Raw genomic sequence first — 72089 nt, 5'->3', positions numbered from 1 at the left:
CTTCCTAGAATTCCCCGGGTGTCTAGTTTTCAGAAATGCGTGGGTTTGGTAGGTTTCCCTGGCTGGCCACCGAGCATGGGGCCAAAATCCCAGATGACCCCCCTTGCAAAACCAGGCTGTTTTGTGCTAGGCAATTGTGATACTGCCTCTATACATTTTGGGCACTTGCCTGTCGTGGGTACTTGGTCCTCCCACACAAGTGAGGCACCATTTTTATTGGTAGACCAGGGGAAACACTGGGTAGTAGGATATTTGTGTCAGCCCATGATGCCACAAATTTCCCACACAGAAATGTGCGGAAAAAGTGCCTTTTTTTCTGCAAAATTTGAGGTTTAGGAGCTTTATAAATGCCTACCACGTTTCAAGAAATGATTTTAAGATTGAATTATGAATTTTGATTAAGGCGAGATGTACTAGACTTTTCTGATACTAAGGGGTTTACGGTAGACAACACTTGTTGATTCAACGAAATATCGGTAATGCCCACTTGATCACCAGGAATAGAGAGTACTATGTTGTAACTCTTTGCTTATCCTACTGAATTGATCATTCAGTTGGATTTTTTGCAGTCCATCATCTTTCAATGTCCTAATTAATGTTGTGTCCTCCTGTGTCCTTACTTATATGGTAAGTTTCTTTTAGTTTTGATCTAGATGTATTTTCGATGTTCCTCTCAATATTCCCTGTGAGTGCTCTTTAACCCCATTGCTGCTAGGCCTTACCCGGCCCTGTGCTAAGCATTTTTTGGCTGTAGCGGATACTTGGGCTTCCCACACGAGTGAGGCACTATTTTTATTGGCTGACCAGGGGGAATGCTGGGTGTTTGGAAATTTGTGTCAGCTCATGATGCCACAACTTTCCGACAGAGAAATGTGTGGAAAAAGTGATATTTTTTCAGCTAAATTTGAGTTGTGCAGGGCATTCTGGGTATGAAAACGTTTGGGGATGCACACAAGCCATACCTCCCTGGAATCCCCCGGATGTCTAGTTTTCAGAAATGTGTGGGTTTGGTATGTTTCCCTAGCTGGCCACCGAGCCAAAACTCATGGGACCCCCCCCTGAAAACCAGGGTGGTTTGGGATAGGTAATTTTGATGTTGCATCACTAGGTTTTGGGCCCTTGCCTGTCCTGGGTACTTCACCAACCCACGCGAGTGAGGTACCATTTTTATCGGAGGACCTGGGGAAATGCTGTGTAGAAGGAAATGCGTGGATCCACGCAGATTCCAGAACTTTCCCACAACGGAATTGTGATGAAAATTAGTTTTTTTTATAAAGATTGTGGTTTTCATGGGATTCTGACTAACAGAACCTGGTGGGAGCCAAGTCACCCCATCCTGGATTCCGCTTGGTGTCTAGTTTCATAAAATATACAGGTTTGCTAGGCTTCCATACGTGCCAGCTGCGCTAGGGCCCAAAATCCACAGATTCGCCCTGATATGCCCCCAAGGGGGACGGAAAGACTGTGGCTATTAGTTTGGGTGGTGGGACATTGGTATGCCCATTCTGGACCGCCCCAACCCCATGCATAAAAAAGCCAGCATAATCGCTGGAGCCTAGTGTGCTGTCTAATGCCCCTGAAGGGGGCAGATCAGGGGCCACTGCCCAAATCTGTCTCTTGGGGGTGTGGGGCTGTGGCATTTTTTGGGGCATGGTGGGGGCATTGGCACACCCATTCTGGGCAGCCCACACCCCTGAATTAAAAAAAAAATATTCCCTGATGCCTATTGGTCTTTCTGCCCCCCAGGAGGCAAATATGGGGCTTTTGCCCCTATCTGCCTTCAAGGGGGGGGGGCAGAAAGACTGTACCATTTGGGTGGGGGCATTGGCATGCCCATTCTGGGTAGCCCCCACCCCAAAGAAAATATAAAAAACAATCCCTGGGGCCTGGTAGGCGTTCTGTCCCCTCCTGGGGAGCAGATCAGGGGCTACTGCCCCCATCTGCCCCCTTGGGTGAAAGACTGTAGAATTCTAGGGAGCCCCCACCCCCCCGTAATTAAAAAAAAATCCCCCGGGAGGGCAGAAAGGCTGTATGGCATACATACTTAGGGGGGAGGAAAGGCCTTTGCCCAAGGGGCCGTTCCCCCCTCCCTGGTGGCTAGTGGGGGGATTCCTGCTTGAAGATCGCCCTCCTGGGATGATCCCCAAGCAGGGATCCACTAGAGAAGGGTACCATTGGAAAGGGGAGCTTCTCCCCTTCCCAACAATACCTCTCCCACGTTTTTCGGTGATCAGGGGCCGAGATATCTCCACAAGCACCAAAATTGTAAAACTGAAACTAAGTTTCAGTTTTGTTTTCATTGTAATGACGACAGTGCGCCATGCGTGCGATCTTCATTACAATGAAAATACCTAGCATGCTTTGGGAGGTTGGGGAAGCTTCCAAAGCAACAAAAAAAAAGGAAATCCATCCGCTGTTTACAGCAAAGGGATTTTGTTAATGAGTGCTCATGACGAAATGGTTCTGTCATGAGCACACTGGCACTTATGCTCATGATGGAACCATTCCGTCATGAGCATAGAAAGGGTTAACTTTTGTTGTATGGTTTGATATTTTTGCTGACTCCAGTAGAATTAATGATTACTTTTCTTGTACTGGTGCTGTTACAGCAATACCCCAGTTTTTAAAAATATTTTTTCTCTAAGCACTGTTTTTTGATCAACCTCCCATTATCTCTTTAAACAATCCACGTTCAATTTTATCCATAACAGTTTCAATTGTAGTTTGTAAGACTTTCTTTACTGCCCCACCATTTTCAATGGGCATTGATTCCCGAATCGCTGGTGGGTTTGATGTATTGTATTCTGTTTGAGAACCTTCACCCAAGGGTTTGTTTTGTTTTTGAGTTTTAATGAATATCGGATATAGTTTTTCGACAATTGCCTTTCCTGGTTTTGAGGAGAATTAATTGAGGACTCAGTCGAGACGTACATAGGCTGACCCCAGTGCCTTCTGATTTGTGTGGTCTTTTGGCGCTTTAATTGCTTTAAAAAAAAATCTTCATACGTCGTGACAGGTTTGACTCGATAGTGCTGGTTGGATTTTCCTGCTAATCTTCCTTGTCTGACTTTCCTCTATTTACTATCAGTTGATTAATAGTTATTGGGTCCATATTTATGTTTGTGTTTGTATTTGTACTGCCCTTTTTTGGAACTTTTTCTTTGGTGATGTGCTCGTTTGTTGCTTGTTGGACCACAGGCGGCGTCTGTATTTAATGTAGATGCATATTCTTGGGCTTGTGTTATTAACATGTTCAGATTAACCAGTTTTTGATCAATCCCCGATATTGTTTTTGCCATGATAATAAAGAAATCCATGTGGGCATCCATCTTGTTTGATTGGTTGATAGTACAGTGCTTCAAGTGTGAGTTGAGATGTTGAGATGTTTTAAAGAAAATATCCCATATTCTTCCTGAATCTGTTATTACGACTGGGTTATTGCTATCAGGGTTTTGGCAAAGCTTGTCCTTTACCAGAATATTATTGAGGGATTCACTTTTCTGTGGTTGGGTGATTTTGTATATTGTCTTTACTGTGTGGGAACCTATGTTCCGGTGTTTGAACCACAAAAATTTGGAATTCGGCTCTCTTCCGGCCTTGATTATTTTCTCCCGATAATTCATTTATTCAGATTTTTTTCAATTGACTTATTTCCACTGTTGAATAAGGTTTGAGGGTTGCTTATTGAATTTTACTTGTACCTCAGTTGGTTGGTGATCTCCAGTTTTCTGAAATTGCTCTAGAGATTTTTGTGAGGTTTGCTTATTATGTGATTCAATAGAATATTGATCCTGTTGATGAGTGAACTCAATTTGTCGGGAGTTCCTGGTCCATAATAGACCCCCATGATTGGTCCACATGTTCTTTGCACTCTTGATCTGGCTGGGCCCCGGTTAGAATTATGGGCCCTGTATTGGCCCCTTTGTTAATATTGGTTTGACCGTTCTTTGAATTTGTTTTCCCCATGGGAATAAATGGGGAGATAGGTGATGGTAGATGATCCCATCGCTCCTGTTCCTCGGGCTGGGATAACATTGCATCCGTTGGATCTTTGCTTTATATACTGGTGGATTTTGCAAACATTCTGTACACTGGTGAAATTAAAGACTGCGCCATTTCCTCTGCTTTTGCTTTATTGTTCTTTGCGGTTGAACCTTGTGTTTTTTTCTTCTTTTTAATTGATAGAAAGATGGCTCTCCGTCGCCATGACCTCATAGTTTATTCAAAATTAGTTTTTTACTTTATGTTTTTTTTAAACAACCTTTTGGTAAAAGTTGATTGTGCCTTAGATGTAGTTATTAACAGCACCACAGTCCTGGTATTAGACACCAGCCTCATGCGGTAGGTGATTGCAATGATTGTTTGCCTCCCTGATAGTACAGGTTGTTTGTCTGAATATTTTGTCAGGTTCCCCCAATTTTGAAGTTACCTGCTTATTTTGTTTGCCTATTTAGCACTGCTTCGGGCAAACACTGATGCAACCACTGAGGTCACCGGACCAGACACCTGTCCGCAGTTTGCTCTTTGGACTTTTGCTCTTAGCACTGTCTCCAAAGCCTCCAAAAGGCCTGTGTAGCCTGTGTGTAGCTGCACTAGTGGGGGCACAGGCACCCTGTGCAGTGGACTGACTGCACACCTGTACACCTCAGAGTCCACAGCCACCTCATAGCTGGAGGGTGGATTGTAGGCTGTAAATTGTTGCAGCCACCCAATGCCGCCCCAAAGACTCCAAGGACGAAACAAGGGTGGCCGTGAATATCCAGACTCACCACGGCACTCACTGGCCGCTGGTCTTTTTTTTCAGCTGGGCCCTCCCCGCTGCTTGCTCATCAAAGCTGGGGGCCAAAGCTGAGGCAATATGAATGCAGGGAGCAGGGAGCAGCGAGGTAGCGTTTCAGCGTTCAGTGTCTTCCGCGCTCAGCGGCGGTCGGCGTGAAAACACGGAGCCTGATCCAGTGCATATCAATCAGTTTAGCACTCAATACCTAATGGATATATAAACACTGACAACAGCATCATGATCCTCGAATAGGCCTATGACAGATAAGGTTACCTCACAATTTATTAGTCACGGTACACAGAGACTCAGAGTTTGCCCTAATTTAACTGGAATTGGACACCAACAGAGTTTTAACTGTTCAAATACAGCACAAGACAGGGACAGGCTCATACTTGGCTATCTGACATGAACATGGATGGATTTATCCCCAGCTAAGACCCAAGGTCATTTGAATTTATGCTGAATATAGACCTCTTCTTCAAGACACACATTCCAGAACAGGTTGATAACTCTCTTCCACTTGGAAAGGTCATTCACTGTCTTCCAGAAACAAACTTTGTGATCGGGAAAAAAATGTTTAAGAGCAGCTAGTGGTCTAGTGGGCAATTGGCTACTCTTAAATATGCTTAAAAAAGGATAATTATTAAATGAATTCCATTTTCTATAAGTCAAGTCTTGGAAAAATGATCTTGTTCAAGGGGAGCATTGATTTTCCTTTTTTTAGTATGTGTTTTGAATAACAAATACCTGTCCAGCTGAATGATAGTTCCTGCTGGGTGCCTATGGCCTGTGTCCGTGGAGGAGTTATCATAAACCATGCTGGTATTTATTAAGAGATAAAGGGATCTGGGAATAGTTCCTGCAAAGCTCTGTAGACAACCCTCATATCTGCTAAGGATGCTATGTGTGCTATGAGGAATTTTCCAAAGGGTAATTCCACAGAAATTCATATTGAGTAGCTCCTGTTATTTTCTCTGTTGAATTAAGTTGCAGTACATGTCCAAGCCTGGTTAAAATAATCCGATAAACAAACCTTCTGGAATACATGTTTTTTAGAGATTGTTAGCAAAGCAGGACTTAGTGAAGATAGTTGATTCTTTCAATACTCTAGATGGCCGCTAACACCTTAAAAATATATATATGAATATAATACATTAAGAATTTGTTTTATGAATTATATATTCCAAGAATATTTAAAAATACTTTGGCTCGTGTTTGTTGTTAGCTTTATATTTTCCTGCATCAATATTCAACATTTTAAGCATTTAAGTGATTCTCTCTCAGTTTTATATTTTAAAAGTGGGTTTTACCAATTTCTATGGCCAAGAGCCTTCCTAGGCCCATATGCAGTGACTGAGGCAGCATCATTAATCCAGTCTGTAATAAACTCCAATTTCTCTGACTCACCCAATGTGTATTCTAACAAGGGGACCTGAATGCCTCACCTCCCTAGTGAGTATGAACCTCCAGCTTCTCTGACTCACCCACTGTGTGTTCAACAAGGGGACCTGAATGCCTTGCCTCCCTAGGCCCTACTTTACAATGTTTTGGTGCACAGCAACTAAGCAAGCCTTCTGCTGTGCTGCTGTGCGTCAATAGAAAAGGACAGGAATGTGCTGTATCTACAAGATCTGGCACATTCCAGCCCTTCACCTGTGCTGGTGTACAATGGGCTGCCAGGCTTCAATGTAGGCTTGCTGCAGGGGTGTCTGCGTTATAGGGGTGATTGTTTTTCTGCAGGAAGGTTGACCTTCCTGCACAAAAACATTCACAATAGGGGTTTTCCTCTTTCTATATGAGCTGCAGAATGCAGTACACATAGAAAAAAAAGGAATACCAAGGAAAGGTATTCCTCCTCGTTGCATCTCCCTTAGGCCTCTCCTGGGGAGGCTTTAGAGTCTCACACATTCCCAGGTTTACAAAACCTTGTAAATCTGGGAATGTGTCAGGTTCCATGGGTGTTGCGCACAGCAAAACCCATTGAACGACCCTTTCACGCAGAGTACTACGTGAAGGGGCCCATATTTACAAGGCCATTAAAAGCCACGCAGAGCTACGCAGAGTGACGTTACATGGCCCTGTAAATATAGGCAGGCACACTGTACGCTGGTGTGTCCAAATAACTGACGTACCGGCGGCACACTGGGCTTCTAAATGAGCCCCTTAGTCCCTATGAACCACCAGCTTCTCTGACTCACCAGTGTGTGCTCTAACAAGGGGACTTGAATGGACCTCCTGGAAGGTGCCTGAGTGTGATGAAGCACTCTTTGTTACAGGTAAGGGCTTGACACTACTGGAGAATGGGGTTAACCCTAGGGACCCCTTTTTCAGCACAGGTAATTACCATCCCAATGTGTAGGCCACATGGCTGGCCACGGGGTAGCTGATGATCCCTTACATGATGCACACCTTTTCTTACCACCCTATGTGGTTGAGATCTCTACAGATCCGCCTTGCTAAACTGATGCATAGTCAAGAGACTGGGACTCTCCACTAACCTTCTATTAAGAGATGTACAACCACAGCAGATTGAGCTGAGCCTGACTCTGTCTGGGGTCCCAATACATATATGTAAGCCCATGTGCTGCACTACTGTGTTTTAAAGAGTGGACTCTGCTGGTATCTTTTATTTGCATTTGCGCCTAGGGACTCCCTGCACTGCTCTGTTCTCTTCTCCTCCCATTGATACCATGCTGCTGTGTGTCTGGTTTGTACCTTATTTACTGCTTCTCCCCTTGTGCATTCCAGAGCTGCTGTCTCCCTCCAAACACACAGAGACCATGCTATCGGGTTGTTAACAACAAATTATTCAATGGAGCAGACACTCGATCTGTGCGTTCGCTCAACTGTTTCCACCACGTTTGATGTGACAGCCTGTGGCATCCAAGTGAAAGCTCCTCTAATATGGAAGGGGCTAAGAGCATCATCATTACCTATAAAAAATATATACCTGGTGCCCAATCCCACCCAGGCTCAAGTTTGTCTTCAAAGGCATTGTTTGCTCATGTTGGACTCCTACTGACTACAAAGTTGAGTGACCCTTTCTTTAAAATATTTATCCTATTGTCATTGGTTTCATACAGATCCTGGGATGCAAATCAAACCCACTGCATTGGCTTTCCCCAAATTCAAATTATTGAATCCAAAAACACACCATGGCCCAGAATCCTCTCGCATGGCACCTTATCCAGTTTTCATTAACCCTAGCACTTCTGTTTTGTTCTTCCCCTGAAGTAAGTCGTCCCTAGCATGCTGGATAAAGAGGCCCTGAAATTAACTGAATTTACATCGGTTACAGAAATAATAGATGCTGCTTGGTGAAAGCAACAAGGAGAATGAAGCATGACATTAATGGTATGAACATATCCTTTCATTTTACCCAGATGTTCACCAAAACCATATAAATACTGTATTTTGCATTGCCCCATGATGCCAGCTCCAGGGATCCCTATCATTTTAAACTAAACCTTCCTCACCATCAAACTCTTCTTGCCAAATGTACTTTGTCTACGTTTCCGGTCTTGGAAGGCGATACCAACTCCAAAATCACCAGATCGCTCAGAAGTGTTCCCGAGGTGCCATCGGTGAAATGCCAGAAGGTAGGAGAACTTACTACTAAATTAATGCTCACAATTACCTATTGAAATGATTTTGCTGATTGCACCCAAACTACTTGAATTTAACAGCATTAATAAATATATGTACACAGGGACCTTCACAGTCCTTCTCTTGCACAGTGGTTTCTGTTTTACCGGAATTCCCGCTGAATACTATTTCATCCACTCTTGCACTCAAGGCATCCACAAGAGTGTCTTCATCAGTCAATACACTCCTCACTCCATCCTTTTCCACCTCCATAAACACTGCTAAAATGACCAGCCTTTCCACATCTTCTCCAGACGTGCCCCAAAGCAGGACCATTCCTTGCTTTAGACATTTATCATGGTGTGCCACGACTGAACGAAGCCACTGTTTGGCCTAAACAGCTGTGAAGTTCTTTTTAACTTGATCCCTTGTATTATCCCACTCATCTGACTTGGAGTCTTTCCTCTAACAGCACCAGTTCCAGGGGCGAGTGTGGAAGGCACAGGTATATCCGCCCTTCTGGCATATTCATGTGAAATTTCAATACTTTTCCAAGGTCTATAAGGCTCAGGTTTTATTTATTAGTTTTTTTACATGTTTGGAATTGCATCCTGCAATTACTTGATCTGATTGATGGATCTTTGATTAGTCATCATGTTAAACATTCAGATTCACAGTTAACAGCTAGTGTTTCTAATTCTGTTACACAAAAGCATTTATTGATTCCCCAGAGCTGCAAACACAAGCGAAAAACCTATGCCTATAAGTTACTAAATAGTTTCAACTTTCAGAATACTTCAGTAGTTCTGCACCAGTTATTAGGAATTATTTTAGATCTCCTGCTAGAGGCACTCAAAGCAGGCACATGCTCCATAACATTTTGTCCTTGGGTTCCTTAATAGCAGCAAGGTTGAATGTTCCTTCTGTCCATCCTACATCTAAATGCATTCATTGCTCTTAAATAGCCATTGATTCTCAGGTCCAAAGTCTCCACATCACTGGTGGGCCAGTAGGATCCAGTAATCATGCTTTAGGTGGTGTAATATTCTGCAGCTGGATATAACTTTACTACTGGACACTGGAGAAATATCTAGAAATTAGTAATTAGAAATTTGTAACTAATATTTATTTTGATAACTTACAATTGTAAATGATAGGTAAATTGATAATGCAAAATCTTGAAAAAACTGATATTCAAAAAAACATGGAATACATGGTAACACAACAAGCATATTATGGAAACAAGGAAAACAACAATATACATGTTCCACTACTTTATTTCAGTCAAGAAATACAGCCCAAAGTGTAGACAATAAAAATAGAAAGATGGTTTACTAGATCATGGAAATCCTTGTAGGATGAAATGGTTCAATGGAGGCTGGAGTTCTGCTGTTCTGCTACCATTTTGCACTTGAAACCAGGGACCAGATTTATCATAGTGGGGGAGCAAGAACGACACAACACTAAGGTCAAATTTATCAAGCCACAGAAGGCCACCTTGCTTGGACCTGCATGGTTTGATAAATCTGGAATAATACAAGGCAGTGCAAATTGCTGCCCTGTGATACTCTGACCTAGGGAGGTAGGTGTTCCTGCCTGCACAAAAACAATCTAGCCTGCAATGCGTGCACCCTTGCACCATAATGCAAGGGTGCCTGCATTGGTGTATAATGTGAAATGCAGTGCATTCCTGCCCTTTGCCTTTCACGCAACACCTCAGGGTGGCTTGTTGCGCTGCGTGAAAGTTTGATAAATTTGGCTCCAACTCTTTTGAAGGTAAGAATGGTCATAATGTCTTAAAACTCACAGAATCTTTTTCTTTACAAGCATGCCAATCACTAAAAAACTTCATGAAAATGTAAATTTCCTTGAAATCAGTGCACAGAGGGGCAACCTCCCTCCACCTACATGCATTGCTTAGGCAGAAGTGTGGCTCAGGGGTTAGAGGCGGCTGACCCGGAAGCTGAGATCGGCCCTGGACCAGGGTTCAATTCCCCGCCTCGGCGGGTCTTGGGCTCAAAAATTCCACGGACTCGATAATTCTCGCTCCGGTGCCTTCTCAACTCACGGGTTCACACTCTGCGACTCTGGGCAATAGCTTGCTCAATCTCCACAACGGCCCCTCGCGGCGGGATGCCTGGCTTTCACCTTGTGGATACCCTGCCGGGGTTATCTCACAGGGGAATACCAGGACGGATTCCCTAAGCAAGCGCCGGGAAACCCTTTGTGGGTAGCTGTGCGCTATATAAGCTAAAATACATACATTTACATACATACATACATACAGGCAAGCCAGAAAAAGAGGTGGAGTACTACACAGACACAGTAGAAGCATTGATAAATCAAAACAGACTGTGGCAGGCCCAATGGCGAAAGTTCAAAAGCAGGTAGGACACACTCCCACAGTTCAAGAAAGTGCTGGTTTATCTGCTTCGACCTTGCTCACCACAATGACATGGAGGTTACATGGTAGAGATGAAACAAATGCCAAGTAACTCAAGTAGTGAGACGATATACATCGTTACAAAGTGGCCGAAATCAGCAGATGCCTGAAAGCTTGAATTTCAGATCACCAGTCCTTTGAGATGAACATCACCAATGGGAAAGAAATCCCGCCTGCTCATGCCAACTTTCAGTTGCTTGGCTCGAAAGCGCCTTGAGTCTGATTCCATTGACATGCGCTCATGACATAATGTAAATAAACAGAAGGGGGCCGATTCACAACAGTGAACTTAGACAACATGTCTAAGTTTGGACCTAAAATACTTTTAGTGAGGCCCATCTCTCCTTTGGAACTTCCAAGCTTGTCTACAACAGCTGCCAGACTTGCAAACCTGAAAAGAATATCTCATCTCCAATGTTCCATTGTCTCATATTGGAACATGTTGTAGGGTATCAGAATCCCTGGGACATTTAAACAAGCACCATTATTGATTTCATTAATTTGCACCTTAACCCTGCCAGGATTCAAAGGCATGGAAAGCATTCATGGGCCATCTGAATTTACAATTGACATTTCCCATCAGCCTCATGTGATAATACTGCAATACAACCCAAACCAAGTTTGAAAACACCCACCTCCCTGTCTTATCAACTTTTTGCCTCACACTAATATAAAGCGCATTGTCTATTATTCACTTTTAATAGACCCATAACGCCTTTTTCCAATAAGATTATGCCTGGTGTTTCTTTCTGGTCTAACCAGGATAATATAACACTTGGGAAAGAATATGCATCCGAGAAGTCCAGCGCTGGAGCACAGAATGGCAAACACCTCCACGGCCACCATGTACTTCCCCCGTGTGCTCAGGTATGCCGGGATGAAGGAGATCCACACACTGACAAACACCAGCATACTGAAGGTGATCAGCTTGGCCTCGTTGAAAGTTCCAGGCAGATTTCTTGAAAGAAAGGCCACTATAAAGCTGACTGTGGCGAGGAGGCCCATGTATCCCAGCATGCAGTAGAAGAAGATAGAGTCCCCTTCATTACACTCAATGATTATTTTTTCTTTGTAGGCTACAATGTTCATCTCTGCAAATGGTGGTGATTTCACCAACCAAAAAAGACATATAAGAACTTGTATCAGAGAAGAGAGGAGGACTGTGCAGTTAGGAGTTTTCGATGCAAGCCAACGTCTTCTTTGGCTGTTGGGATGTGTTGCTTTGAAGGCAATGACAACAACTATAGTCTTGGCCAAAACAGATGAGACGCTTACAGAAAATATCACTCCAAACACTGTCTGTCGGAGCATGCAGGTGAATGTCTGAGGAAGGCCGATAAATATGAATGAGCAGAGGAAGCAGAGCATCAGGGAGGTGAGAAGAAGATAACTGAGTCCTCGATTGTTTGCTTTGACGATGGGAGTATCTTTGTACCTAAGAAAGACTCCTAGGACAGAACAAGTAATGAAAGTCAAGAAGACAGCGGAAGTGGTAAGTGTGAGTCCGAGGGGTTCTTCAAAGGAGAGAAACTCTCTCACTTTTTGGATGCAATGATCACGTTTTTCATTGGACCATTGGTCAATGGGACATTTTATACATTCATCTCCTTCTGAAAAAAGAATTATATTAAATTAATGTTTGAAAATGAACTTCAGCAATATAATTCACATTGAAAGATTTTATGACCTTTACATTTATGCAACAGTTTATTTATTGATTTAGAGTTTGATTTGCAATCATGTAGCTAAACACAGATCTATGACTGCATACAAATTACCTGAATGGTGTAATTCTGAATGGAGTCAATGCAATTAACCCTACTTTATAAGCATAAATAATATCTCATTTGCCCTCAATCAACTGTTATTTTTTCACTTCCATACACTCATATTAGTATGGAAAGGAGCACAACAATGTCAACAAATGCTTCACTTACTAGCTACGTAGTTGTTGGGGGGTATTTCAGAGAATGGGCTTTGAACAGGCTAGCCCTTCAAACTTAGCTGATTTCAAATCTTCTCTCATAAAATATTAAGAATTACATCAGATGGTTGAGTGGGTTGGCTCTGTCACTTTTCTTAGTTGAGTGATGTCTGCCATCTTAAGTATTGCTGGGCAACATATTTTTTCAAATACCTTGAATATATATCTTACCTAAATCTGACTCTTCAATGATTCTGCAGTGCATCTGCATTGCTTTATACAAAATAAGAGCCTAGTTAGGTATTACCATGAATCTTTTTGGCTTAGCGATTTTCTCATTTGTCTCAACCATCATTGACAACCAACGTATTTGTGAGTCATGGTAATTCTACGAGCAAGAGGTTATAACAAGATCCTCCTGAACCCAACACGCCAAACTTGCATGCTTCCTCGGAGTTACTCATGAAGGAAATCAGAGCCCTTAGACAATATGTTGAGGAAACAAAAAAAAATACTTCAAACTCTGGATGTGAAATTGCTTCATAGGGATATGAGAGTTACTGAAGCATGTCACCAGATACATATTTTGCATGATACCGCAGGAAGAATAAAATCTATGCACGCAGAAATATTTCTCCTTACAGAAAAAACAGAAGATCTGGTGAACAAAAGTAAGAGAAATAATCTTGGAATGTATAGTTTGGTGGAAGCTGTACACGGGAATTACCCACTTTAATTCTTTCAATCTTTTATTCCTAGGTCCAGCCTCCCCTTGCCTGTGAAGTCATCTGACCAGTAAAGGCCTTATTAGACCCAGCTCACTTGTCTAAAGGCTCCTGCCTCACTCCTTCTGCTCTTTCTTCTGTTGCCCACTTTGTCCAGCTCCTGTTCTCTCTTTTCTTTCATCTGAGCCTTGGCCTCTGCCAAACTCTTTCTTCTTTGTGTTCTCTTTGCTATTCATGTTTTTTCAATCATTCACTTGTTTTCTGATTGCTTTCTCTTTCACACCTTATGATTTTGTGTTCTGTTCACTCATTTTGTTAATCTTTGTACCCATTTATCTGCTTCTTTCTTTTTGACCCCTTGTGCCTTTTTGACATTTTCACTCATTTTCTTGTACCTTTTTCACCCACTTATGGCCCCCTGTCCCCTCTTTTGTGCTCCCGGCATCACCCCCACTCCCTTCCTTTGCCTATTTTCGCATACAGGCTCCCCTTCTTTATTTTTTCTTCTGCCACATTACCTTCCTGCCTCTTCTTCCAGTGCCCCTGCAGCTTAACCACTGCTTCTGCACTTCTTTCCCATCCCAGGACTTACTTAATAGTGACTGCTGTGCATCTGCAATGCTGGCACTCTGAATGTGCGCCAAAGGCAGGCCCAACTGCGCCCATCCCCACCTGGACCACACCCATCTCTTCCCACTGCTGCTGTGCCAGGCCACACTTCACAGTAGGTGCCTTCACCTGCAACCACTGCTGGTTCACCTGCAGCAGCTGACCCACACACCCCGCATAAGCACTTCCAACACCATCACCACCCCCACCTAACACCACACTGTACTACAAACCCACACCCTAACACTGACTCGTATGCATGCTTCTCAACACACGATCTCTCAGCAAACATGCAACTGAATCCAGGGTTTTCTGAGAAGCAACGCACTTGGCACCTCTTTCTGATGGAAACCTGGCTCAACTCCACATTGGCATCCAACATCATCGCCGCAGCAATCTCATTTGACAACAAGATTGCATGACCATACCAAAAGCCAGTAGGAGAACTCACAGTCATCTACAAAGACTCAGTTTAGTGCTTCATATCCACAGTGAGGGCAACCCCATTTATGGAACATCTGCACTTCAAGTTGCAAATCTGCATTCCTGGAACATCTGCATTTCAAGTTGTAAATCTCCGAAAATGTTACCCTGAACAGAACCCTTGTCTACCGACCACCCGGACTATGAGTTACCTTCACCAGCCTCATCCAGGATTTCATTGTCCCTCTCAACATTGATTCCAAAGCCTTCAGACTCCCTGGCCACCTCAACTTGCACTTAGAAGTAAGGACCGATCCCTGCTCCACTGCACTCCTCGAAAGTCCGAGCAATATAGGACTAACGCAGCTCGTCGGAGAACCAATCCACATTGCAGGGCACACACTGGACCCCATCTTCACCACCAGCAAGAGCATTAAGTACAACTCCACCTCACTGCTCACATTGACACGCCTCTACATCCCCTACTTCCAAATAAACACATGCAAGCCACCGCACCCCCCAGTGTTAGGCTACCCAGCTTCATCTGGTGCAAAATCTCTGAAGCAGAATGGTTAAATACCTTCAGCACAAATCAACCTAACCCACTGACAACCTCATCGAGGACATCAACAACTGGATCAAGAACTGTGCAGACGCCCTCCCACCCATGATCAAACACAATATGCAAAGAAGAAAGAACAAGCAGGCCAGCTGATTCTCATAGGACTTTAGAAACTCCAAAGACACTGTAAGCAGCTAGAATGAAGATAGAGAGCCAGCTATGAAACCATGAATAGAACAACCTACTAGGCTGCGCTCAGACACCACCATTAACAACTAAGAGACACCAAGAATAGAGCACTAGCTGACACATCAAACGGAGCTCCAACATCTGCAAGGATATCTTCTCTATATGCAAGGACTTCACCACATCCCCAGCCTCTGTCAACAGCATTATCCTCTATAAAGAACTCTGCAAAGACCTATCAAACTACTACAGCATGTGCATATATGAACAAGACCCCAGTGATCTGTTCACAAACCTGCTCACCATCTACCAAGAAAGCCACCTGACTAAATGGAAAACTGTCAGCAGAGAAGATACAGCAATGAACATACAGACCATCCATTCAGGAGTCCCAAAATACTCATGCCCCCAACATGTCTACAACTTTGGCCATCACCAATCAGCACCCCTCACCCATCTCATCAACACCTCCTTCACATCCTCAACATTATTGGAAGACTGGAAGCATGCAGTGGTCAACATCCTCCTCAAAAATCGGTTGGTCGGCAAGAGCCAAATGAGCAACTTCTATCCTATCTCCCTGCTTACCTACCCAGTGATAGAGAAGGTCATTAACAATCAACTTGCAACCCACCTTGAACAACACCAACTGCTGGACATCATTCAATCAGTAATACAAAAAAGTCACCACACTGAAAGAGCTCTCATAACAGCCATCAACTGCATCTGGACCACCCTGGACCAAGAAAAAACAGCAGCCTTCATCCAGCTCGACTACTCTGGAGCATTCAACACTGTCTTCCACAACACTCATCAGAGTATCTGCTCCTTTCTCACTGGATGAACCCAAAAAGTCAGACTATCACACTTCACATTAGAGGCCAAGAGCCTTATTTGCAGAGTCCTACAGGGATTGTCTCTCAGCCCTACCCTGTTCAATGTCTACATGACTCTGCTTCTCAACTTCATCCGATACCAAGGCATCACCCTCATCTCGTACGCTGACGGCAACCAATTCATCCTCTCGTATCAGATAAGACAACAATCACCATTGCCAACTTCACCAATTGCATGCCCATGGTAGCAAAGTGGATGAGATCCAACTGCTTGAAACATAGCTCTGACAAGACAGAAGTAGTACCAGTCTTCAGAAACAGGATCTTCCAATGGGACACCACCTGGTGGCAAACAGAGCTAGGAACAATACCAAATGACTACACCAGAATTCTAGGGATCATCCTGGATTACAAGTTCAACATGCCAGCAAATGTGAATGCAGTGAGTGCTGTCTCCTTCCAAATCCAACTTATTCTATTAAAGATTTTCAAGTTGCTGACACAGAACACTAGAGACTTCATTACACAAGGGCTCATCAAAAGCATACTCAACTACCGCAACACACTCCACACCAGAATCTCCAAGCAGCTACTACACAGGCCTCAGATCCCTTGCTACACCCATATCTCATCAAATTTCATCAAATCTCAGAGCGCTCCACTGGCTTGCCATTCATAAACACAGCCCATTCAAACTCCTTGTACTAAGCCTTGCACAACACTGGGCCAGCATACCTCATCCATAGTATATACTGTCACCAGCCTGCCAGACAACTACACTCAGCCTCACTCTCACTCACAGACACACACACCACATTCACAAATGCAGAGCAGAAGGCCGCTAATTCTCCTACATTGCACCAAAAGCATTGAACAACCTCAGAAAAAACATTTCAGAGACTACTCCTCACTTTGGAATTCTGCAAGAAACTGAAGTATTGGCTCTTCGAATAACTCTATGGGAACTGCACACCTACACACCTGCTCAAGCTCCTGGATTGTCTGGCATGTGATTTGTGTGTTAGGTAAATCATCAGAACTTTAACATAACATACCATAACAAATCATAAAATGACTTAGCATAACATCACATAACAAAGCATAACATTCTCAACACGTTAAATGTGCCTGATTCAACATCTTTAAACATACAGAGAGCTTGCATGGCCACAAAACAAGGGACACGTCAACACTTTCCAATCTTAGGGATGTTATACTTCCATATTTTGAGTACACTGATCACTTGAAAGTCATCACCATGGCCAAGAATTTCAAGGTCAGGCAACAAACTATTATTTTCCTAAAATGGAGAGAGGCACTGTAGAACAGTGGCATTGTAGAGCACCAAAATAAATTCCTTGACATTTGATCTGCACTCAAATCAATGAATGCTAGATTTGATCTCCTTCACCACTGTCTTTTTAAAGTGACTTGAACTAAGAAGGTAACTACTTATTACGATCCGCTAAGCTGAAGACGTTTTTTAATGGATATAGAGGAGAGGACATTGAAACAATTTGTTCTGTAAACTCCTACAGTGTGAAATTCCTCTCTGTTTATTATTATTTGTTGGTTGCTATTTGATCATAGACACTTTTTTTGCTGCAATGATTCTTCTTTTGCTGTTTTTATTAATAATAGTGTTTACCCTCTTTTTATAGATTTATCTTGTCACTCTCTTTCCTGTGCCTGATGTATACATACACAGTGTGAAACTGGCATTCCATGGGTGTTGCTGTGGGTGTTCCCACACAAACCTGATGGAATCTGAAGCATTCCCGGATTTACGAGGAATCGTAAATGTTTGACTGCATCAGATTCTTTATTTTATTATTTTTTTTTTTAAAAAAATGTTTAAAACATTAGAAAGCAATTATTCCATCTTTAGACATCATCCCCCCACCCCCTACCTGGGTCCGAAAGAAAAAAACAAATCACATATTTATGTTTACATACATTGAGGCATCAGCGAAGATAAATAATTCCATATCATACCATAATCATCAGAAAAACAAGGAAAAAAAGAAAGAAGCAAGAGGCAGAAGGACAACAACAAGATTAATAGTTAAGCAAAAAATAGATGGGCAACACTAAAGGGGGTCAGGGAGGGGTGAAAGAAACCAGCAGGCGGAGATCGGGGGACCAACAAGGGGCGACCGGGGAAAAGGGAACCATCCATTGGGAACAGAGGTGAAAAAGTAAAAAAAAACACTCATAAATCAACTGAAGCATTCAAGGAACCAAGCCATCTGGTTAAAGGATCCCAGACTACCAGACCTCTTTTCTTTGCCCTTCTGCCCTTTTTAGCATAGATCGCTCTCTCTAACCTATAAGTAGCGAATAATATAGCTTGCCATTGATGGGGGATTTAAATCCTTCCAGTACATAGCAATACATATCCGCTAGATAGTCATTGCTACAAACGGTAATGCACCCCCCTCCTTTAAGTCCAAACAATCATAAAGCCCTAACATAATAGCAGTTGGTGTAAGTTGGATATCTAACAAAAGTATTCTACCCAAAAAACATTGTATCTCCTTCAGCAATGAATCGAGTTTTGGGCATGTAGCAAACATGTGCACTGAATCTGCACTGAAGTCAGTGCAGCGCGGACAAACAGTACCAGGGCCAGTTGCCCACTTAGCAACTTTGTTTGGAGTTATATACAAAAAATAGCCCGTCTTATAGAATTGAGCTTGTAGTTTAGGGGAAAGCAGATATGTTTGCTCTAGTCCCAAAGCAGAGCAAAACGCATTGGGTTGAATGTTTAGTTTAAGCTGCCATTTAGCATCTACCTTGCTTAAATGTCCGATGTTTGTTCTTTGAGGAGAAGATAGATCTCCCCTATCCTAGGAAGACCAGTACTGAGTAACTTGTCTATAAGACCCACTGATGAAAAATCGACAGAACCCCCAATTTTATTTGATAAGAAACTGGCAACAGCGTGATACTGATAAGTCTGGTTATAATTTAAATTATAGCAGCTTTTCAGTTCCTCAAATGCCCGAATATGATTATTACTAAGTAGATCTCCTATTCTGACAATACCTCCCAAGTACCACTGTTGGAGATATACAGGCTTGAATATTAGCGATAGATTATCATTACTTCTAATAGGGGTATAATAGTTTAGTTTGGCGATACCAAACATCTTCCGGATTCTACTGAAGGCCCAATAAGCGCTACTCATTGTTTTAAATCTAACCCTCTTGTAGTAGCTACACTCGAGTTTGCGCCGGAGACAGCCCCTTACATTTTCACCAAGATGAAAAAGATAGGGGGACGGTAAGCCAGAGAGACTGAGGATTTGATCCTCCATGAATAGCTCACTACAATGTTGCAGGGCAGCAGCCCAATAATATAGTTTTAGGTTAGGGAGCGGACTGCATCAGATTCTTATGGCACTTCAGGGGTGGTGCTAGAGATACACAAAAAGGAGAAATATCCTCATTTGTTTCTCTCTGTTTATGTGCTGCATTTTGCAGCATACATGGAAAGAGGAAAACACCTCCCATGATTGCACCTTCCTGCACCAAAATATTCACCCCCTAAAACGCAGACACCTTTGCACCATGGCACATGGGTGCCTGCACTTGTGCATGGCTGCCCATTTTGTGCCTTTGTAGGGGAAAAGGCCATGAATGTGCAGTCATGTCCCTTTCTTTTGACACAGGGAAGCACAGCAAGGTTCCCTGGATGCTGACTTCCACCAAAACATTGTAAATGATACTCTAAGGGCCTAGTTATGAGTTTGGTGGTCCATTAAATTGCCAAACCCATGGTGGCGGTCTGTCGCATGCTGTAATATCACTACAGCGGTAGAACTGCCACTGGACCGCCACAACTGCCGGGTTATTTCAGATCCTAAGGCATTGGTACAGAGGTGTGAGGCTGTAATATATGCCATGCACGACCATGCTTTGGCATTCCCACGGCTCTGGCTTTCTAAAGCTCACATATGAGACTTTGAAAGGTACCGGTGTGACAGTGCCAAGGCTGTTAGCCAAACCTGGATTGCGTTGTAGTCCAGAGGGCGGTGTGCCTATGGGTTTGGCGGTGTTGCAGCAGTGTGCTGGCATGGAGGCTTGCATCAACTCTGTAACACTTGCAATCAGGCACTAACTTAGCAATTGCTTTTTGCTGATATTGGAGTGATTCCTTTTCCAGGTCAAACCCCAGTTCTAATTAATCTTGATTTTGCAACTATTTTGTTGTGGTCAGAAGTTGGAGGGTCAACAATAGCCTCCAACCTATCCAGATTTCTTTTCAGTCATTTGAATCCTTTTTTAATTTCAGTCCACCTTGATACACTTCATATAGTCGGAGGTGCATCAATGAGTAGCAAGAGGCGTTATAATTAGATTTGGTTAGAGTAAGTTAAAAGAAATTATTAGTAGTATTAAAATATTAGAACACACCAACTGCACTACTAACTCCTAAAATTGTTTGGAAAAATTAATTAAAGCCAACATTCAGTTTAAAAAACATTCTGCTGGTATTGTTTTAGTCTTTCTTTTTAAGTGTAGTACAAGATGTTATGGAGGTAAAAAAAAGACTGGTAAATTATTAGCCAAGTATTTGAAAATCATGAAAGTACCAAAGTTGATGCTATTTACAATGATTGCAATACATTTATCTTCCAAACCAAGAATTTGTCTTTTAAAAATGGAAATTCTAACAACTCCCACACCATGGGAGTTTTCTCACATAATGTGGATGTCATTTTTTATTTTTACTGTCCTTCACCTCCCGGTTTTGTTGAAGCAATATTGTATGAAGCTGATTGCTAGATGGAATTGCCTCTTCTTATCATGGCGTGGTGACTTGAACTCAATAAAAATATGTTGGTTTCCATCATTCTTTAAGTACCTGCAATGGAACCTGTATAACTAATTGTATTTCTTCAAAAACATTGAATATTGACTTATTTCCTTTTTTAAAACAATAAAAAAGTCTTAAAAATCATTTTTTAGATTGAAATACAATTTAAAAAAATGAACACTTGACAAAGATTTTACTCTGAAACAATCTTCATGTTGGTTCCCAGTATCAGAAGATCCCTTTTCTTCTCTGTGAGTTGACTTCAAACAGTCCTTATTGCTGCATTGCACTTTAATTATATATCAATATGGCACACAGAGCAGTAAATGTAAATGTAAATGTAAATGTATAGGCATTTATATAGCGCACTACTTACCCGTAGGGTCCCAAGGCGCTTCGACCGCTGCGAAACCCTTCCTGGCTTCCCTGAGAGATGGTCCGTTAATGGGTATCTCCAGGGTGAGACCAGGCATCCCCGGCGGTCTGGTGGGGCTGTTAGTGAAGATGAGGCAAGCTAATGCCCAGAGTTGCCGAGTGTGATCGCTGATCAGAGTGGGCACCGAGGCGAGAGAATTATCGAGTCCGGTGACCTTGGTCCAGAAACCTGCCGCGCCGGGAATCGAACCCTGGTCCCGGGCCGTCCTTTGCTCTCGGGTCTGCCGCCTCTAACCAGTGAGCAGTAAGCTACCTTGCACCGTTGTACTGTGTGACAGGGAAAGCTAAAGAATGTACCATATTTAACCCCTTCCATGCTGATGACGGAACCGCTCCGTCATCAGCTACAGTTGAGCTGTGCTGATGACGGAGCGGTTCCGCCATGGCCCGGCCGCCGCGCCTGCGCGGCGCTGATTTCGCGCCTGCGCGGTGGTTCTAAAGAGCGGGGCGGGTCATGACGGAACCGCTCCGTCACCAGCACAGCTCAACTGTAGCTGGTGACGGAGCGGTTCTGTCACCAGCATGTGGCGGCCGCGCGGCCGCCCCGCCCCTTTAGCGCTGCGGCGGAATAGCCGCCGCAGCGAAGGGGTTAACAGAGTATGCCATATTCCTGGATTTATCCCAGCACTTGTGCACACTACGCTGCCTAGCACCAATGCAGGCGATCTCGCACAGGGTGCATGGGTGCCTGTGTTGCAAGCAGGATTGCTTTTGTGCAGAAAGGGGTACATTTGTCTTAGTTATGTCTCACCTGGGGAGGGGTAGCAGTTTTGGTGCATTTCCTAGTCTACTCCTTACAGTAAATCATGGAATGCATCTAACCCCATGGAATGCCTTCATGGGGCAGAGCAATTAAATGCAGTGATTTGCAATGCAAAGTGTTACTCTGGCTTCATCAAGCCGCTCAGGGTCATGCAAGGAGGCCGTGCATGGCTTGATAAATTGCATCTTAATTGCTGCATCGCTTTGGCACCTCAGTGCATGATGGCTAAGCGATGGAACTCTTTGGTAAATATGATCAAAAGAGACAAACATCATTTTATTTACAAATCCTCAAAAATTGCGGATAACGCAATCCACTATTGTTTTCAAATGAAGAGTACAGATTTTTTTTTCGTAATTCCTCTTTCCGGTACAACAAATTTATTAGAATACATTGTAGACATATCTTTTGAAATACTTGAAGAAATAGAGGGCTCAATCTTTGTGCAATTAGCCAAATTATTATAGAAATAGGTATTCATTGTTACCTCACAAGCAGTCAGTACCTTTAAAATAAATTCCATGAGCCAAATTAATGTATGCTACATAAAAAATCATATATTCCAAACACCTCCACCATATTTTTAAAAACGTATTACACAAAAGGAATTACTCTGGTAGCAAGATTGAGGCTGATCTTAGTTTATGTCTGTATGGAATAAAATCTGGCATAATGTGCATGAATGTTCATGCACCTTTAATACAATGTGCAATTTATGTTTTATAACAATTGGTCATTGTTAAAATCTGAATTCTACCATAAAATGATCCTTGAGCTTCAGCCTATATGTTGATATTGCAATAAACCCACTACAGGTTTAAACCACATTATTCAGTGGTCCATACATTTTTTATTTACATAGACTGAGGCTAAAAAAAATTATTATGTATGTAAATGTAATGCATGCTTTAAATATGGTAACATCCTCAGGGGCGTGGCTTTAACGTGCTGCAGAATGGCCACCTTCTGAATGGGCTCTGCAGCCCAGGCTTCATTATCCTCTAAAATCTCCGTTCAGACATTGTCTCTGTCTCCGCCGATGTAAACCAAGCGACTATGAGAGGACATCGACTGGGCTGTGTGTGCGAAGTTTTAGCTGCCAAATATTACCGGAGGACGCCGCAACCTCAGCAGCGGCTGGAAATGGCCGCTGCACACTCAGGAGACCCATAGAGACATGGACATAACTGGGGGTTTCTTGCGACGCCACACAACTTGACCCCGCACCTCGGAGCACTGGCAGCGACTGGTGATTGTCTGGGGTCGTGATCTCTGCCCTGACCACCGGCGACTTGAATCTACTGGAGTGAGTCCAGCCGGTTGGGGTGAACAACTGCTAACGCGACTCCCAGAGCCACTGAGGGTGCGGACAGCAATCCGGCCACCTTCCCTGCGGAGTGCTGCCATGGAGATCCTGTGAGGTGGGAAAGGCAGGAGACGCCAGATGAGGAGTCGAGTGTGGGACAGAGTCGTGCGGTAATCTGGTTAGTGAGGCCGGGGTTAGGATTGTTGCGGAAATGGGCGAGAAAGCGCTGTGTGAGCCTAGGCCCCGCTTGGCATATTGCGCCTACTGGGATTGGGCTGAGGCAGGGTCAGGCCTGCTCACTGTCCGCTGCATGCTGGACCCCGGGCGGGCTCTAGCATTGGGGTGCTCTTCTTGCAGCAGCTGCGTGGGAATGTGGGGAGCCAATCTGGTCCTCTGCCATCTTGTCCGCTTCTCCTGCTCTGAGCGGTGGTTCCGGCTGTGCTGGGGCCCATCAGAGCTCTTCCTCCCATCGAGCGGCTGCCACAGGACTCCCCTTCCTGCCCTCTTGCCATAGGAGCCCTGTCTCCTGCTCCCCTCTTCCAATTTGGAAAGTGCCTTTAATTCCTAAGATTACGAAGCGTGACACACTACCGCATTAACTCAAATAACTAAGACAATGGGCTCAGTTTGATCGCGGCATCACCCGTGCTGTGGACAACTGCCAAACATTCCAATGGCCTGGTGGGCATTACGGTCTCTGCTGGATTGACTTACGGTCACTCTTCACAACCTGCTACCATGGGCAAGACAGACCCTAAGCAGCCAAAGATTCCTTTTGAAAGCAATCAACAAACACATACACCAGAGTCAAGCTCTGAGCTGGACACTGACCAAGGCTCCAAAGAAATGACACAACAACTGGAGGAAGACATGCAATCCATCCTGCTGGATCTGGGCTCCAGCCTTAAAACACTGGACAACAAAATAGATGTATCACCTCAAGCCTGTAAACTGTTAAAAAAGGGTAGACACTTACGAAACTACTTGGTCAACCTGGAGAATAAACTGTCACACACTCAAGACTGCCAGGTGGAATCCAGAACACAAATATGAAACATGGAGAAAGTTCTTGCTGTGATTAAGGCTAAGAATGAAGATTTAGAGGTGCATTCTAGATGCAACAGCCTAAGAATTCTTGGCCTGCTAGAATACACCGCAATCCGGAAAATGGAACCATTCATTGAGAGTCTGCTGCATGAGCTGTTTGGCACGGCGCTCTCACAGGTCATAATTGTGGAGCGCGCTCAAAACGCTTCTATTCCATATGCCATGTTGTATCCGGACAAGCTAAAAATCACACATGATGGTCAAGCTCACTTTTTTACAGACGCAAAGTCAGCATTAAAATACACTAAGCATATTTACCTGATGAAGCCGCCTCCTAGTTCTTTGCAATAATCCGTCACTGAACTTAGCCTGAGTGACAATGACTGACAGATGGCAATTCCTCTACTATCTGTCACATACCAGTCCAGAGCAGCACTTGACTGATTCTACTGTTATGTTTCTTCTATTGCTGTGATTTTGGCTATGCTCATTTTATACAACTGTATTAGTACTACTACTGGACAAAGCGACAAGTACTACTTAGTTTACAGTCCAGTTTGTTCCTTACAGGTACATGCATCATTGTTGGCTTTTGCGATTTCTTAATTGCGATTTTTAAGGAATCTCAATTAAGAAATCGCAAAAGCCTATGCATGAAGAAATCACTGAAAAATTTGCGATTTCTTAAAATTCCTTAATTGTGACTCGCAAATTGCAAATCGCAATTAAGGAATACCTCCCCATTCATTCCTATGGGCCTAGTGGCCCATAGGAATGAATGGGAAGACATTCTCAATTTGCGATTAGCAATTAGCGAATCGCAAATGGGATGGTGGGTGGCTCTCAGTCATGAAAACCAATACTGCAAGGAGGGTCTAAGGGAAGTTTATAGACCAGCCTAGGTTACAATCCCCAATAATACTATTCACTACAAGAAAACCTAGGGGTCTTGAGTATGAGGAAAAAAGAGGAACCTCTATTTAAGGGTAACGATATCAGTCAAGTATACCGAATACCAAGGCGATCTTGCTGCTAAATTGAGCATTCAAACAATGCACACAGAACCAAATAGTGATTGTGGGTGAAACAGATCAATGTTGGATTCCCATCAAAGTCTTGTTGTGATCAATACTATCATCTGGTCATCCTTCGGGGATGGTGTGTCTCTAGATCATTGAGACGTTTTTACCAGACACCGGTCGAAGTTGGGTTCCGACCCACAATCACTCCAGGAACATGTAGACATTGGTGTGTGATGGGAACCGGTGCAGTGCAAAACCAAAAAGAATGTGTTGGAGTAGTGAGTTAAAATAGGATAGAGGGCAAAAAGAGAAACTTTAATAGAGATTGGCCTCTTCCTAATTAAAACCAGGAACAGTGCATGAAAAGACAGTTTCAAACAAATAACTGTATAGGGGCCAACATGTTTCAGCCTTATGGGCAATACCCTAGGCTTTCTTCAGGGCCTCTGTTCTTTAATTGTTAATGCTACTGCATGTGCTATTCGAAAAGAATATGATTTACTTTTAGGAAGTGGTGATTAAGCTATACAAAAAAGGATATGTATGACCGGAAACTAATGACTCTTTTCTCCATGTCAATCCAACATGTCTCACACCTGAAACAACAAAACACTATATGAAGAATACTGTGTAAAAGTTTGATGCTATTCACCAATAATAGGTAAGAAGTAAATTATCACTCACCCGGATTGTCCGGAGACCAGACATCACCTCTCCTGGACCAGGCTCAGGAATTTGGAGGCCCGCTCTACAGGTGTGAGGAAAGTAGTGGCTTAACATAAACCTGGGAACTATCATTACTGCCCCTTATAGTTTAGCTGTGTAACCACCAAATATTTCCCTCACATCCTTGAGTAACCCATTTAACCTCTCATCAGTGCCAAAAGGCTCACCCTATGAGGGAAGACACCAAAAGTTACTATATTACAAAAAAGAAAGATTTGGAAAAGTTGGAGAGCAATCTCCAATCTAAGTTTCAGGGGTATAGATGTAAATAACCCAAGGATAATATTATGACTAAGTTGTAGAAAAAGAAACTAAGTCCCAACCAAAGGGACTCACATCTGGTAGAACTAGGAAAAACAGCAGGAAATAACCTTGCCTACCTGTCCGTCGTTGCCTCTGGCGGATCCTGAATCAGGGGGAGGCAAGGACTGGACCACTCATAGTGCTTTAAATAGTGGTTACTTAGGCATATGGTCCAATAGTGTCTCTGAACAGGAAGGACCATTAGCAAATGCCAGTATATAGAAGACACCAATTGCAAGCTCCCAAAATAGTATTCAAATTTGACATCCTAGATAGGAACCAATAGCCTGCCTTTGGGCAATACCAAAGGCAGGCGGGTATGCAGCAGCAGGCTGCAGACCAGGCCAATGGTGTTCGGCCCGGAAAACACTTGGTCTACTGGAAGAACGATCTCCTGTATTCAGAGCCTAAGGCTGCTGAACCTGAGTCAGCTCGAAGCCAGGGGGGCAAGGCACAGATGGCGTCCCAGTGAATATTTTTAAAAACAATATATCTTTATGGGCGCCACTGCTCACAAGAACTTTTAATGCGGCCAGCTCAGTGGGACTTGTAGGCACTTGGTATGAGTCAATTATAGTACCCATTTTTAAAAAAGGCGATAGGGCTAGTTGTTTGTCATACCGCCCAATATCTTTGCTTGATTCGACAATCAAAATCATCGGTAGGGTTATCCTAAATAGGTTGCACCTATGGGCAGAAGAGCACAAGATTATTAGCGACCTACAATATGGTTTCAGAAAAGGAGTTAGGACCATAGATCAATGTCTCAATCTTTTTATTCTCCTTGAGAAATATAATATACTAAGGCTAAGGGCGACCGGATGTATTTAACCTTTGTGGGTTTGACATCCGCCTTTGACTGTGTCACTTATAGCAAATTGTGGCTAATTTTAGTTCGGTTGGGCGTTGATGCCAATATTATTCATTTCCTTAGAGAATTGTACAATGGTGCCAGGGCCACGATTAGATACGGTAAAAAAGGGGAATGCACTAGAATGTTCAACATTGCGAGGGGAGTGAGACAAGATGTGTCCTTGCCCCTTTCTTATTTAACATCTATATTAACGACCTGGAGAAAACCTTGCTGCAGGACTGTCAAGATATGCCTATTGCATCAAATCGTCAAATTCCAGCGCTTATTTATGCTGACGATGCTGTCCTGATGGCAAGGACCCCCGTAGCAATGCAAACAATGATTTCATCTTTTTGTACCTTCATGACCAATTTGGATCTGAAGGTTAATAGTGCTAAAAGCTTTTGTATGAATTGTGGCAGGGGAGCAAATAAGAAAAAAAGAACCATGTTTATTGGCTCCAAACAATTAGATCAACCTCAACTTTCCCTTATCTGGGAATACTGTTTGATAGCTCAGGACAGTGAAAAGTAGAAACCTGTTATTTGCCAAGTCAATTATGGCCCTAAAACTATTTAGTAAAAAGTTGGGGAAGAAACCAGTTAAGGAACTATTGTGCATATATAAAGCCAGCTGTGTTGCGGTTGCAACCTATGGGGCGGGAATATGGGGGGGATGCAAATGTCTCAACCCTACAGTTAACCGAAAATGGCTTTCTGCGATATCTTTTATCTATCCCTGAGAGTATGTCCACCCATAACTGTCACACTGAACTCGGCTTGTCCTATTTATAAGACGTCATCAAAGTACAGCCGGTACTTTTGTGGCACAGGGTATGGACAACTGACGAGTGCCATCTAAACCGGCACATCCTGGGGGATGCCCTGAATTTGGACTGCGTTCAACGGGTGTAATGGTTGAGATATATTAAGTCATTTTTTGATAACATTGGTCACCCTGAATATTATGATGACCCCCCATCAATGATTCATATCCCGAGAAAAGTGCTGAAAAAGCTATGCATAACGTATTTAGAGAACCGCAGGGAAAAGACTGAGTTCACTAAAAAATCGGTGATCTTCCATCAATTAATCCTAACACCGCAGGCCATTCAACCTTATCTAACCCTGCAGATGAAAGATCATGCCATGTTTCTGCTTATTAGACTTAGATTTGGGATATTATTCTAGGCTGCTTAGCTTTCCTGCTATTAATGACTGGTCAAGCGGTATCAGTAAATGTCCATGTGATAATATATCCACCCAATCCGATATAGACATTTTATTCTTTTGTAAATTTTACTCAAGACCAAGGAAAAGGTGGATTATTCCCATATTAAGGTGTTTGAACCTAAGACAGTGTCGACCAGCCTTTTTAGCAATACTGAAGCTTGACGATATTTTTACTGTGGCATCTGTTTCAGCTTTTCTTAATAATGTCTTTTATACTCGAAATTCTGTAATAATTTAATCCCACATTGGCGGACAAATGGCCACTCTTGAATTCACCTAATCCCGACCTAGGCGAATATCTGGACTCAATTGGGCTGCTCTGGTTCAACGCGTACCACAAAGAATATTTAAATGAAAGTATTCACAGTCAGAGGTATCACACCAGTCATTAGAAGCTTACCAAGCGGGAAGGCCCTGGGGCTAGATGGGCAGGCTACCCTATTTTATAAGACATATGCGGAAGAACTAGTGCCCCGACTTCTTGTTGTATATCACGAATCACTGGAAATTTGTGTACTTCCTCCGACCATGCAGGAGGCAGTTATCATCTCCCTATTAAAAAAAACAGATAAAGTACAAAATCTCTATGACTCCTAGGCCCCTCTCGCTAATTAATGTTGATGCAAAGATCCTGGGTAAACTGTTTGACAACAGATTACAGCAACGTTTGCCACTTATTGCAAGGCCCAACCAATCTGGATTTATTCCAGGCAGGTCAACAGCCCATAACCTGCGTACATTCTTTTCCACAATTTACCAAATAGGCCCTCAAATTCTGGCCATTGCAGCATTTCTAGGTGAAACTAAAGTGTTTGATTCTCTAGAGTGGCCCTTCTAGTTTACCATTCTACCTAGGCTGGGCATCAGTCCTAATTTCATCAAATTAATCAGCTTGCTATATACTAAACCCACAGCCCGGCTCAAAGCAATTGGTTAAATTTGGGAACCCTTTCCCATCACCCTCGGAACCAGACAGGAATGCCCGCTGTCATCACTACTTTTTGCGGTAGCCATGGAACCACTAGCTGCTAGAATTCACCAGCATCACTCTTCCTGAGGTCTAGTTTTTACAAATAGAAACCTATCATATCAATGTACGCTGACAACAATAAACTATACATTAAAAAAACAGACGACAATTTAGACCCAGTGTTAAGAGAAGTCCTCTGTTATGGAGGAATGTCCGGCATAAAAATCAATTAGCCAAAATCCTCTATTTTACCTCCAACAGATGGCCCACTAGATACCACATTGGAATTTCCGCTTAAATGGGCAAATGACACAGTTAAATACCTTTGCGTGTGGCTAAAAAAAGACCTACAAGACATCTGGTACTTGAATTTTGGCAAATTACTGGACTGGCTGAAGGGCAAGTCGAAATTCTGGGCATCTTTGCCTCTGACGCTAGCGGGTAGGATTGCCATAGTTAAAGTGATAGTTCTCCCTAAATTATTGTACCTTTTTGTTGATATACCAATACCCTTAACTCAGCCTTTTTTAAATCTCTGCGGACCATCATGATTTCCCTGGTCTGGGCCGGCGGCCACAGGGAAACAAAAGAGGGTCCCTGAATCATGACATATAAGGAGAGGAAGGCAGGGTACAAGTGAACAAAAACAGAAAACCTCTCCTTAACATTTAATTAGTAATCGGGTAGTACCTCAATCATCAAAAATACATTGTCCCACAATTCACTAATTATTAATATTTTTATTTCCCCAAAAATATTTTTATATATTCATTTTTCAAGTCGTATAAATAATCTCAACAATATTGGAGCCCAAAGAACAAGTTAAATAAATATCTCAAACAATGCACTCAAACATCACCAGACACACAACTCACAATCATACATAACACTATCATACTCCCAAGACTTAGCTAAACAAATGAATACATTACATAGTACTTTTCATAAACACATAAAGTAAAACAAGGGAAGAAAAGAGCTGGCAGCCAACCCTTTGTAAGCTGGGAACTGTTGACACGCCCATTGATTTCGAACTATATGCGCTATGTGCACAAGCACAATTTTCTTCACTTTTGGGTACATCCCATTCCATTTCAGCCGCATGTGGCCACTGAGAGGGATGTAGCCGACCCAATCCCCCTGCACGTGGTTTTATATAAACCCTATCAAAGAAATGCTAATGAAATAAACACAGTCAAAACCTTATGTTGGGCTTGGGATGGCCTGAGGAAGCGGACAGGTACTCTACTGCTACACGCACACTCCACACTGCTTCTGTTCCACCCACATTTCCTGCATGACAAAGGCACTATCACACGTGCCCGTAATATGGGCATCTCTAAGTTTGGCAACCTATATCAACAAGGCACAATTTTGGAACCGCCAACCGGTCAGGGTGACACATAGACAGCGATCCAGGAGATATTCCTATATTATCAATTCTAAGCCACCTGCAAAACAATACATCCTACTTTTCCAACTTCTCCAGTTATTATGAAACCACTGGAACACTTATTAATGACACTGACCTCTTGTAAATTGATAACCAGGTTCTATATTATCATGCAAACTAATACCCCATTGGTTGCCCCAATGGCTCTGGAGCAGTGGAGGAATGACTTTGTAGATCTGCCCACAGATAGTTCACATCTAAGATGTTTGTCTCCTAACTACACGATGAGACGTATACATTTAAAATTTCTACAGCAATACTATCCTAACCCCTTACAATTATATAAACTGAAGTTGCAACCGGATTCGTGTTGTTGGAAGTGCAAACATGAAGCTGTCACCTTTCTATACATTTGTATGCGACTGCCCAGTTATATTCAGATTCTGGGAGGAAGTATATGACACCATACAGACCATCATTGGTCTGTCCCTGGTATGTTCCCCATTAGTTGCATTGCTAGGTTCCGTTGAGCAGATCCCACCTGAGTCAGGCCACCTCACAGCTATGTTACTGCTGCTTGCAAAGCGTAGACTAGCTATACATTGGGAAGCCCCTAGGAATCCCCCAGTTCCTGAGTGGATCCGAGACATAGTTTATTGTCAAAAGTAGCTGGCGGCATTTTGGGATCTCACGACAATGGCATCTCGCCCGAAAGATAATTGGGGACCTTCACCACTTATCTTAGGGAACGTGATGTGCACCTACATGATGACTCTAGACCATTGACAGCTGAAACCCAGTCGAAAACTCCATAGTAGTTGCCTTAACACCTTACACCTTGCCTTCGCTACCCTTCCAGGTAGGATAATGACATCTCCTGTAATACGCATTGTTTGGTGGCCTGACGATCCCTTTCTCCTTGGCTCAGTCACCCTAGCACCCCTTGACCTGCCCTGCTCACATACATCGCCATCCAGTCTCAATAACAACTATTTTGCTGATTGCTCTAATGTACCTGGAGTTGCTTTTTATCCCTGCCATCTTTCACGTAAGATGCCCAACTAGAAATCCTTTGTGCAATGCGTGTATGTGAACCTGTCTTGCTGTATATCTGTCTAAATAAAAGTAAATAATTAAAAAATTAAAAAATATGGTAAATCCAATTAGGAAATGTATCAGAAAAATGCAATTGTTGTTCTTTTAATACTGGTATCATAGATATTTTATCAGCAACAGATTTTCAAAACATCAGAAATAATTGGAAAAATAGTTTGAACATTGATTTCCAATACTGCAGGGGGTATGTTACAACAGCCATAGACCTGCCAGAGCATTTGTATGACCATTTTACTCTTGCAGCCAGTCATTGCAAAATGAGGTTCTTAATGAATCACTTCATATTCTAAAACACATGTTTGGTTCTGACACATTTTTCTTCCCTTGTCTTTTGTTTTCATTGCATTTTTATGATTAATTGCTCCTATTGTTAAAATATTAATAACTAGCAACCCGTCCCGACATTGTCCGTGTATGAATTGCTGCCGGCCAGTAGCATACTGTTTTGTAGGATTTCGTCTTGATAGCATTTCTTATCTGTGAAAGGCCTGTGAAATGCTCCGATTCACAGTGCACTGCTGATGCACTTAAGAGTGCGCGTTCAGTAGTGTGTGAACTCGAGTTTCCCTACTTTATTTTTCCTTGCAATATTATATAGCGCAAACTCGACAACATGACATGAGCACAATTTACATTACAGAAGAACACATTCATTTGTGGTAGGCACGGGGAGACAAAGCAAATTGCCTGGAATCACAGGATGTTGAGCTGATGCCGAGATTCGAACGTAGCTCCCCAGCTCTAAAGTTCGCAATTCTAGAACTTGTGGTGGGAGGTGTGTCTAAAAGTGTATGTCGGTGCTGGCCATCAATGAGAAAGACCTGTGCATTTTTCAAATGAGTGGTGAAAACAGATGAGTATGTTGCTGGAGATTAGGACCGCCGTGCCACCAATGTACTTACCGGGGGAGGGTAAACACACATTATTCCGCAACTTTCTTTCCGCATACCATCACTCCACATACTTTCATTACGAAAGTACCATGACTCGGCAATGCCATTATAACGCATGGCATTACATTTTATATGCTTTTACCACGAGTAAATTTACAGCAACATTAGTTGTAAGTGCATGAATGGTAAAAGCATGTTTTTTTAATGTTTGGATAAGGTGAGTATGGGTATAGGGGTATATGTTTTGGGGTACTGAGGTATATGTTTTGGGGTGTTTGGGTATTTTAAGGGTCCAGATATAGTTTTGGGTTATGGGGTACAAGGGTAGTTTTAGGGTTTAGGGAAAGGTATGGGTTTTGGGGTACAGGGGTAATTTTAGGGTTTAGGGCTAGGTTAGGGTTTTGGGATATAGGGGTATTTTTAGGGTTCAGGGGTAGGTTTGGGTTTTGGGGTACAGGGGTATTGTAAGGGTTTAGGGCTAGGTTTGGGTTTTGGGGTACAGAGTTTTTTATAGGGTTCAGGGCTAGGTTTGGGTTTTGGGGTACAGGGGTATTTTAGGGTTCAGAGGTAGGTTTGGGTTTTGGGGTACAGGGTTATTTTTAGGGCTCAGGGCTAGGTTTTGGTTTTGGGGTAAAGGGGTGTTTTTAGGGTTCAGGGGTAGGTTTGGGTTTTGGGGTACAGGGGTATTTTAAGAGTTCAGGGCTAGGTTTGGGTTTTAGGGTACAGTGGTATTTTAGGGTTCAGGGCTAGGTTTGAGTTTTGGGGTACAGTGGTATTTTTAGGGTTCAGGGCTAGGTTTGGGTTTTGGGATACAGGGGTATTTTTAGGGTTCAGGGGTAGATTTGGGTTTTGAGGTACAGGGGTATTTACAGGGTGCAGGGCTAGGTTTGGGGTTTGGGGTACATGGTATATTTATAGGGTTAAGATGGGTTAGTGTTTAAGTGTGTTGGGGTATTTTAAGGAGTAAGGAGGGGTTATGATTATGGGGTGCAGGGGTATTTAAAGGGAACAGGGTGGGATTAGCACACGATATGAGACATGGCATGAAGGGCAGAATGTACCACACGCCCCCAGCGTTTGTCACGCCCACAGCACAACGCAGAATAGCCCACAAGGGACTACTTTGCTGGCACGGTTCTTTTACCTTTTAAATGTATATGATGTGCATCTGCATAGCCTATGTCCTTCTGCTGCAACTGCCCTTTCCAACGCTGTATTGGGTGTTGTGATTGGTGCTGTGGCTCCTGAGATTACCCGCCTCAAAGGTTTGGGCTCTCTATTATATTAGTATGGATACATTATGTTGGTAATATTACTTAAATGTTTCATATATGCATATATATCTCCCTACATTAATGTTAAATATATAATATATATAAATAATATAAAATATATATAAAAATATATAATTTAAAAAAAAATCGCTCTAAATATAGAAAAAAGAAAGACATTGGATTCATAAACCTAAAGCAGTACAGTATATGATCATTGGTTACAGTTACACAAAGGAACATTAACTCTATATGAACAGGCAGGAAATCTCAAAACAATGAGATTGAGGTCTTATGAAAGTAGGATAATCTTCAATTTTAGTTTCAAAAGTTTATTACTTTTTATTGATTATAACATTTTACATTTATTTTCAAAGAATCACTTATTTATTTAATTGTATTGATAAACACAAAAAAAGGGTCCAACACATGTTCCAGAGGTATTCATTAAAAATGTTAGCCTTTTAGGGCCTGACTCGTGGTATGGCAGAAAAAACGAATTATATAATAATTTACATAATGGTTACACTCAAAGGAGCGTTAACACTATACAGACAGGAAGACACTCTCAAAACAATGTTACTGTGTCTCTTCTGAGCACTGCACATTTAAACTTAGGTTAGACTTAATTGAAGAAAGACAATCTTTAATTTGGTTTTCAAATGTCATTATTAGTTATTGATTATCACATTATTCATTCATTTTCAATGGATTGCTTCTTCAACTTATATTGCCAAAAAAGAAAAAGGGTCCTGACACATGTTTCAGAAGTATTCATAAATAATTGACACTTTCTTAGGGCCTAGCACAAGATATAACAGAAAAAACGAATTATATAACAAGTACCATAATTAAATATTTATGCCCAGTTGACGTGTTTCAATGATTTCATAGAGTGACAATTAAATAAGATGAGAATTAAGTAGCTAAGCAAGAAATCAAAGTCATGAAAATGTAAGAAAACATAAAATTAAAAGAATCGAAATCGAAATTAGAGACACATATCAGCTATAACATGTAACAAAGACAATATTGTGACGATATGTACACATGCCTAATCATCACATTAGGAGAGATATTCATATGAGATTCAATGATAACATGGTGACATTATAAGCTATTTAATGAGAATCCTTCAATTCTAGAAGATAAGCTGGCAGAAACACCAGATTAATGAGTCATTAGTTTAGTAGGAAAGTGATGTGGTATTAGTGTAATAAGGGTCAGATTATATGGCATGTTATCATCACTTTGATTGAGCCCTAATTTTAAATGATTGGTTAGCAGGGTCAGTACTTTGAAAGTGTGTCACAAACACCATAGTTAATTACTATTTTTAAAAAAATCCTATAACTGGTGTTTCTAAGTACTAATATATATATATATATATATGTGTTAATTAATGTTTGAGTGAGAATTTAATTGATTTTTTATGGTAATAACTTACTACTAGCAATATACAATATTTCTTATGATGAATATTAGCCCCTCCCACCATTGTAAAGTATCCTGAGTTTTATATCTAAAAGATATAAAGAGAAGAAAACCCATTAAGAGTGCTAGGTTAGTGATATACTTAACGATGAAGAATTGCATTGACAATGAGATTAATGTATATTTTTGTTTATATTCCAATTTCTTGAAACTGTAAATTGTGTAATTACTTGTACTTTTATGGTTCGAACGAACCAAAATAAAGTCTTCTGAATGATATACTGAATAAGTAATACATTCAAACAAACTCTCAATGTATTGTTTTATGTGTGAGGGAACTCTTTCAGTAGGGTACCTTACCGTTATTGGATTGATTCAGGAAAGAATCCTTGTTGAGCCACTGGGTGTGTATTTTAACTTGGGCACTGCACACAGAGTAATTAATAATCATTGTCACAAACTAATATTGTACGAAGATGCTAGGAGAAAGCCATAACATAAGAAGAAATACCGTAAGAGAACTCCAGTGCCTGAGTTCATCCATTGCCATCCTCTGGTACTGGCGCTGCCATGACGGCATCTTCAATTAAATATGCTGCCATTACTTGAGACCAGGAGGACCTCTGAAATGTGTCTGAATTTGTAAACTGGACCCATAAAAATATTGATTGTAAGGAGAACTAGGTCATTGTAATTGTGCCACAATTTGTGTTATAATGCTTCAACTTTTTATACTGATGCTATAAACTCTATAGGTAAATAAGGGAACAATGGGAGAAGTACTCCAATATCTTTCTTAACATTAAAGATGTTATGGTTAATATGATTGCACGCTAAGAATTAAAGATTCAAAGGGACAGATTTACAAGCCCCTTGCGCCTCTTTTGCGTCACTTTTAATATGGGAAAAGTGACGTAAAAGTGGCGCAAGTGGCTTGTAAATCTGCCCCAAAGTCTTTTAGTTGTACTGAGATTTCTATATAGGATTGAGATTTCCATGGTTAAAGCTAAGAATATGTGTTCAATTAATTGCCAAATAATTAACTGATTAAAATGCACAGTGTTGTGTATTATCATAATTAAAAGTTTAATTTGTTCTTAGCATGGCTAAAAGGTCAAATATGTTAAATTATGTACATTCTCCTTGAAAATATCCTAATAATAACAAGTTTAACAAATTTGAAAGCCCATGTTGTGCCACAAAGATCTTATATGGACTGTGAGAGCTAATAACAAGTTGGATTTGAGAAGAGTAATCCATTATCAGTGTATTATTCACTAAGCCAAAATAACGACTTCTCAGTGGTGATAGATTGCATTTGGTGACAAATATGTAGGATTATTTGGTAATCCTCAAGAATGTACGCAAATCATAATATAAGGCACCACCATTAGTGACTGTATTTAGTTTATATTTTCAGAAACCTTCTTTTTCCCTTAATAGCTGTTCTCAATTACATCCTCTGTTATTTCTCTTACTGCTACAGATGACTAAAAACTATGGGGTTGATTATGATATTGGACGTACTTGTGTCTATTCAACACAGTATCGGTCTCAAACCCCCCAACCTTAGGTCAGCAAACCTAACCTCCCAATTTGGAATTAAAGATTGCATGCTTTCATATAGTGTATTTTCAATTTGAAAATTTGCTGTGATTAAGTTTAGTGTGGACCATATGGGGCAAAATGGTATCTGCTCACAAGAGATGTGTTTGAGATAGAAGTATACATTAGAAATTTAAATAAAAATGAAAGCTCTGTTGATTGCGATATTTAATCAACTAACTGGCTACTGGGGGCTTGAACTCAGAGTGATGGCATAAAGTTGATGTGTAATCATGCCTTGCTCTCTATGGGTGCATGTTCAAAAGTCTAGAAAATGTCTCAGTAATAAACACGTTAAACCAATTTGAAAGCCCATGTTGTCCCACAAAGATCTTATATGGACTGTGAGAGCTAATCCCAAGTTGAACCTGGGAAGAGTAATCACTTATCAGTTTAATATTCACTAAGCCAAAATAGCAACTTCTCACTGGTGATAGATTGGATTTGGTGGCAAATATGTAGGTTTATTTGGAAATCCTCAAGCATGTAGGCGATTCATAATATGAGGCACTACCATTAGTGACCTTCTTTTTCTCTTAAAAGTTGTTCTCTATTACCTCCTCTATTATTTCTCCTACTACTACAGATGACTAAAAACTATGGGGATGATTACTATGTTGGGCGGACTCGCGTCGATCCAACACAGTATCGGTCTGGAACCACCAAACCATAAGTCGGGACCTCCCAATTTTGAATTAAATATTGCATTGTTTCATATAGAGTATATTAAATTTAAAACTTAGCTGTGATTAAGTTTAGTATGGACCATATCGGGCAAAAGGGTATTTGCTCACAAGAGATGTGTTTGTGATGGAATTATACAAAATAAATGAAAATAAAAATGAAAGCTCTTTTGATTGTGATATTTAATCAACAAGCTGGCTACTGGGAGCTTGGACTCAGAGTCATGGCATGAAGTTGATGTGTAATCATGCTTTGCTCTCTATTGTTGCATGTTCAAAAGTCTTTGAATTACATTGATATATCTGTATAGTATAGCGATTTCAATGTTTAAAGCTAAGAATATGTGTTCAATTAATTTCCCAATAAAATAAGCTGCTTAAAATGCACACTGTTGTGTATTATGGTAATTAAATGGCTTATTTCTCTTAGCATGGCTAAAAGGTCAATTATGTCAAATTATCTAAAATCTTCCAGGAAATGTCTTAATAACAAACAAGTTTGACCAATTAGTAAGCCCATTTTGTGCGATAAAGACCTTATATAGACTGTGAGAGCTAATACCAAGTTGGATCGGAGAAGAGTAATCTGTTATCAGTGAAATATTCACTTAGCCAAAATAGCGACCTCTTAGTGGTGATAGATTGCATTTGGTGGCAAATATGTGGGATTATTTGATAAACCTCAAGAATGTATGCAATTAATAATATGAGGCACTACCATTAGTGCTTGTATTTAGTTTATATTTCCAGAAACCTTCTTTTTCTCTTAATAGCTGTTCTCTATTACCTCCTCTATTATTTCTCTTACTGCTACAGATGACTAAAAACTATGGGGATGATTACTATGTTGGTCGGACTTGCGTCGATCCAACACAGTATCAGTCTGGAATCACCCAACAATAATAAACAAGTTTGACCAATTTGAAAGCCCATGTTTTCTAACAAAGATCTTATATGAACTGTGAGAGCTAATACCAAGTTGGATCTGAGAAGAGTAATCAGTTATCTTGTAATATTCACTTAACCAAAATTGCGACTTCTTTGTGGTGATAGATTGTATTTTCCGGCAAATATGTAGGTTTATTTGGAAATTCATTAGTTTATATGGTATTTCGTTTATATATTGTTAGTATCTATATAGGATAGAGATTTCTATGGTTGTATGGCGGTCGGAAACATCCATAACATCCAGGGATGTTTAGTCATTTTCTGACAGACTTTCCATGTCGGAGAAGCCGACATGAAAGTCTGCTGTGTAATGGCATCATAATCGAGACGGCAGAGCTGCTGTCATTTGGGGATTAGGAGCATTTCCGATGATCCAGTGGATGGTCCCTCCCGTCAATGCCTCCACCCACTGCATCAAAGTGTTGGCAATTCATAATATGAGGCACTACCATTAGTGACTGTATTTAGTTTATATTTCCAGAAACCTTCTTTTTCTCTTAATAGCTGTTCTCTATTACCTCCTCTATTATTTCTCTTACTGCTACAGATAACTAAAAACTATGGGGATGATCACTATGTTGGGCGGACTTGCGTCGATCCAAAATCAGTATTGGTCTGGAATCACCCAACCATAGGTCGGCAATCCCGACCTCCCAATTTGGAATTAAAAATTGCATGGCTTCATGTAGAGTATATTAAATTTGAAACTTAGCTGTGATTAAGTTTAGTATGGATCATATCGGGCAAAAGGATTTTTGCTCACGATAGATGTGTTTGAGATGGAAGTATACAATATAAATGGAAATAAAAATGAAAGGTCTTTTGATTGTGATATTTAATCAACTAACTGGCTACTGGGGACTTGAACTCAGAGTGATGGCATGAAGTTGATGTGTAATCATGCCTTGCTCTCTATGGGTGCATGTTCTAATGTCTGGGAATTGTATTGATATATCTATCCCAATAAAAGTAACTGATTAATATGCACACTGTAGTGTATTATTACAATTAAATGGCTAATTTGTTTTCAGCATGGCTAAAAGGTCAATTATGTTAAATTACCTAAATTCTTCTTGGAAATGTCTTAATAATAAACAAGTTTGACCAATTTGAAAGCCCATGTTTTCTGACAAAGATCTTATATGAACTGTGAGAGCTAATACCAAGTTGGATCTGAGAAGAGTAATCAGTTATCTTGTAATATTCACTTAACCAAAATAGCGACTTCTTAGTGGTGATAGATTGTATTTTCTGGCAAATATGTAGGTTTTTTTGGAAATTCATTTGTTTATGTGGTATTTCGTTTGTATATTGTTAGTCTCTATATATGATAGAGATTTCCATCTTTGTATGGCGGTCGGAAACATCCATAACAGGGATGTTTAGTCATTTTCTGACAGACTTTCCATGTTGGAGAAGCCGACATGAAAGTCTGCTGTGTAATGGCATCATAATCGAGACGGCAGAGCTGATGTCATTTGGGGATTAGGAGCATTTACGATGATCCAGTGGATGGTCCCTCACGCCAATGCCTCCACCCACTGCATCAAAGTGCGGTGGGAGGAGCACAGGGACAGATGTTGGTGGGACCCACCAACATTGTAGTCAGCCCTAAAGTCATCAATGTTTTCTATGTCAGAGGTCTCATGAATGTAAATTGACATTTGTTCTTTAGTGCCTAGTTCTTTGAAAACTCTAAGATGTGTCTTTCATTGTTCTTTGACTGACTCTATTGTGGAACCCAAATGTAATTTTCCACTTGTACAGGTAATTACACATACACAGAAAATTGAGTTACAGGTAAGAAACTATTTTACAATGTTTTATTTATTTCTTAAGCACAGTGCTTTTAATCAATAACATATGGGCAGCAAATTCAATTGCTACACATATAGAATCCATGATGATCACTAATAGTGCCCATGGATTGCAGGATATTGTTGTTTTTTAAAGTATCACCAAAGTAAAAAGTATTTTTTTTAAAATGTTCCTCTCATAAAATGATGCCTGTTCTCTTACACGTGTGTAGAGCAACATCGTCATCCAATAATAGTAAATACCAGTGTCAGTTGAGGAAATGGTGTACTTGACAGTTTTCTTGTATTTAAATGATAACGACTCTGATTTAGTAGAATTAGTTTTCTTACGTTTGTACAACAAACCTTGTCTATCTACAGTGGATGCTTGTGTTGCTGCTCTTATTATCAGATCTCTGTCAAAATCTCTTTTCATAAATTGCCCTGCAATGTTGTTTGCTTCAGTTGTGAATCAGTTGCTCAAGTGCATAATCATTTAGTTCATTAAAAAATAACAGCTGGTGATGTTGTTAACCTAGTGCCTTGGAAGTGCCTAAGAGGTGTGTATCACACTGTTTGCAGAGATTGATTTTCTGTATGGTTTGCTCTGAATTTATCCTCAGATATGTGAAGTTCAAACTCAAGTAAACTTTTCACTTACTCATGAGGTATACTCCCATTTAAACTACCATTTGAACAGGGAGGCATAAAAGGGATTGAATCCAGAGCCATGCTGTACCCCTAATCTGATGAAAATTTTCTCTCTTATAGAAACATAAATTATATAATTTCATTTTTTCTGTTCTGTTTTGTTGTATGTGAGGCTCTGAGAAAGTGAAAATTATTTATTCATGAATAGTACCAAAACATATTTGTTGGTGTCTTTTTTCTTGTTATTAGCAACATCAGTTGAAAATGTATCATGTGAAAAGGAATTCATGATGAGATAATCAATAAAAAATAATAATGATCTTTTTGAAACCCAAATTGAAGATTATGAGCCTGATTCATTAAGTTAACTTTTGAGTAAATTACATGTTTGAGTAATTTTAATTCTTTTCAAACATTCACATACGCATACTGAATAGTGTAACTTACAAGGCTCCACTCCCTGAAAGGGGTACAGAGCTAAATTTACAAGTGTAAGTCACTACTGAAAAAGTAGCAGTAAGTCCAGCACTTACAATTTTCCAACCACTGGTACTGCAACACCATTCCGTAGAAAATAATTGAGGCAGGGACTTTATACAAAACCTGATAGGAAATAGTGTTAAATTAAATAACAGTATTTTAAATAGTTAAACATTTAAATTCAGTTCATAAAATGTAAAAAAATATATGAAAATAGTACATATTTATTATTCATTGCATTTTTTTAAAAATCAAAGACCATTTAAAAAAAAATTGGATTACTTACAATTAATTCTATACATCACTTTTAATAGTTTTTACAGCACATTAAATTTGTTTTTCTTTAAGGGGAATTTATTATTCTATTTAAACATCATTTTTTAACATATAAATACATTATTAATTCATAATAAAGTGAATAGTGGTAGCATTTCTTTGCTTGTCTGTTTTTATTTTGTGATGCATTTGAAATAAATATATAAATAATTTATATTAATATTTAACATACAAATATTTTTTTCAAGTTAAATAAACCTTTTGAATATTTCCCTGTCCTATTTTATACTCAAAGCACGGCCCGGGCCGCATGCAGCCCTACTGACCTCTATAAATATCCCCCTTGACAACAGCAGCTGCTTATACTCAACTGAGGACTAGCAATAAAAAGTGGTTAAATATACGGGCAAGCATTTATTTGAAGGTTACTTGCAGTTAAAGAATGGAATTGATTAGGGTGTTCTGCACCGCTTAAGTTTAGGTGCACCACTGTTTTTAAAGACATCTAGCAGCAAAGGTGTTAAAGTATAATAAAGTTATCTTCAAAATGCAAAACGTGCATTTCATTACCAGGCAGAACCTTTTCAGCTTAGTAAATCAGATTATATCATTACACTGAGAAGTATTTTTTTCTTCAAAGTAATAGTTTTCAAACATGACTTTAGAAACATTCGCCCTCCCCCATCCTGATAGCAATGTTGATAGTGAACTAAGCGGCAAGTCAGTTGTTATTTGCACTCATTGGATGGACAGGGTTACTATTATATTATAGTTTATTAAATGAAAGATATGGGAGAGGATGTGGCCTAATGGCTAGAGCAGTCAACCACGAAGCTGGGGAACTGGGTTAGAGTCTCGGCAGGGACTCTCAAAATCCTGTGATCCTCAGCAAATCACTTAATCTCCCCACGCCGACAAAAATGAAAGTGTCAATATGTAATGTAACTGATAACTTTGGGTTGAGTTTGTGCTATATTAAACTCCAAAATAAAGAAAAGAAAAAGAAACACATGTGAAAGATGTATAAGGTGTGCACCCCAAAGTCATGTACTTTAATGCCTCTTATGTATCATAATCAAAAAAGAGGGAAGGGAAATAAAACTATTTCCTAGGATCACACAATATGGTCAAGAGGGTAAGCCAGGATTGATCGTATGGTTTCTATTGCCACATTGTGCAATTCAATTCAGTCACTAGATGTATGTGCTTTATCCCAGATTCCTCCCCCGACACCACCCTGCTGGCATCACTGCGGCCCTCAGTCACCCTACAGACCAAACATCTTCGTACCTGAGAAAATCTTTGTGAGTACCCATGGCTTCTAATGAGTATTTCATTCTGTAGGTGCTACAGGCAGGGCAGGGGCACCCAAAACAAAGTAAAGCCCACTCATGAGGCCCCTGGATAAAGCAGCAAGCCTGCTTATTTAGTATTCATAGACATGTGTGAAGCATGCCCCATAATGCCCTGAAAGTACTGAAATTGCATATGTTATGTTAAATGTGGTGACTCAGGGCAGGGACACCCCCAACAAATTACCAAAGTGTTGTGGGGGACCGCAGGAAGTATAGCAGCTCTGCAGGAGTGTTTATTCAATTAGAGCAGTTAGTCTATGGTATGGGGCATTGAAATTATGAAACCCATAGAGAAGGTTGCCTTTGATTAACACCTCTGTGAAGTAGAGCTTGTGTTCTTGAACTATGGAGTGCAGGAAGTCTTGTGGTTGGTCCTATGGCTACATTATGTGGCCTGTGGACAGTGAAGAAAGTCACTCACCCACATGCATATGGTTGTTTGAATTGTATTTGGTTTATTGGCCATATAGATAATAAAGAGTGCAATATTTATGCTTAGAATGACGGCATTTGGATATGTGTAGGATCCCCATGAGTTGTAATAGGCATACAAAGTCAAATTCTAACATGGGTTTACTGTTATTAATGTGGTAACACCCTGACAAAACCAGTAGGCCTGCTGTATGTCTAATGAACCCCCCTTACACTATGATGTTGCTTTTGGGAGCAATGTGATTATGAAGTTCAGGACCCCTTAGTTATGAAATCGGATCTGAGGGTGTCATCAAAGGTACTTCCATCTACCTGATGTATTGGTTTCTAATATACTGCATAGTATTTAGTAGTGTGTGTGTGTGTGTAATAACAGTCATTTTCATTTTGTGTTGCTGCAGGCCAGGGAAAAGATCATTAAACCAAACCGACTCCCATGAGTAGTACTTGGACTGCATACTACAAAAATTGCGAAGGCCTGAAAATCGGTAAGACCTTTCTTTATGGCCTAAGCTGACATTCACCAGGGACATCTGTTAGCTATTAGAGGAGACACCTCAGGTCTTGGACTGCCTTGCTTTGCTACTGTGAGAGAAACAAATGCTACACTGGGGTACTTGTTTCCCGGTAATAAAAAAAATGCAGACTCACATCCTTCACAACTAATAACCACGGGCCCGATGTAGGTAATTGTGAAATACTGTATTCTTAATACCGAATTTTACCGATTCAGTATTAATAAATCGGTATTTCATATGTAGGTAAAAATTCGGTAAAAAATACTGAATCCTTAATATTCGTTATTACCAAATTTGTAATTGAGATTCGGTAATAAGGAATTCATTCCCATTCATTCCTATGGGCTTGGAGGCCCATAGGAATGAATGTGAAGACATTCGGTATTACCGATTCGGTATTACCAAATTGGTAATACCGGGAGGTATTTCAAGGTGTCAGGGTGTCCTAAGGACACCCTGTGGCACCCCTGAAATGTGCATGTCTGCACATATGGCACACATCCATGCCCTAAGGGCATGAATGTATGCCACATGGCACTTCCAAAAAAGCAAGAAAGTGCTTTTTTAAACAAATTCGGTAATTACCACCAACTTGAAGTTGGTGGTAATTACCGATTTCTTAAGGCCCAAAAGCACTCTTCAATGTGCTTTCTACATTGCATTTAAGGAATCAGTACTACCGATTCCTTAAAAGCAAGGGCAATAAGGAATCGGTATTAAGGAATTGGTATTTACCGATTCCCTTATTACCGATTCCTTACCTACATCACGAATGGCTAAATACCGGTCGGTAACGGTGAAATTTACCGAATTTCACCGTTACCGACTGGTATTTGGCCACCTACATCGGGTGCCAAATGTCTTACATTTCTAAACATTTTTTTTGTATGTCTAGTTACCTGTGCATGTGGAAAATGATGCGTGGGTTCCATGATACAATCAGTCAAAGAACAATAAGGTAGACCTTAGCGATTTCAGAAAGCTAGTCATTAAGGAGTCTATTTATGAGCTGGCTTGTGTTGCTCTTATACTATGTAATGTGTTGCAAGACCACCCATGCAACGCCCATTGAACTCCTTCCAACGGCAGAGTATTGTATTGTATTGTATTGTATGGCACACTTGTAAAGCGCAGCTGTCACCCAACGGGTATCCTGGCGCTGTAAGGATACAGCGATTTGCACTGCATTAACTTACTTTAGATTTATGCAGTCACTAAGGGATAAGCAAGGTGGCCTTGCGTGGCATCTAAGGGTTGCGTGGCTCCAGCAGCGGCTCATCCACAATGGCGGAGAAATGTCACCCCACTGCCTGGCTCAGAGCCAGCAAATGAAAAACAAAATGATGTTCTAGCATGTTTTTTTTATTTTTCATGTGCCGGCTCTGAGACAGTTCTGCAAGGAGGGGCGGGGCAGAGGCATGGGAGGGGGACGGAGGACTGCCATGTGCACTCCCTATGTGTGCATATGTGTTTGGCTGGCCGTCTCAGGCTGGACAAAACACACGTGCGACGTAGGTTTCTCCAGCCTGGCTGCATTAATATTAACACCTCCCTGACCCCCACACGACCCCTCCCGCATGCCCTCCACTTTTTTACCGGGGCGACACTGCATGGCTCTTGCATCAAGTTTATTGGTGCAAGAGTGACACAATTTGGCTCATAAATAGGCCCCTTAGAGTCTAGCTTCTTGAAGGCTCTAGGGTGTACCTTCCAATGTTCTTTGACTGATTTTATCATAGAACCGACACACACAGAGAAACGTTTTCATTTCTCATTGTTTTTCCCACTCTTCTTGTGTGCAGTACAGCATATATATATATATAAACAATTGTACAGCATATATGTAAAGTGGGAAAACAATATTAAAGAATAGGTTGTATACAGGAAGAGACCCCTTCCAGTACAAAACCTATACTTCTAAAAATGCACAATGGTGCAAGGATATCTGCGTTTGCGCGTGGATGTCTAAAGTGCGCCAGTGCAGGGAGAGAGCAGAACAGTGCTACATCTCATTACACACGGTGCAGTTCTGTTCTATCCCTTTTAATTTATGCCCTGCATTCCACGACTTCTTGATAAATCTGGGGGTGGTTTGAGCCATGTTTCCAATACGATTTTATCATGACAGCGAATAAAAAGTACTGTATAGTGGCTTTCAATTAGAAGAAAGGCACAGATCATGTCTCACCTGCAGTCTAATAAAAGGTAAAATTCCGTGTAAAAAGAACACAAATGGAACAAGGTAAACATCCACAAAATGCCTTGGTCTTGGAAGACAGCCTAGCCAGGCAATCTCAAAGTATGAAAGCAAAGGCGAGCTAATGGCTGAAGTGTACTGATACAAAGCCTACTCTCTTTCATTACTCCTTTTTTTATTCAAATAATTGAAGCCCTCAGAGGTTTTACTCTGCTACAGCTGTCTGTAGCCAAACCTAAAATCCAATGAGCAAGTGATAAAGCGACACCTGATAGACTATCTTCAGATAGACCAAATATCCAGAGGTGGGACAACACATCTTATACTTGAGGAACATATATGCCGAAGACCTCAGAGGTAAGTATATGGTGTGGGTGATGTGTCATAGGGCCAGATGTAGGACACCAAATACCGATCGGTAATGGACGATTTCGGCCGTTACCGACCAGTATTTGGGTTTTTGAAATGTAGGGGGCCTAACATTTACCGATTCGGTACATTCGGTAAAATATCGAATCTGTAAATTTACCAAAGCAGTAAATCACGATATAGGTGGCACTGAAAACAGTGCCACAGGCCCTTAAGAATTCGTTATTTACCACCAAATTTTAATTGGTGGTAAATAAGAAATTCCTGTGTACATGCACATCTGTACATGTACACCTGTGCCATGTGGCACACATACATGCCCTAAGGGCCCTAAGGGCATGTAAGTGTGCCACATGGCACACGCGCCAGAATCAGGGGTGCAACAGGGTGTCAAAGTGACACCCTGTCCCCCTTGACAATTCGGCAATTTTACCGAATCGATAATTACCGAATCAGTATTTGCCATTGATTCATAGGAATCAATGGCAAATACAGATTCGGTAATTACCAATTCGGTACATACCAAATCCTACTGATTTGGTATTTTTTACCAAATTTTTACCTACATTAGATTTACCGATTCATAAATACCAAATCGGTAAAATTCGGTATTTATGAATCGGGAAATCCAAATTACCTACATCTAGCCCATAGTTGTTAGATGAGTCTGTAAAAGAGGCCAACAGATTGAGGATCAACCAACCCCTTTCTCACCACGGATATTACCAACCATCATCTATACATGCTGTCACTATAGGTATGACTTACCACCTTCCTTTTAGTAGACAAGGATGTGATGTAAATACAAATTTATATATTCACATTCACAGTGCAACTGTTTCCTGGTATCCGCTATGGGACTTTCCTGTCTTCTTGTATGACCTGACAATATGTGTATTTCATTCTTGATATGGGTCTCTATAGACATTCATCAACACCCGTGTGTATTACTGACCGTATTATAGTTTGTTTCTTGATTTATCAGCTTGGACCTTGAGCTGGTCTCTTCAGTCACATAGAGTATGTTGTTGTCTGCTTTACCTGTTTATTCTTTCCTGATCATGTGTAAAGAGCTCTGATGCCCTCAAGGGTCATGTTAATGATATATACATTTTCTAAATAAATACAATTAAAACAAACTCTTCCAGGTCTGGTGTGGCCTAAATAAAAGCCCAAATTAAATCAATGCAATAAGGACACCAGGTGCTAAAACTCACCAGGACCACTGATCTCTCCCTGTGAACAGGGGATGCACTCAAAGCAGCAGACAGGCTGTCCTTCTCTGGGAGCCCTTCTGTATCCTGGAGGGCACTTCTCGCTACAGACAGAGCGTGGGATCTGCAGGAAGGAGGGATAGACTATGTTCCTTTAAGGAATCAGACCACGTAGCAGAAGTGACATCCCATGACCTTTCCCAATTGATGGCATCACAGGCAGTGACGGCACCTGCCATTATTTTAGTTAATCACTGCAATTAATAAAAAACCTACAATACCCACAAAATTAGCAGACAATTGGAAATGCCACAGCTTTGACCTTGTTAACTTTAAATCAACATAATAATAGCTTTCATGGTCACTCAACTTAGTGGTAATGATCTTATCAACCTTAGAATGATAAAATGCTGAGTTGTCTACAACAACATTTGAACCTGTAACTTTCAATTTGAATAGAGTTGTCCACATCGGGACTCTTAGTCCAAATTAAGTATTTTAGTAGCAGTTCCTGATGGCTCGTGTACTAGCTTCTTATGTATCTCTGTGGGTTATCCGTTGTAGTACTCCCTGTGCATCGAGCTGATCTCAGCATACAGTGCTGCTAAAGCAAATCAGTTGCTTAATATGTTCACTGTTCTCGCCAGTGTTGTCTACAGGCTACAGGTTTGAATTGTTTGTTATTTTTTGCAGAGATATTTCTGATTACTGGCAATATTCATAAAGCTCATCAGGATTTGCCTTGTTGGACACAATTGTGAAACTGTTTATATTTTAGGTATAAGAGGTATCCTCTACTAAGGAACTGAGGGGCATATTATCAAGAAAGGGCGTAACATTATCGCCGCTTTTATCGGCAGGAAACTGCCGATAAACTGGCGATAATGGGCTTGATAATAGGCTCTATGGAATTCCAATCGAAGCTCATGTTAGATGTCTTCACATCTAACATGGGCTTCGATTGGAATTCATAGACCATATTATCAAGGCCATTATCGCCGCTTTATCGCCAGTTTCCTGCCGATAAAAGCGGCGATAATGTAACTCCCTTTCTTGATAATATGCCCCTGAGTAGCAAAGAACATAGGGGCTGATTATGATGGCAGGTGGACTTCCATCAACAGGCCGTCAGTGGCGGTTTGACTGCCAACAACCCCTCTGTCCGGCGGCCAGATTAACATACCGGCGGTGAAACCCACATCGGTCTGGGGAAAGACCGCTGCCTCTGCCAGGATCGGTGATCCAGACAGGGAGGTGGTCAGATTCGTAGTCCTGGATGACAGCAGTGCTGAGGCTGGCCTCCATGTCAGGATTACAATATCCCTTTCGACGGCCTTTTCATGGCAGGAAGACCACCATGAAAAGGTTGCCAGGTGAAATTTGAGTGCCCAAAACAGGGCCCCCGTCCATCGTGGGCCACTTTAAAATGTCCCTAGGGGCACATGTAGTGCCCCCACATACCTCCATGTACCCTGTGCAATGCACTACATGGTGCATGGCATACGGTCCATGGACATGCAGGAATTTCTCCTTTTCACAGTGGTTTGTGCTGTTGCCCTTTTCCTGGGCTGCAGCATAATCTGCTGAGAAAAGGAGCACTTTTCAACCCGCAGCCTGACAGTCGCATCATAATGTGATGGTTGGTTGTGATAACTAAGGGGGCGGAGCCAGGGTAATCTGTGGGACCCTATAAGTATCCATTCTTAGTGACTGAAAGGGCCCGCAAATATGGGTATTGCCGCAAACTAGTCCTTGGAGGAAGAGTCGTTATTGCTGCCATGGACTGCCTCAGCCTGCCTAACACAACATGGTGCTTCACTGTGCTATAAGTGAGCACCCATGCATTTATTTTTTTGTTGGCACATGGAGATTAAGGGATGTGATCAAAATCACAGGTTGAGCCAATGCCGGGGCACAAAGCTCCTCTGTTCCAAATCTGTAGCTCTGCTGTTGCCTGCTGCATGGCATTTAAAAAGGTCTCTGTAACTGCTGGAATTATTTCATTCACATAACCTATACAATAAGACATAACAATCCAAACGAGAGGTGGGAAAGTAGACCGCCTATAATTCAATCAGTTAGCTGCCACATAATCTGGGCCAGCCCTGTAAGGGCTGTTTGAACATGTAACTCTCTTCCAAATTGATACAACCTAATTTTTAATTGCATGCATAATCATCACAGTGGGTTCTCCTTTGTTGTTGACCAGATAATGACAGGTAATCTCAACGACTACACTCACGAGGAATAGTAGTTCTGTTCGGCAATGGCAAATTCCATGAGTGCTGCCCCTTTATGGGCTGTGGCTCGCTGCTCCTCAATCTGTCAAGTACATGGCAGCTTCAAGGAGAACAAGAAGAGGCTGGGGGTCCAGTATTGTGGTATACAGGCAGGCAAAGCATGGATTACACTCACTAAAGCACTGCTATGCTCTGCTCTGGCACCATGCTATCCAGGATCTACGGGAGGACAGTCGGGTAGGAAGTGGGACAGTTGGAGCACTCGGTTGGGTGGCTTGTCTTTAGATCTCCCTAACCAAGGCCACACATTGTTTCACTTTCTCCTGGGTGAGTGTGCAATTGGGGATTCACTTGTGCATTTGGGTGGGTCTATGTCTGCACACAGGTTCCATCTTTGAATTGCCAAATAGCTGAGGTGGGCACCGGTAAACTCCACCTTGCAGCGAAGTGCAGAGTTTTACTGAACTCCAAGCTGAGTGTGGAGTTGCAAAACTACAGGAACCCTGCAAAGAGAGTTTACTGCACAGGCCTAATAAAAACACTCACACACATTTGGTAATACCTATTGCCAAAGTTTGGCCCCCTCACATTAGAAACTCTTGTAAGAGAAATAAGACATAGTATAAAGCAGCTAACTACCAATCCAAGGCATGAATAATCAAAATCAATTAGCAGGCTAGCCTTCAAATAGATTAAAAATCTAATTTATTTCCCAATATGAGGGGTACTCAGACAAAGTTGGGCCCCACAGTTGTATTCCATTCATCACTCTACAAACTAAAGAAATTCTAACAATGGACATTCCTGCCACCAAAGGATGGCCAGCTATGATTGCAACCTAAAGAAATTAACAGTTCTAAATACCAGACCCTTTCTAAACAATTCAGACCACAGCATTGAATTCTATATCCTCATTTGCCTCCAAAGATTCAGATCCATCTCCAGGCACCAACAACTCGAACACTCCAGGTACTCCTGTAACTTTTTCCGGCACCAAGTGCACAAGACATATTGAGGAGCTCCGCAGACTTGCCTGAAAGATCCTCAAATTCTCTGGATCTCTTGTAATTCTGTAGACACAAATGTTCAGCACGCATAACTCTACCAATCGATAATCCGCTCCTCCGACAGAACAATCTGTCCCCAATCCTCCTGGACCAAATGAGCTCTTCACCCTCACCAGGCAACAAACTTCCAAGCCCCCCGTATCCTCAACACAGGCCTCCAATACCGTGTGTGAGAACTTTGCCAACTTCTTCATTGACAAAATCTCCAAGATTGAGCTCTTCCTGGACGTCAACTGTAACCTTGTCCATAGGAGTCAAGCCCCAGGAGCAGATGGTAGCACACCCAATCACCCTCCTAACCCATCTTGGAATTAGAGATAGTCAAACTGATCTCTATCTCTAAACCCTCCTCACACGCCCTGGATCCTATTCCTGCCCAACTGGTCAAAAAGCTCAATCGCTCTCATGAACAGCTTCCCAAGCTCTGGAGTATTTCTGGACTGCCTCAAAGTTGGCCAAGTCACAACTACAGACCCGTCTCCAATCTTCCTCTCCTGGCCAAAACTTTGGAAAAGTGTGTTCTCCTCCAACTGACACAACACACCGTCAACCTCCTGGGCCCCCACCAATCGTGCTTCAGAAAAGGGTGCAGCACAGAGACAGCAATCCTTAATGTCATGGATGATCTACACAAGTCCCTCAATTCAGACCAATGCTCTCTACTTAACCTCCTGGACCTATTGGCAGCCTTTGATATGGTTGACCACAAACTACTCATTAAGGTACTCCAAGAAAGGTTAGGAGCTGAGGAGGTACTCTTACACTGGTTCGGCTCCTTCCTCCAAAATCGCTCTCACAGAGTCAAAATCAACAACTTCACGTCGGACCTTCACCTTGTCAGCAGAGGCATCCCTCAAGGATCAGTCCTTGCCTGCAACTATTCAACATATACATGGAACCCCTCACCACTATTCTCAAAAGATACAACATTCCCTTCCACCTCTATGCAGACGACACACAAATCTATCTCGAAACATCCACCATTGAAGACACCAAGAGACTCACAACACTCTTTAACAAGTCCAACACTGGCTCTCATTAAACCACTTGAAATTAAATCAAGACAAAAAGGAAATCCTCCTCATTTCCAACAAACGGAAACCCCCAAAAGTAAAAAAATGTCTAAAATCAATTGATGCTCTCAACGACAATTTCTCCCTGGCCGACTCCATCAAATTGCTGGGAATCACCTTGGACCCAAAACTAAGCATGGTCAAGCACAGCAAAGAGAGCCTTCCTCAACCTGAAACTACTAAGCAAGAAAAAAACCTTCATCCAGACCAACAATCTCAAACAAGTGACACAATCCTTGGTACTTTCCAGATGGGATTATGGAAATGCAACCCTCACAGGCACAGCAAAATCAAAAAATTCTCCCCTCAGAACTACCCTTAATGCAGCTGCAAGAATGGTCACCGGAGTAAAAGCATATGACCACATCTCGCCCGCACTCAGAGAGATGAAATGGCTCCCAGTTGAAATGAGTGCCAATTTCAGAATAGCCTGCCTCATGCACAAAGCCCTTCACACAGGGAAACTTGCATACCTGGCCTCAAACTCATGAAGGCCGGTCAGACAAGCAGCCTCAGGAGTTACAACACTCTACTCCTCATACCGGTGAAAACCCCTAGACAAAAAACCGCAGCACGATCCTTTTCTGGAAATGCACCCAAACTCTGGAACCCCATCCCAGTTCATATCAGGACCATCCCCTCCTTTTCAAAATTCAAAAGGCAGCTCAAAGACCTCTTCCTCAAAAGCACTCTCCCAAATGGATAGAGTGCCACTAAAACTGACGAGCGTGCACACTTTGGCACAATGACACTTCGAAACTAACAGCCTGATTCATCATACTCCCATTTTGCGAGCCCCTAATAGCGATTCATAGCGAATCGCTATTAAGGACTCGCAAAACGGGATTCATGTAGGAATATGCAAAAAAAATGCGATTCCTACTAATTCCTTATTTGCGATTAGCAAATTGCTAATCGCAAATAAGGAATAACTCCCCATTCATTCCTATGGGCCAAAAGGCCCATAGGAATGAATGGGGAGTATTCCTTATTTGCGATTAGCAATTAGCTAATCACAAATAAGATAGCGATTGAAAGGGTGCCAGGGGTGTCCAAAGGACACCCTGTAGCACCCCTTAAATGCTAATATGAACAGGGGTTGTGCACACACATGTCCAAAGGACATGTGTGTGTGCAACATGCAACTCAGAAAAATGCTTTTAAAAGCATTTTTCTGAGTTATCGCTATTTACCACGAGGTTTGACCTCGCGGTAAATAGCGGCCCGAAATTGTGATTTCGCAATTTTTAAATGGATGATGAATTGTATTTAAGGAATCTCAAATAGAGATTCCTTAAATGTAATCCATCGCAAATTTGCGAAAACGCAATTACCGATTTTTGCATTTGGGATGATGAATCCCAAATGCAAAAATCTCACTCGCAAAGGGCCAGATTCTCAGAATCTGGCCCTTTGCGAGCCGAATCGGGCTTCATGAATTAGGCTGTTAGACCTCTACCTCATGCCTAGCCCAACTCTTTCTGACTATCTTCCTGTTCAGAAGGATGGGCAGCTTAAAATGCTGTGCTCACTATTACCAGACTATGCAGCGTCCCGGCATCTAGCATCATACAACGTGCAAAGACTCCTTCTGCACCTTGAGGCTTCTTGTTTGACTACTGCTATAATACCTGTCTGTTTAATACTGCTAGAATATGTGTTCTCCTCTTTACTAAGTGTTGTAAAGTGCTCCGATGCCTTCGGGTCTGGCTAGCACTATATAAAACCCCTTTCTTGGATCTCTGATCCATATAGAGTTCTGGACCAAAGTTAAGTGTGAAACACTGTTCATCATACACGCCAGGCATGAATATGATGCCTTGAGGACCCCTCTCATTTCCTTGCCTTAAAGTCTCCTTATCCAAAATCCATACTATGCAATCTGCTCCAAAGCCCAGCATTTCCCTTCAATCCAGCGCTTGGACGCCTGCGGGCAGCAACCGCGCTCAATAAATATTGTTACAATTACAATTACAATTACAATTACAATTACAATTCAGAGCTGTGCAGATGACTAATGTCCTTTGAGTTAAATAAGGCATGACCCAAAGGATCGTACAAAATTACCAACACCTTTGGTGCCAGGTCATCATCCCCATTAAACTCATTCTCTGGACCTATGCCATTTTAAATCCAGGGCATTTTGACTAACATCAGTATTTATAGCATATTAAAAATTGCCTATTGTAAGCTCTCATCCAGAGCAGGTGTACACGCCCTCTCTGTGTGCCTCTTAAGGCTCCACTCTCCATTGTTCTGCAATGGGCACCAACACTTTCCTTCACAGACATTACCCTCCCTCCCAATTGTTTTCTTTTCTTTAAACAGTACATTTGCAAACTCGCTTCTCATCATTTGAAAGAGACCAGACCTCTCCATTGCCCTCACCGTTCTTCCCTCTTTTATCTGAACTCTGGCCTGTACCAAAACCTTTATCTGCCTCAACCCCATCCTTTTAATTATTTCTTTCTGGACTCTTTAAGAAGAAGGAATTTTTGTATTTTGCCATCCTATCAATCTGAATGCTATGCACTCTAATATCCTTTGCAAAGATGTTTTGTGAATACACATTCTTCTATATATAAGCACGTCTAATGCTGCATTGTCCATAGATCACCCATTGTAAATCAAAGTATGGGTTCCTGCTCTCACCTCAACCAAAAATCGGATTTTGTCATGCAATATGAATGACATTCTCCCCAAACTAAAGATGGCATTGACAGCACTAGATTTCTTCCTTCCACACAAAAGTCAGGGGTGATCTTGGCATACAGCTAAGGAGCACTCGGGCCTACACCAACGACCACATCCAATGGCCATTGCTAAGTCCTAAGCTTTAACTATCACCAAACATTTAAACTGTCCATGCAGGCAGAAATCAACAAGAAACATACATGTATTATTCTGTAAAACTAGCAAAGCATCCTAACTGACTGAAACTCACTGTCAATCAGCCTATATAAGCGTTCTCATAAAATTAATCAAACACACAAAAGTCAGCCATATGATAACATTCCTACAAAACAAACATTACATATTCTACTTAAAAATAATTATTATAGAAACTAAAGGATACTAATCTCTGCTGAGCAGCAAACAAAAGAGGAAGAGCGTGGAAAAACAGGATCCCATTACAGGACTGCAGTGTTCTATTTCTCATTAGTACATTTTAATGTCGAGAAGACAATGGAGGGACTTCAGGCTTATAATGGCCGGTAGAAGCCCAGAACTCTAACAGTCCAATGTTTAACGAAGGGTTTACAGAGAGTCAAAGGGGATTTCAACCCCCTTGGGCTCCATGAGGCCTTTGTTTTTACTAATTAGAGCGTGAAGCCCTCTAGGGGCGGAATGTTCAAATAACCTTAGAGCCCTCTATAGCATGCTTTTCTGGTTATTAAAGGCCCAATCTCTTATTAAAGGCCCTCGTTGAGGCCTTTGATGGCCATAGAGCCCACTACGGCGAGCTCTAAGGGTTTATTAGAACATTAGAATGTTGAGAGCTCCTTTGAAGACAATGCCGGGGCTCCAGGCCTATAATGGCCGGTAGAAGCCTGGAGCCCCAACATCCCAATGTTTGTCTTCATGTTTCTCCCTGTTTAATTCAGAACATTCTACCCTTAGTTGGTGGAATGTTCTAATAGCCTTATGCTCTCTCCCTCATTATAGGCCCTCGCCTTCAGCTCAGGCTTATAACTCAGCTTTAAAGCCTTTAACACCCATATAGCCCTCATCAGGGGGTCTATAATTTGATCTCATTCAAGGGCTCCAGAATTCTTAATCTTCTTTTAAGTGCTGCAGGGTTGCGAATTAAATAAGTTATGCATAATGTTAGCCGCTTGTCTTGTCAAAGATGCAAATTGCCAGGTAGTGTTCAGGACCAGCATTTTCATAGTTTACTCCTTTGTACAGTTAATCCTATTCTTGTATTATGCTTCCTTGGCAAACTACTTTTTCTGGCATTTTTTTAAATTTACCTTTAAATCATATGCAGAGTAAACTTGTTGTTTATCTTTCAAGATTAGGCATCTATGCAATCTAGGAGTTAAGGGTATTTTATGTCATATTTTTAATTTTTTATACTTTTGAATGCTTTGTAGGCATCACGGGCCAAAGGACTGACGTGTGTTTAATAAAAGTGACCTCTCTCAATATTATGTTTTTAATATATTTCACAGTATTTTACTTCCTTTGATCAAATATTATTTATCATGTGCGAAAATATATTTAAGGTTTGCTACTTCATTTCAAGAGCACATTGTTCTTCAACTATGCCACAGCGGCCCTGAACCTTCAGACAATCCGATGGAAACTAACGGGGAGCAGCAAGGCAAAGAGAAAGAAACATTAAGTACTGTAAATAGACTGGTGCTAAACTTCTTCAGATTGTCTACCCTGAGTATGTGTAGGAGAGCAGGAGTAAATATGGCAATCCACAACAAACACATTTCCAACGCTACTCCTGGGATTGCTGAGAGTCTAATCAAGATAAGACGTCTGCGTAAAGTGTAGGCGTATGTTTATCGCTTTCCTCTCACTATAGACTTAGGCGCGTATTTATGAAGGTTTAGCATCACCCTTGTGCCTCGCACAGGGCGCAAGGCGGATGCAAAAAGTAAGTCAGATTTATCAAGTCACCTTGCCTGGCCCTGCATGGCTTGATAAATCCAGAGTAATGTGAACATCATTGTGTTGCATTACTCTGCCATTAAAAAGTGATCAGTGGGTGGAGCATGGGTGTTCCCATGCGTCCATCAATGGATTTTTGCATATCCAAAGATTCTCCAAAAATTGCTGTTCCACCTGGGAATCTGGCAAAGTTCTGCGCTTCCCCAGGGTTGGCGTAACAAGGAGAAATATCTTTATTCTGCAGTGCACATAGAGAGAGGAAAATGCCTCAGAGTTGCCCCTTCCTATTAAAAAAAACAATGTCATCTGCACTGCACCTACCCTTGCCCCACAGCCCAAGGGTGCCTGCATTGGGGCTAGGCAGCCAAAAGGGTAAACGCACGAGGAAATGACAGGAGTATGCCGTATCATGTCAAATGTGGCGCATTCCTGCTCTTTCCCTCTCATGCAGCACAGCAAGGTAGCTTGCTGCGTTGTGTGAACGCTTCATAAATATGCCCCTTAGCTCATGATTCCATGCCGGTGGATGGTCCTGATCATTGCACTTTATATAAATACACATCTTTGCAGCTTTGTAAAACCTCCCAATTCCTCACGTACATTGTTGTATAGACATTGCGATATGTTATACAAAAATACGAACTTTGTTCAAATATAGCCTCCTCACCTGGTTGTCTTCAGCCCATAATATGCGTGTTGTGTTGATCTGAACTTCTTCACCTTGTTGGGAGTCGTAGCTGCCCACTTTTACCAACCGGATGTCGTCATCACCCAGTATCTGAACGTTGAGGATGTCATAAGCGCTAAGGGCATCGCCATTCACATCAAAATATAGGTTGGCACCAATATTCAGCGTCACATTGACTTTTCTCACATAGTGGAGAACCTAAGAGAATGGAGCATACAGATGGTCTTTTACACACTTGCATTGGAGGAGAGGTATCGATTCAGGATCATTTACAACTGATTATATTGATATTCTGGTTGTCAATGGGGAGCTGTGGGTTGTTATTGATAATACCTTGTTTTAATATGTTCTGCACAGGCTTGATATTTTATTATCTTTACTTTGGCATTTAAAGGTCATGCAATATTCCAAAGAATGAATGCTGCTCTTTTTTTGCAGTCTGGCTACAGACATTTTCAAGCTGCCTGCCACATTCAATAATTTATATAAACTTAGAGTGGGCTTTGGGTCAGCGCCTTGCTCAGGACTGAATCGCTTTCCTGTGAATCGGACTGAGCTGCGGATGGATATCCTCCCTCTTCTAGAGTAGATCATTTCTGTGTTTGCATTGTTTCTGAGTGGGTGAGTTGTATACTTCCACTGTTACCATGAGGGAACTATCATTTCACATGCAGGGCCATTCCTCAATCTACTTCACCAGGTTTAAGAAATTATACTGGAAAGCTCACACCCTTTAGGCTCATCATCTACCTGGCCAACAGACAGTACCAGAGGGCAAAGACAGCATGCATGCAGCAGCAATTTCTCTTTCAAATGTAACCTAAATGTGCTAGCCCATTAGGTCAAGTCATGTGAGTTGGCCATGGGCCCTAATGGAAGCTGGTAACTTGGCCTCCCTGGCCCCTTGTTTGGGTTGGAAAAGCAGTGGTCTTTGGAGTGAAGTTGGCCCCTCAGTCCTCTGAGCCCCAGTGCCACCTTACCTGCTGCACCACAGATATCTATGCCCTTGGGCTTGCCAGACTAACCCTGTTGTACACTCTCTCATAGTGGAACTGACTGCACCAGGTTCTGTTTTAAGTATTCGCCTCACTCTGCCTCACCCTAGTGCCTACCTCTTGCTCTTTCCGTGCCCTTAAGCAGCAATTACAATAATGATGTGATGATATGGCAATATTGTAATCCTTGTAGGAAAGTGGTTAAGAAAGGATGTGAGCCCTTCACAAGTAATATGTCTGCAAACTTCCATTTATAGGGATCCAGGTGGCAAATATACTAAATGTTCAAGTACCAAGGACAGCACGCAAAGCTTCTGCACTGCGTTGTGTGATAGGGAGAGAGCAGAAATACTTTGGGTCTTCTTTACAAAGAATTGGCATATGGCAGTGCCACAAGTCAATATGCTGCGCTCCCCTACTCCAATTCAAAAGGACAGGGATGCACCCAATTTATAAGATACTGTGCAATCCTATCCTTTCAGCCAGCACATGTGCACAATTTGCAGTTGAGCCCCAAAGCAGGCACCCTTGTACCATGGCTTACAGGTGTCTAAGTTGTTGATATCATTGTTTTCCTGCAGAAAGGGGCACAAGAGGTGTTTTACTCATTCTGTGTGTGCTGCAGAAGGTAGCACATGTGGAAAGTGGAGAAATGTAAACAGTTCTCCTCATTTGCCTGCTCTGGAAGTTTTTGGTGCTGGCTCATGTTTAGGTGATGTTGTAAATTTGTGGCAGCCTCAGAATCCATGCGTGTTGAGCAGGAACACCCACCGCAACGCCCATGGAGTGCCTCCTTTAGATACAGTAAGGCAAGGCAGCATTTCGCACTGCCTTCCCCTAATCCATATCTAGGAGACCATGCATAGCTAAGCATGGTGGCATTGCGTTGCCTCATGCATATGATTTAGAGGCCTGAACACCCGGACCATCATAAAAAAAAGTGATGCAACATTGGCACAGGATGCTTGTAAATGAGGACCTTTATATTTAGAGAGATATAGAGCATGTCTGCTCTCTCCTTGAACTGGCGTACTGCGTGCACCTAGGGCCAACAGTCACACTTGCACCGTAGTGCGAGGGTGCCTGTCTTACAAGCAAGACTATTTTGTGACAGAGGTACCCCTTCCTGTCCAAAAACAATCTTTAGAGACATTTTCCTATTTCTGTGTGTGCGGCAGAATACATAACACACGTAAAGAGAAAATAACAAGGAGAAATAAATATAGTTCTCCTTCTTTCACTGATGATGGAAGGCGTAGCATTTTAAAGCATTCCCAGTTCTACTTGCTTAAGTAAAACTGAGAATGCTCTGAAATCCATGGAGGGATGTGTGAGAATGACCAAGCTCCACCTATCGAATGCCTACCAGCTTGAAACGTTACATAACACAGAGCAAGCAGCTATGTTGTGTTGCATGTCTTTAAAAAGCCACTCAAGGTGGTGCAAATTGCCACTTGTTTGGCATTGTAAATATTATGAAAGCCTTTTTGTTGTCAACAACAGCACAAACGTAGAATAAATCTGTGCCTAAGTGCCCTATTGTGACTCCTGAATCTCCCCGGGTAGCAAAGGAATGCATTCCAAGGCCAACTTAGGGAAGGCGGTGTGTGCTAATACCCCAAATTGCTTGCATGCAACAGAGAACACTCCATAAATCTTTGTCCAGTCAGTGTTTTCTTTTATAACAAAGGAATAGTATATTATTATACACACAATACAGAATACTACATATTAATTTACAAATATGTAAAATAAAATGCATTTGAAAATACCTATGATGAAATGCACAAAATATGTTACATGCATATCAAGCCCTGACCTTTTGGTCACATACCCCACCACCTATTCCAGACACAATATAATGAGGCGTCATTATCTAAAAGGCAGGTCTATGAGCAATGTCAGGTCACATCCCACTTCCAGCATAAGTGAACAGTGCAGTGGCTGACTACACTCACTAAAAATCCCCGCCTTTGCATGCCTATGACATCAATGAGCAGTGACCACTCTGAAGACAGGAACCTCCTGAAGTTCCATTCTGTGTAGCAAATCTGTCATCAGCACTCCTTGGATGCTAAAGCAATTGTTTGTAGACAATTATATGTATTCATGGCCCACAAAGATTGAAGCACATTCTCCTAGGGCTTCATTTATTGTATTTTGGTGTAGGACAGCAAGGCACCTTGCTGTGCAGCTCTATGCCACAGTTAAAGGGCAGCAATACAGGGCATTTCTGTTCTTTCTACTTGTGCTGGCTCCATTATGACCACATAGCACCAATGTAGGCATCATTGCACCAGGGTGCAAGTGTACCTCCATTGTAGGCAAGTTTATGTGGCCTGAAGAATGCAGGACACATGGAAAAAGGAAAGAATAAGGAGATATCAAGATATTTCTTCTTGCTATGCCTCACCTCATGTGGCGGATGGATTTGGCGATTCCCCAGACTCCTCAGGTTACATCAATTTGTAACTATCAATCAATCAATCAATCAACCAAGGCATTTATAGAGCGCCCTACTCACCCGGAGGGTCTCAAGGCGCATGGGGGGGGGGGAGGGGGTGCCGATACTGCTCGAACAGCCAGGTCTTGAGCTTCTTCCTGAAGGAGAGGTGGTCTTGGGTCAGGCGAAGGTCGGTCGGGAGGGTGTTCCAGGTCTTGGCGGCCAGGTAGGAGAAGGACCTTCCTCCTGTTGTCGCTCTTCGGATGCGAGGGACGGCGGCGAGGGCGTGGTTGGTCGATCGGAGCTGGCGTTTGGGAGCGTAGAAGTTGAGGCGGTTGTTGAGGTAGCTCGGGCCTTGGCCGTGTAGGGCTTTGTGTGCGTGGGTGAGGAGACGGAAGGTGATTCTCTTGTTGACGGGGCGCCAGTGCAGGTCTCTCAGATGTCCGGAGATGTGGCTGCGTCGGGGGATGTCGAGGATGAGTCTGGCTGAGGCATTCTGGATCCGCTGGAGTCTCTTCTGGAGCTTGGCGGTGGTTCCGGCGTAGAGGGCGTTGCCGTAGTCCAGTCGGCTGGTGACGAGGGCCTGGGTGACCGTCTTCCTGGTCTCGGTGGGGATCCACCGGAAGATCTTCCGTAGCATGCGCAGGATGTTGAAACAGGACGCGGAGACGGTGTTGACTTGTCTGGTCATGGAGAGGGAGGAGTCCAGAATGAAGCCCAGGTTGCGTGCGTGGTCTGTCGGTTTGGGTGCGGTGCCCAGGCGGGGGGCCACCAGGAGTCGTCCCAGGCGGAGGGCGAGGAGCCCAGGATGAGGACTTCCGTCTTGTCTGAGTTCAGCTTCAGGCGGCTGGTCGTCATCCACTCGGCTACATCTTTCATCCCTTCGTGGAGGTTGGTTCTGGCGGCGGCGGGGTCATTGGTCAGGGAGAGGATCAGCTGGGTGTCGTCGGCGTAGGAGATGATGTTGAGGTTGTGTTGGCGTGCGATGGCCGCAAGGGGGCTCATGTAGACGTTGAAGAGGGTGGGGCTGAGTGAGGAGCCCTGAGGAACGCCGCAGATGACTTCCGTGGCTGCAGATCTGAACGGTGGTAGGCGTACTCTCTGTGTCCTTCCAGCGAGGAAGGAGATGATCCACTCCAGGGCCTTTTCCTGGATTCCGATGTTGCTGAGGCGCTGCACTAGGGTGCGGTGGTCTACAGTGTCGAATGCCGCGGAGAGGTCTAGGAGGATGAGGGCCGCTGTTTCACCGTTGTCCAGCAGGGCTCGGATGTCATCGGTGGCAGCGATGAGGGCGGTCTCGGTGCTGTGGTTGGCTCGGAAGCCAGACTGTGAGGGGTCGAGGGATCCATTCGTCTCGAGGAAGGCGGCCAGCTGCTTGTTGACGGTCTTCTCGATGACTTTGGCTGGAAACGGGAGGAGCGAGATGGGGCGGTAATTCTTGAGTTCGGTGGGGTCCGCTGTTGGTTTCTTTAGTAGAGCGCTTCCAGCTCTCAGGGAAGGTGGCGGTGTCGAAGGAGGTGTTGATGATGTCCCGCAGGTGGGGTGCGATGACAGCGTCGGCCTTGTTGAAGATGTGGTGAGGGCAGGGGTCGGTCGGAGATCCGGAGTGGATAGAGTTCATCGTGCAGATGGTGTCTTCTGTGTTGATCTGGGTCCAGGCGCTGAGGGTGATGGTAGGGGGCGTTGGTGCGGTCGTGGGGAGCGCTGTTTGTGGGCTGAAGCTGTTGTGTATGTCAGCGATCTTGTTGTGGAAGTAGGAGGCGAGGGAGTTGCAGAGGTCTTGCGACGGGGTGATGTCGTTGATTCCGGCGTTGGGGTTGGAGAGCTCTTTCACGATGTTGAATAGTTCCTTGCAGTTGTGTGCGTTGTTGTCCAGCCGGTCCTTGAATGCTGTTTTCTTGGTGGCGCGGATCAGTTGATGGTGCATCCGGGTGGCGAGCTTGAGGGTGGTCATGTTGTCCGGTGTTGGCTCCCTTCTCCAGGCTTTCTCAAGGGCTCGGCAGTTCTTCTTGGAGCTCTTGAGTTCGTCGGTGAACCATGGGGCCTTCTTGCTGCCGGGTCGGCTAGGTGGGGTCCTCAGTGGGGGGAGGTCGTCTGCGCAGTTGCTGATCCACTTCGTGAGGTTGTCGGCGGCCTGGCTGGGGTTCGCTGAGCTGGTGAGAGGGTGCTGGCTCAGGGAAGCGGCGAGCTGGTCTGCTGTGATCTTGTTCCACTTTCTTCGAGCAACCTGTTGCTGGTGGTGGTGGATCGTGGATCTTCTGAAGGTGAAGTGGACGCAGCTGTGGTCCGTCCAGTGGAGTCTGGTGGCGTGGCTGAAGACGATGTCCTTGCTGGATGAGAAGACAGCGTCGAGAGAGTGTCCGGCAACGTGGGTGGGGGTGGTCACCAGCTGCTTGAGTCCGAGGATGGCGAGGTTGTCAAGCAGGGTGGTGGTGTTGCGGTCATTGTGGTTCTCCAGGTGGAAGTTGATGTCCCCCAGGAGGATGAAGTCAGCGGAGGGGAGGGCGTGTGGGCTGATGAAGTCGGCGATGTCTTCGTTGAATTGTGTGCGTGGTCCCGGGGGTCGGTAGATGAGGGTGCCTCTGCGGGTGGTTTTGGGGTCCGTGTGGATCTGGAAGTGCAGGTGTTCGGCGGTTGTCAGGGTGTCATCGGTGTTGGTCGCGATGCGGATGGTGTCTCTGTCGATGATTGCGATGCCTCCTCCAGTCTGGTTGCCGCAGTCTCTTTGGGTGATCTTGTAGCCCTCTGGGATGGCGATGGCGATGTCGGGGGCTGAGGAGTCGTTCATCTAGGTTTCTGTGAGGAAGGCGACGTCAGGAGCTGTGGTGTCGAGGAGGTTCCAGAGTTCGATGGCGTGTCTGTGGACGGAGCGGGTGTTGAGTAGGATGCACTTGAGGTGGTTGCTGCTGGTGTTCGGCTTGGCGGGTGCTGGTGCGGGGCAGGTCCGGATGCAGGTGAACTTGCAGGCGTGGCAGCTGAAGGGTCCGTGGGTTCGTCTCGGGGTGGCTCGGTAGCATCCCGGGATTCGGCCGATGTTGAGTGCGTTGAGGGTGGCGGCGTCGTACGTCCGGCGGGTGGGCTGGGGTCTGCGGGGGCCAGAGGTCCTGGCACTGGGCGCGGTCCAGGCGCGGACGGGCTTACCTTTGGCGTGCCTTCGGCATTCAATCGGCGCTCCCGCTGCGCGCGTCCGCTGCGCTGTCGCTCTGGGGACGTCATAAAAAGGGAGCCGGTCGGGAGGGTCTGCGGGGGGCGGGAGCGGGAGCCAATCGGCTGGCGGGGGGTGGGGCTAGGGCGGCGGGAAAATCTGGCACGGCCTCGGCAGCCCTCGGGTGGCTGGGGTGGCGGGAGGCTGGTGTGCTCGACGGTTCTCGGAGGCTGGGGCTGAGCAGGAAGGCACAGGAGCGTGGGGGTGACCAGGCCAGGAGGCGCAGTGGTCACTCCCTGGCTCTGGTCGGGCTCCCCTTAATAAGGGAGCCGGTCGGGAGGGTCTGCGGGGGGGCGGGAGCGGGAGCCAATCGGCTGGCGGGGGGGCGGGGCTAGGGCGGCGGGAAAATCTGGCACGGCCTCGGCGGCCCTCGGGTGGCTGGGGTGGCGGGAGGCTGGTGTGCTCGACGGTCCTCGGAGGCTGGGGCTGAGCAGGAAGGCACAGGAGCGTGGGGGTGACCAGGCCAGGAGGCGCAGTGGTCACTCCCTGGCTCTGGTCGGGCTCCCCTTAATAAGGGAGCCGGTCGGGAGGGTCTGCGGGGGGGCGGGAGCGGGAGCCAATCGGCTGGCGGGGGGGCGGGGCTAGGGCGGCGGGAAAATCTGGCGCGGCCTCGGCGGCCCCTTAGGTGGCTGGGGTGGCGGGAGGCTGGTGTGCTCGACGGTCCTCGGAGGCTGGGGCTGAGCAGGAAGGCACAGGAGCGTGGGGGTGACCAGGCCAGGAGGCGCAGTGGTCACTCCCTGGCTCTGGTTGGGCTCCCCTTAATAAGGGAGCCGGTCGGGAGGGTCTGCGGGGGGGGGCGGGAGCCAATCAGCTGGCGGGGGGGGCGGGGCTAGGGCGGCGGGAAAATCTGGCGCGGCCTCGGCGGCCCTCGGGTGGCTGGGGTGGCGGAAGGCTGGTGTGCTCGACGGTCCTCGGAGGCTGGGGCTGGCAGGAAGGCACAGGAGCGTGGGGGTGACCAGGCCAGGAGGCGCAGTGGTAACTATTGGACAGCATCTAATTCCATGGGTTTTGCATGGGAAAATCTAACACCAATAGAACGCCTCCGGGGCTCAAAGTGAGGCAAAGCAGCGATTTGCACTACGTCACCTTACTCATGTTCATGAGTCTACTCAAAGCCAAGGAAGATGGCTTCATAAATCTTTATGAGAGACCTGCGTCACACATGTACCACTTGTACCTGGTACACAAGTAATGAAAGGCTCTCATAAATAAGCCTAATATTATTTTTGCCCCCACACTGACTCTCTCTGACTTATAGAAAAGGCATCTTCAGACTCTAAAAAATGTAAAAATGTAAATCCAGTACTTGTATAGCGCACGAATCACCCCTGAAGGGGTATCTTGGCGCTGGGGGCCGTTGGGAAGATTAAGCGAGCTATTGCCCAGAGCTGCATTGTGCTGGGCAGACCCTGCTCCGGAGACGGAGACTCTACATGGGCTATATCCCTCTGTATTGTCACACATTTTATATTGAAGAAGGCACACTTGTTCACATGTTTCACCCAATCTCCGTGCCACTGGATGCAAGCTTCCTGGGGCAGAATGTGAACTGCATGATGCCAGGAAAAATTGTAACAATGTTAAGGGAAACTCTTGGCAGTCTCCAGTGACTCTTAACCTTGAGCTTTTGTTGTTTCTACATAACTAGACAAAAGAGTGTAATAGCTCTTCTCCTATTTTTTCTTTTGAACCCCAGAAGCCAAATGCCTTAAGAGCAGTTCCAGGGGTATCTAGAGGCAGGTTTTGGGTCTCAGATATAACCTCTGACAACCCCTGAGTTACTTCCATGCAGTACCACAAGTTTGGAGATCAGTGGTGCATGACCACTGGATGATATCTGGGGTACAATTGTAAAAAGAATAATTATATTTTAGAAGTCAGTAAAATGATTTTTGGAAGAAAAATTGATAAGCATTCGGAAATCAAGAGATTCACTTAACACTTTGAGAAATGTTCTTTAATCCTGGGCAATCCTTTTTATTATCAGGAAAAGCCTACATCCAGCCCAAGGTTACATGATGACAATAATTCTCCAAACATCAACTCTGCATTTCGGGTGTTCTTACGGAGAGCTATTATGAAGCTCAGTTTCTGACAATTTCTCAGGCTAAAAAATTATTTGTTGGTTTGGGAGGGTTGTGCATATTGGGCAGACATGGCTAGCAATATGCGTAGAAGCACAAGTGCACCATATGGTATCACAACCGAAAAAGAAGGCCTTACTCAAGTGCTTAACTTGTAAAAATGTAAGTGCCAGGGTCCTTTTCTGGAGGCCACCCCAAACAACACCAACCATTGCCCCTGTTAGCTGTGCAGTGACGGTATCAACACAACTACAATCCTAAAAGTGTGATAATTCAGCCTTCTCTATGCCATCCAAACCATTAATAATGGCATGGCAAGGGGTGGGCATGCGCCAAGTAATGAAGTCCAGAGAATCAATATTATGTTTCAAACCAAGTCTTTATTTCCAATCGGTTAATTCCCACGAAATAGGAGCTTTATACTCAGCCAACGCGTTTCCTTCTCACATGGAGAACTTCGTCAGGGCTCATTAAGGTGAGTATCCTCACAATAGTGTTTGGTGGCTACACTGAGTTGCGCTCCAAAGGAGTATAGTGGGCGCAGTATAGGGTGTACAAGAAGACTGGTCTGGCCTATTTAATTAGGTCTAAGATAACAGAAGATATTGCGAACGATGAGCAAGGTAAGTGTTCCAGGCAGAAACACTGAAAGCAGTCAAGATTTCCCAGGGCCAGTATCGGCCTGAAAGCAATTCTTAGAGTTGACGGAAACACGTCCGAGTTGGTGATAATAATTGCATGAGTTGCAGATAATGTTCTATTTTAATATATTTAGATTTATTACACCCTGTTATTGTGCTCATCTCAAAATTAAACATAGAGCTGCGGTATGTGGTGGACTTCTACTAGAGCCGGTGCTGATAATCGACTGCCAGTGCCGAGCACCCGAAACCACCTGTCAGAACCCGAGTTGACCTACCAATGATTGGTCTTCTAGTACTTGCACAGGAATAGAAGATGCTAGCTCCCAACTCCCTCTTCAAGTTCTCTCAGAGTCAGAATTAAATCATGTATCTAATTAAACCCAAAGGGGGAAAGGAGAAGTGGATAAAATAATAAAGAACAATAGAAGAGACTGGTTCTGGACCTTCGGATTTCCTATCTGGCTCTTCCGTCCGTCATTCAATGAACAACTTGCCGAAGAGACCTAAGGAAACTAACACAGAACAATTATCTTTGATAAACTGTGTGGAGAAGTGTGGCTCAGGGGTTAGGGGCGGCAGACCTGGAGCTTGAGTTCGGCCCTGGACCAGGGTTCAATTCCCCGCCTCGGCGGGTCTTGGGCTCAATAATTCCACGGACTCGTTAATTCTCGCTCCGGTGCCTTCTCGACTCACGGGTTCACACTCTGCGACTCTGGGCAATAGCTTGCTTAATCTCCACAACGGCCCCTCGTGGTGGGATGCCTGGCTTTCACCTTGCGGATACCCTGCCAGGGTTAACTCACAGGGGAATACCAGGACGGGTTCCCTAAGCAAGCGCGGAGATGCCCCAGGGTAAGTCGTGCGCTATATAAGTTTCATTCATTTCATAAACTCCCTACTCTACTCTATTCTACCTACCAGTTTGTTTAGTTTTATTTATCTTCTAGTTAATCCTTAAGAGTCTTTTCTTTCTATTTATTTCTAGAACTGACTTCTTATCTTTTTATTTTATTCTTGTTACACTAGAGATTTGAATTCTTTTTTCTTTTCTTTTCACAGCAGCTGTAGGGAAACAAGAATGTCTCTAGAGAATGTTCCTTATGAGGTAAGTCTCTTTACACATTTATAACTCCACAGCAATTTATCTTCTTTCTTTTCTTTCCACAGATATCGTTTTCAGTATTCACAATGTCTCAAAAGATCACCTTTCTTTTTGCAGGTAAGTTTCTTGCAACAAGTATCAGTCGACAGCTGTTAATTTCACAGACTTTCGCTCTTAAATAAACAATGGTAACTAGCTCTTGTTTTCTCTTCCTTGCTTTTCATTCAAGGTTCAGGAAACATCGAGGATTAACACGAGACATTTGAACTTCACCGCTACTTGTGACGACGAATCTCAACGACTCCGCTCCGCCACTCTCACTCCGGTAACTTCTATTCCAGACTTCCGGACTGTCCAATGAAGGTTTATTGAACAGGGGCACACTTTAACTCAAGAAATTCTCCTCAGAACTTGGAACTTAGAAACGCCCTACCTTCCTCGGTAGATACTCTAGTGAAGTGCGCAATCACTTGGGAGAGCGCGCGTCTCCTCAATTGTGCACCTGTGTTTCACTAAACACTAGACCGCTACTCCGCGATTCTGTGGCGGCCATCTTAGAGGTCCATTTCTGCCACAACTCGGACCAAACAGGGTTCTTCTGTGTTTTCATTCTTCTTTTGATTCGACAAGGAGTCATTAAGGAGCTAGCTGACCCCACTGTATGTACAAGGTGATTAGCGGTCCTGACAGTACCCCTCATCAAAGAAGGCTCTCCAACTCTTGGTTTGGTGGGAAATCGTTGATGAAAGAGTTTTGTCAATCTGGGTGCATGAACATCTGACTCCAATTCCCAAGATCAATCTTCTGGACCATAGCCCTTCCAGTCCACCAGATAATATAGCCTTCCCTTAACTATTTTGGAGTCTAAAATTTCCTTCACTTCAAATTCCATTCCAGTTTCCAGTTGAAAAGGTTTTGGAGGTAACTCTTTTCTCAGCCCTGCAGAAGCCTTATTCAACAGAGAAACATGGAACACAGGGTGAATTTTTAGTTTTACTGGTAACTTTAGTTCATATGTTACTGGGTTCACCTGTTCTTCAATTGGATAAGGACCAATAAAGCGGGGCTGAAATTTTCGATTACCCTTCAGTCTAAGATTCTTGGTATTCAACCACACTTCATTTCCAATCTCCAAGGGGGGAGGTTCCTTCCTTTTCTTGTCAGCATAGGTTTTATACCTTTCTTTGGCCTGTTCTAGGTTTCTCGAAGCAGTTTTTTTTAACCAAATTCAAGTGAGATACTAAATCCTTTACTGCTGGAACTGAAATCTCAGTTTGCTGAACCATGGAATTCAAATGTCTTCCATAATTCAAGTAAAACGGAGAATATCCTGTGGATACATTCTTTGCATTATTGTGAGCAAACTCGGCTGCCCATAAATAGTCTGGCCATTCCCTGTCATTTTTTAACAAAAATAACCTGAGGTACTGCTCTAGATCCTGGTTCACCCTATCAGTCTGACCATCAGTCTCGGGATGATAGCTAGTGGAGTATCGTGCCTCAATTCCCAAACCCTTTACAAAAGCCTTCCAAAAATGGGACAAAAATTGTGTGTTCCTCGATCAGAAATGATAACCTTGGGTATCCATGCAACTTTACTATTGTGTGCTGAAGTGGCTAGCTAGCTGTTTTTCTGTTGGAATCCCTTTTAAAGCTACAAAATGCGCCATTTTAGTGAATGCACCGACCACAACTAAAACTGTGTTTACTCCCTGGCACAATGGTAAGTCAGTTATTAAATCTAAGGTGATTGTATGCCAAGGGAAAGGAGGTGTAGGCATTGGCTGTAGTAAGCCTTTAGGAGCTTGACGTTCTGATTTTCCCTGAGCGCAAATCTCACAGGTCTTTACATATTGCTCGATGTCCTTATTCATTTGTGACCACCAATATTTTCTCTTTACTAAGTCTGCAAACTTGAGTTCTCCCTTATGCCCGGCTAAAAGATCATCATGACATTCATGTAAGGCTTGATCTCGCAAACTCTGTGTTGGCAGGTACAAGGCTCCTCCTCTATAAGACAAATCATTGAGAATTTCTCTTTCATCTTCTTGTTGGGCCCAATCTTGTAGTTTGTCCGAACTTAAGGCTTGGATGATCTGCTCCTTCATATTCACGGAACATACTGCACAAATTATTTTAGAATCTGGAATATTTGCTTGAGTTTTCAACAAATGCTTTTCCTCTCCAGTTCCCATTCGTGACAAGGCGTCCGCTTTTCCATTTTGGGCTCCAGGTCTGTATGTTATCACAAAATCATAGTCAGCAAAATACAACGACCAACGAAGTTGTCGAGGAGTCAGTGTTCAGGCCGACTTCAAGAACTTTAAATTAGGGTGATCTGTAAAGACTGTGACTATATGGTGAGCTCCCATTAGGTAATGCCTCCATTCCCTGAAGGCGTCTTTTATTGCCAACAGTTCTTTTTCCGTTATTGTATAGTTTATTTCTGCTGGTGTCAATTTTCTAGACCTGTAGGCCACTGGGTGCAGTTGACCTGTCTCCTTGTTTCTTTCCGACTGCCAGGTCTGAGGCACCTGTTTCAACATAAAAAGGTTCAGTTGGGTCCGCGTGAAGAAGAATGGGTGCTGAGGTAAATTCCCTTTTCAAATCCTTAAAAGCCTCCTCTGCCTCGTTTGTCCATTCAAAATGCACTCCTTTCTTCATAAGTCGAGTGAGTGGTAGTATTCTTCGGGAGAATTCACTGATGAATCTTCGATAGAAGTTCACAAAGCCTATAAACGCTTGTACCTCCTTGACACTCGCTCGAGATTTCCACTCTAGGACAGCTTGAATCTTCCACTTATCCAGGTTTATTCCAGATGGAGAGATCACTAAACCCAAGAATTCCACCTGAGAGACGTTAAAGGCACATTTTTCCAGCTTGACAAATAGTCTATTTTCTCGAAGTCTTTGTAATATTTTCCGGACTTGTTCTTGATGTTCATTGGTGTTGGCTGAGTAGATCAAGATATCGTCTATGTATACAATGTCACATTGGTCGATAAATTCACTGAGGACATCGTTTATAAAATGTTGGAAGGCAGCCAGAGCATTGCATAATCTATAGGGCATAACCTGATATTCGAACAATCCGAATCGAGTCCTAAAGGCCGTCTTCCACTCATCACCCTCTCTGACTCGGATCAAGTGATAAGCTCCTCTTAAGTCCAGCTTCGTATAAATTTGCGCCCCTTTCACCTGGTCGAACAGGACCGACATGAGAGGGAGCAGGTACCGATTTTTCTTTGTGATTCTGTTAATGGCCTGATAGTCTATGCACGTTCGCAATTCTCCTTGTTCTTTCTTCGGCACAAAAAACAGAGGCGAGGACACCGGCGATTGGGAGGGTCGAATAAAACCGTTTGCCAAGTATTTGTCTATATACTCTTTCAAATGTTGGTGTTCTTTTTCTGTTAAGGCATAGACTCGACTACAATGCATGTTAGAACCCAGTTCAAAGTCTATCTTGCAATCGTAAACACGATGTGGTGGCAATTGTTCAGCTTCTTGTTCGTTGAACACATCTTCATATTCTCGATATTCTGGTGGTATCTGTTCTGAATTAATTACACACACCGAAACCTCCGCAGAACATAATGAGTGCACTGGGTTTTCATCATTTATTTCTTCTTTTTCTTCAAAACAATTTTCTTTGCAATACGTCGAGTTCATTTCGATCGTTAGCGCACTCCAATTGATGACTGGATTGTGCTCCGTAAGCAAAGGAAGCCCTAGTAATA

The 72089-nt window shown here is 43.0% G+C and overlaps 1 protein-coding gene across 1 annotated transcript; it reads right to left on the bottom strand.

Moving 5' to 3' along the window:
* Positions 1–11495: 11495 nt before the first annotated feature.
* Positions 11496–70457, bottom strand: LOC147693299 (vomeronasal type-2 receptor 26-like). Its single transcript, XM_086935909.1, has 5 exons — positions 70251–70457; positions 57856–58074; positions 48195–48306; positions 20943–20954; positions 11496–12418 (listed from the first exon to the last, which is right to left on the bottom strand). The coding sequence occupies exons 1-5, from the start codon at positions 70455–70457 to the stop codon at positions 11496–11498; spliced, it is 1473 nt and encodes a 490-aa protein (XP_086792035.1).
* Positions 70458–72089: the final 1632 nt, after the last annotated feature.

The sequence above is a fragment of the Lissotriton vulgaris genome, chromosome 8 (assembly GCF_964263255.1).
Source record: "Lissotriton vulgaris chromosome 8, aLisVul1.2, whole genome shotgun sequence".
NCBI lineage: Eukaryota > Metazoa > Chordata > Amphibia > Caudata > Salamandridae > Lissotriton > Lissotriton vulgaris.
The sequence above is the reverse complement of the archived record's forward strand: the minus strand, read 5'-3'. Positions and strand labels throughout refer to the sequence as shown.

What these genes read in the sequence shown, in the direction of transcription:
- LOC147693299 (XM_086935909.1), bottom strand. Translation starts at nt 70,457, where the DNA reads ATGAAGGAGCAGATCATCCAAGCCTTAAGTTCGGACAAACTACAAGAT. An exon ending in AACTCAAGTTTGCAGACTTA is followed by an intron (nt 58,075 to 70,250) that starts GTAAAGAGAAAA and finishes CCATTCTCTTAG; the next exon opens with GTTCTCCACTATGTGAGAAA. An exon ending in TATGGGCTGAAGACAACCAG is followed by an intron (nt 48,307 to 57,855) that starts GTGAGGAGGCTA and finishes TCCTTCCTGCAG; the next exon opens with ATCCCACGCTCTGTCTGTAG.